This window comes from Coregonus lavaretus (assembly GCF_964263955.1).
Source record: "Coregonus lavaretus genome assembly, chromosome: 2".
NCBI lineage: Eukaryota > Metazoa > Chordata > Actinopteri > Salmoniformes > Salmonidae > Coregonus > Coregonus lavaretus.
The window spans coordinates 78,825,805-78,897,893 of record NC_139989.1 but is presented as its reverse complement, the minus strand read 5'-3'; the positions used below and the strand labels follow the sequence as shown (position 1 = coordinate 78,897,893).

At 42.8% G+C, this 72,089-nt stretch overlaps 1 protein-coding gene across 1 annotated transcript; it reads left to right on the top strand.

Annotated features, from left to right (window-relative positions):
• Positions 1 to 19,689: 19,689 nt before the first annotated feature.
• Positions 19,690 to 49,306, top strand: LOC311140694 (NLR family CARD domain-containing protein 3-like; the record flags this gene model as incomplete). The annotated part of the gene is made up of 10 exons (XM_084175877.1): positions 19,690 to 19,865; positions 28,412 to 28,465; positions 33,393 to 33,509; positions 33,821 to 33,905; positions 34,035 to 34,263; positions 34,664 to 36,458; positions 36,747 to 36,906; positions 47,282 to 47,451; positions 48,281 to 48,327; positions 48,783 to 49,306. The coding sequence occupies exons 2-10, from the start codon at positions 28,428 to 28,430 to the stop codon at positions 49,304 to 49,306; spliced, it is 3,165 nt and encodes a 1,054-aa protein (XP_084032003.1). The 5' UTR covers positions 19,690 to 19,865; positions 28,412 to 28,427.
• Between the last annotated feature and the right edge of the window lie 22,783 nt (positions 49,307 to 72,089).

Genomic DNA, 72,089 nt, shown 5'->3' with positions numbered 1-72,089 from the left:
GATCTAAAAGGAAAAACTGATCCCAGATCAGTACTCCTACTCTTTATGAATACTGTCAAGATGAGGCTCATGATTTATAAGTTATATTCTTTAAGAATCAATTAATATCATTAATTGAACTGCTTTGCCATGAACAGATCTGTGAGGTCTTAACTTAAAGGTACTATATAGACTTTATGGTTATTTAAATGGGGTTGAACATTCATCCCATCAGATTATGTAAAGGATTTTATGAGTTCAGAAAAATACTGACTTGGAAGCATCTCTCTGACCTCACCCTGCTGAAACACACCCAAGTAAAGACCACATAGCTACAGTTATATGCTTTTCTGTTTTTACCCACTTTTACAGCCAATGTGTGCACTGGCATCCATATGAATCAGTGGAAAATACAGACTAGTTAGCCATCTCCCAATAGATGGACCCCACGCAGAACTTTCAGCAATGCAGCATCTTCAGTAAGCGAGTATTCCAGACACTCTCTTCTTATGAACCAGTTGCTATTAAATGAAGGTTTTTGGACAGAAAACCTGCGGCTACGGTAGGATTCTAGGCTAATCTGGGCTGGCACCTCTGTTCCAAGATAGTCAGGAACAGTCGGAGGTGGAGGGGGCTGTGGAGCCATTATCCTGGCGGTGCTTGTGGAAGGGTGGGTAGGCTCTGCACACGGAGCTAACTGGAGCTCGGCAGCATCATCACTGTTGGGCTTGCCGGCGGCCTCGCTGGTTTGATGATGCTGCTGCTGCTCATCACTCTCCTTTGGCTTTGTTTGGCTACTTTTTGTCCCATTGTCTGAAGAAGCCTATTGTGGTGAAATGTCAGGAGTACGTTTTTTTTGTTGTTGAAACGTTTAAATGAGCCACATGGATGCTAACTGGGGACTCAGCTAAAACTAGACAAATACACCTTTTTATTTTGGTATTTTGGGGACCAAATAAATGTATACCAACAGTGGACAATTCCCAGCAAAAGCATGGAGCTACAACTCTCTAGTGGAGAATAGAGGGAGTTTTCGCCTTGGAGAATCCAGAGTGGCTCACTGAAGAAAAACATATTGGAGAATAACAGCAATCTCAATCTGAAGCTTTAAAGAAAAAAGGGGAATTCCTCTGAAAATCAGGAACACCATTCTTCCTCCTGCCCGACCTATTGTCCCTGTATGAATATTAGTTGGCATCTAATTGAAGAACATACTGCTTTATAGATCCCAGCCTGACAAACAATTGTTTGGGCCTTACTTTGAGCACTTTGCACTGTGCCTCCATTGAGTCTCCATGTGTCAAGCAGTACAGAGAAACGCCCTCTAGATGAGAGCAGAGGCCTGCTCTTGGATCTACCCTGTCTAACCACCAGTTTAGTGACCTTGTTCCATCAATATGTCCATACTACTTCACAACCGATTTGAGGTCTTGACCAGCAATGTCCCATTGGGCTCAACCAAGCCGAGAGTGAGGTTCTAGAAAGAGGACTGACTTTCATACCAACTCCTAAACAGGTGGACTGCAGGGAGCTCCGGAGGGATCTATACTTCTATCATAGAAGATTGAAGTTATTAGATCATTTTGATTATGAAACAGATTTTCCTCATATACTATTTCCAAACCCCTCACATTGGGAACCTCAGTTGGAGTCAGTGTCAGAAACTATACAGACTGTTATACGTAGGGATGTGGCTTCCTTTTCACAATTCAGAACCAGACCTGTATATCAGCTTAACCTTACACATTTTTCAAAAAATCTAGCTCTAGAAACATTGAACATCAGAATATAGTGATTAAACCAGCAGATAAGGGGGCTCAGATTGTTGCAATGGATAAAGTGAATATCTTCTTGAAGCCAATAGACAATAGGATAATTGTAAACACTATGTTCCATTGTCCCACTCAACACAACCGGAAAACACAAAGATGAATCCAGGAGATAGTGAGTAAACTATATGAGGATAAGTACATTACAGATAAACAGATGGTCTATCTTTTTGGGGCAGATTCTCCAAGGCCTAGGCAGTTTTACTTACTGCCTAAAATACATATCTCCTGAGACGTTGGTGGTTCCCTACGGCTGACCAATAGTAAGAGATTGTGTCTCAGAATCTTCCTGTATTGCTGATTATATTGACTTTTATATCAACCCTCTATCCCAGAAACACCCCAGGTATGTTAAGGATAGTTATGAATGCAGGGTTTATTACTATTGTATTACTCTTTATATTAACTTAGCTACTGACTTGTTCTATTGTTGTTGTCAAGAGGTTAACCTGCTAGTCAGCATTTCATTGCACTGTTAACTCCATGTATATGACAAATAAACCACCTTGAACTTAGAAGGGAAGGGGGAGGGCAGCCAGAAAGGGAGGGGAAAAGATGGCCAGCTAAATTACAGTATGTGTCCTCAAATGGTATGTCATCTAAACATCTCACATTAGCTGGAAGAACTGACAAATGAAATGAATCATAGAGGTCTTATAACTTATTCCATTCTACAGGTCCATTGTTTTGTCTCATGTCTCTTTATATTCATATACCCTGGGGACCATGTAGCACATAGTGTTTAACATGATCCTATTGGCTATTGGCTTCAAGAAGATATTCACTTTATCCATTACAACAATCTGAGCCCCCTTATCTGCTGGTTTAATTACTATATTCTGATTGATGTTCAATGTTTTTAGTTGATTTGTAAGGTTAAACGGATGTACAGGTCTGGTTCTGAATTGTGAAAAGGAGGCCACATCCCGACCTATAAGAGTCTGTATAGTTTATGATAAACTGGGTTATTTATTTTACATTGTTTAGCTGATATTGTGATGTAATAATATGTGTAATTAGAGGGGGAGGGGCTTACCTCATTTGTCTGAGTCTCAAGATTCCCTGTGTCTACATTGATTGGTTGGGATGTATTGGTGGCCCTGATAAGAGCCTAATTGTCTTAACTTCCTACATAGACAATGGACAATATCATTGAGGACTACTTCCAGCGTGGATTCACCAACAACGAAATGTTATTATTGGAGGAATCACTCAACATAACAATACATCTTCAGACAGAAAGAGTTCTAAGTAGGAATCATCTCTGGTGGGTTAAAAACAGAACAGATGAAGCAGAGGTGCTCTCCTTCATACACCAGCAGCTTCAAACATCAGGTCGACAACATGGCTACCGCTGGACGCACCAGAAATGTTGGATGGCCGGAATAGTTACCGACAGGGAAACTGTCCGTCAACTTCTGTGCCTTCAGGATGGTCAGGATTGTCAACCTGCGAGCAAGAAACGGCCTGAGAAACCGCCTAATGTTTGGCATGTGGGTGGTTACGACAAGTTAAAACCTTATGGAATATGTACCAGTGGATGCATCGACGGGTTTTCACCTAAAAGGATATGGCTAGAAGGCTACGAGACAAACAATGACAAACAATGACCCTAGGGTCGTCTCTGGGTCGTCTCTGGGTCGTCGCTGGGTATTTCATGGACGCTGTGAATGACAGAAACAGATACAGCTATAGATTGAGGCTTGATCATGGAACTGAAAACACCCATATTGCAGAGATTCAAAAATGTCTGCGTCACTCTGTGGATGAGGCTGGAACAGACTGCGTCACTTTGGGCCCCAACACTGGAAATCAAAGAATTGAGCGTTGGTGGCTCACTCTGAGAAGCCAATGTTGAGAGTTTTGGATGGACTATTTTTGACCAGCTCAGAGGAGAAGGACACTCTGCAGAATCTCTCCTGGACAAATCTCTAATCCAGTTTTGTTTCCAAAACACAAGACAGGTAATATCATCTCTCAGTTAGTTCAGTAGTATGGTTCATATAGTTAGTTGAGTAGTCTGGTTCATATAGTTAGTTCAGTAGTCTGGTTCATATAGTTAGTTGAGTAGTCTGGTTCATATAGTTAGTTCAGTAGTCTGGTTCATATAGTTAGTTCAGTAGTCTGGTTCATATAGTTAGTTCAGTAGTCTGGTTCATATAGTTAGTTCAGTAGTCTGGTTCATATATTTAGTTCAGTAGTCTGGTTCATATAGTTAGTTCAGCAGTCTGGTTCATATAGTTAGTTGAGTAGTCTGGTTCATATAGTTAGTTCAGTAGTCTGGTTCATATAGTTAGTTGAGTAGTCTGGTTCATATAGTTAGTTCAGTAGTCTGGTTCATATAGTTAGTTCAGTAGTCTGGTTCATATAGTTAGTTCAGTAGTCTGGTTCATATAGTTAGTTCAGTAGTCTGGTTCATATAGTTAGTTGAGTAGTCTGGTTCATATAGTTAGTTCAGTAGTCTGGTTCATATAGTTAGTTGAGTAGTCTGGTTCATATAGTTAGTTCAGTAGTCTGGTTCATATAGTTAGTTGAGTAGTCTGGTTCATATAGTTAGTTCGGTAGTCTGGTTCATAACTCTAAGACAGATGGTTAGTTATGCCATTTAGCAGATGCTTTTATCCAAAGCAACTTACAGTCATGCGTGCATAATTTTTTTTGTGTATGGGTGGTCCCGGGGATCGAACCCACTACCTTGGCGTTACAAGCGCCGTGCTCTACCAGCTGAGCTACAGAGGACAACATCCCCTGCTTCCAATTGGCTCATTCATCCCGCCTCCTCTCCCCTGTAACTATTCCCCAAGTCGTTGCTGTAAATTAGAATGTGTTCTCAGTCAACTTACCTGGTAAAATAAGGGTAAAATAAAAAATAAATTAAAATTGTGTGGGTGGGAACTAGTGTGCTTGAGAGCACAGACAATTTTCAACCGTTTCATATCGTACTCTTTCTGTTAGTGACAATGATTTAAGAAAATAACGAAAATAAATGGACTAAAATTATTGGATTTCTCTCTTTTATTGGATTGTGTGCAATGGAATTATCCCCAGGTCACTAGTAAGTGGCATCAATAACTTTTTGTATTTGCCACTACAAACTGGTGAGATGACAGAGAGGTACCGGGAGGCCCAGGTCAAGGCCAGACTCAGTGTAATAATTGATGGAGGAGTGGGAGCAGGAGAGGTGGCCAGAGAGGTGTCCAGAGAGGGATGGATGAGAGGGGGCAGGAGAGTGGGCCAGAGAGGGATGGAGGAGAGGGGGCAGGAGAATAGGCCAGAGAGGGATGGAGGAGAGGGGGCAGGAGAATAGGCCAGAGAGGGATGGAGGAGAGGGATGGAGGAGTGGGAGCAGGAGAGGTGGCCAGAGAGGGATGGAGGAGAGGGGCCAGGAGAGTGGGCCAGAGAGGGATTGAGGAGAGGGGGCAGGAGAATAGGCCAGAGAGGGATGGAGGAGAGGGATGGAGGAGTGGGAGCAGGAGAGGTGGCCAGAGAGGTGTCCAGAGAGGGATGGATGAGAGTGGGCAGGAGAGTGGGCCAGAGAGGGATGGAGGAGAGGGGGCAGGAGAATAGGCCAGAGAGGGATGGAGGAGAGGGGGCAGGAGAGTGGGCCAGAGAGGGATGGAGGAGAGGGGGCAGGAGAATAGGCCAGAGAGGGATGGAGGAGAGGGATGGAGGAGTGGGAGCAGGAGAGGTGGCCAGAGAGGTGTCCAGAGAGGGATGGATGAGAGGGGGCAGGAGAGTGGGCCAGAGAGGGATGGAGGAGTGGGATGGAGGAGTGGGAGCAGGAGAGGTGGCCAGAGAGGGATGGAGGAGAGGGGCCAGGAGAGTGGGCCAGAGAGGGATGGAGGAGAGGGGGCAGGAGAGTGGGCCAGAGACGGATGGAGGAGAGGGGGCAGGAGACAGCCACTGATGGGGGATGAGGGGGTAAGAGCAGTGTTGCTCATCGGAGGCGTGTACCACTGACACATACACACACACACCAGAGGAGGCTGGTAGGAGGAGCTGTAGGAGGATGGGCATATTGGAATGGCTGGAATGGAATAAATGGAACGGTATCAAACACATCAAACATATGGAAACTCTTCCATTTATTCCATTCCAGCCATTACAATGAGCCTGTCCTCCTATACCTCCTCCCACCAGCCTCCTCTGACACACACGTATACATAAACACAATAGGCATTCATGCACCTAAGGGTATTCTGTTGATGCCTCTCTCTCTCTCTATCGTTGCATCCAATGGCAGTGTACGCGATAAGCTAATGCAAGGAGCTGCTTGTGGATTTGCCATCTCTAACGCAGTTCCACCTCCGATTTGATAGAATCTAGCCCTTCACATTGCATTATCCAGTAACCACATCAACCTTTAATCCACATCTTATACTTTTCTCATATTTTGTGTGTTCTTTCTTCCATATGGGAATGAATGCTGACAAATACATGCTCATATTATTTTATTGATGAAGTATTCCACTAAATGAAAGAAGATAGAAATGAACTTGGTCCTCTGTAGCTCAGCTGGTAGAGTCCTCTGGTAGGTCCTCTGTAGCTCAGCTGGTAGAGCACGGCGCTTGTAACGCCAAGGTAGTGGGTTCGATCCCCGGGACCACCCATACACAAAAAAAAAAAAATGTATGCACGCATGACTGTAAGTCGCTTTGGATAAAAGTGTCTGCTAAATGGCATATTAATATTATTAATAATTAATTAACTTTTGACCAATGGTAGCTGATAATATTTACTCTTCCATATGCGTTGTGTTCTTACATCTTCTTCAGTATGAGGTCTGGGATGTACACCATGTGATTTTCTTTACCATATGCCTTTTTTAACAGCTTTTCTCTTTCTTTCTCCCTCTGTTTCTTTTCGTTATAGTTCCTTGCCACCTCGTCCAGGTGGGCTTTCACCCTCTCCTTATTCTTCCTCACTTCTTCCTTACTCTCTGCTTTTCTAGCTCTGAGCAGTTCTTTTACTTTGTTCTTCTCCAACAAGTCTCTTTCTTTCCTCTCCTTTTTCTCCTGCTTTGCCCTGACTCTCTGGGCGCGTTTAGTTTCCATCTGAAAGAGAAAGTCCATACATGTTGGTCAGTGATCTGAAATATTATTATTACTCCTTCTCTAGCATGCAGTCAACTTAATCTGTTGAATCTGATAGTATAACCATTAGGAGGTGACTTATGACCTCCCTGAACTGTGACTGGTTAAATGGAGTACTGTACCTGTGCCTGCTCTTGCTCTCTGAACCTCAGGACAGTCTGCATCTGGTACAGCTTTATGTACGCCTCCTTCATCCTCTCCACCACATCCCTCTTCTCTATTGCCCATCTCTCTTTGTCCCTTTGCATTTTCTCAATTTCACTACTCTTTCTCTCCCGCTCCTCTGTAATCTTCCAGTTCTCCTTCTCCATCTCTCTCTTTTCCATCTCCCATCCCTTCTTCTCTTGTCCATTCAGGCACAGAATCCTCATATTTTCTCTTTCCAGAGCCTCTATCGCTCTCTCCTTCTCTCTCAGCTCAATTATCCACTCCTCTGCTGCCTGCGTGCTCCTCCTCTTAATCTCCTCCTTCTCCTTCATCCATCTTTCCCCCCGTTGATCCAAGAGGCTTCGTAGGCCAGCCTTGGCCTTGGCCCATCTCCCCCTGTCCTCCTTCCAGGCTACTAGGGTCTGATTCCTCTCCTGGTCTGCTTTGGCCAAAGCTGTCTCCAAACCATTTCTTATGAGGTTCCATCCATTCCTCTCTCTCACCCTCTCCTTCCCCACCCTTTCATTCTCAGCTAACAGTCTCTTCTTGTTCTCCACTGTCACCTTCCATAACTTGGCCAAGGACATCTTCACCTTTGATATCTTGTCCACCATTGTTTGTTTGTCGGTCGCTGCGCTTTCTCTCTGTTTGTCCATCACCTCTCTCACCCTTTCATTCTCAGCTAACAGCCTCGTGTTCTCCACGGTCAACTTCCCTATCTTGGCCAAGTGCAGTATGTTCTGCACCTTCAGCTTTGCCATCTTGAGCTCCATCTTTTTTCTGTCTGACACTGCGCTTTCTCTCTGTTTGTCCGACACCTCTCTCACCCTTTCATTCTCAGCTAACAGCCTCGTGTTCTCCACGGTCAACTTCCCTATCTTGGCCAAGTGCAGTATGTTCTGCACCTTCAGCTTTGCCATCTTGAGCTCCATATTTTTTCTGTCTGACACTGCACTTTCTCTCTGTTTCTCAAACAACTCTCTCTCCAGCTTCCATTGGTAGCAGTTTACCTCAATAGAAGCCTCAGTCTCCCTTATCTGTCTCAGCAACTCTTCAATTAGCCTTTCTCTTTCTTGCTCTGGTTCCACCCTCACCTTGTTGACTTCCTCCAACACCTCTCTCTGCAGCTTCCACCGGTAGTGGTCTACCTTGTTACAAGTCTCAATCTCCTTTCTCATTCTCAGCAGCCCCTCCATTTCTCTTTGTCTTTCTATCTCTCGTTCCCCCCTCATCTTGTTGCCTTTCTCCATCTCCTCACTTTCAGTCATCTCTTTCTCCATCTCAATGACTTCTCTCTGCATCAATATGTATGGAGAAACATGTATTCCTTATTTTTTTTATTTTGTGTGAATCTTTTCCATGTCATTTTCTTAAAACTGTCTGGCCATGCCAGTTTTCCAACTTCAGTTACCTTCAGGCTAACTGGTATAATTTATTAAATGGTAATAAGTAGGCCTACCTTCACTGATTTCCTTAGAAGTCAAACCCTTTTACACATTATTATGTTCTAACTCACCTCTCCTCCGCGATGTCTGTCCACTTATGAAGATTTAAAAAGATATACACTTGAGTAGTTATGGTGTGGTGAATGGATATGCTGGTTGTTTTCTTTGGTTTGGAACTTGTTGTAGCCAAGTTCTAATTCCAAATTCTATGGTTGTAGCCTAGCTTAATTGTTGAGTCATAATGAGATTGGAATGTTGGCTTGAATTCTGTATTATGGACAAAAATCTCAGAATTCTGAAGATTTTAGAATTATATTTAAAAATTATTGTTTGTCATACATTCTATATACATCATTCTAGCCCTTGGATGCTCTCTCAGAGTTATAAGTCTTATATTCTCAGTCCAAAATAAATTTGGTTTATTTCAAAAATATTCAAAATAAGGATTACTTTGTAAGTATTGGTTGTCATGGTGCCGTGAGGAAGCCTAGGCAGAGAGCTCTGTTAATATGTGACCGACCCCCCCCCCCCCCCCCCCCCACACACACACACACTCACTTAAAGACCTTGAAGTTTGGTTTGGAAACAACATCACTATTTGTCCTGGCAATGAAGGTCTGTCTTCTGGAACACTCATGAAAAAAGAGAATGGTTTTCGTTTAAGTTGTCCACTTTAAAAACCCTTCAGCTTCTTCTCGCTGAGTTGCTTGAGGACACGGTAGCGCTGTGGCGAGGAGGCACAAGATAGGTCCTTAAAATAACATAACTAAGGCTACTTAACACTGTAGAAACTCTGGAATCACACTTTGTTGGCATAAAGACACCCACAATCTCTCCTTCTATCTCGGTACATTCTGTGTTGCACCAACGAGTGTTCAGTCCTTGCACACCATATAATGGAGGGTGTCATTCCAAAATACCCCTTCGCTGCATTGAACCTGCTAATTACCGAGACAGTTGAACGTTAAAATGATTGAGAATGACTTTCACCACTAAATAAACTTCCACAGTTTGACAAAGACACATCAGGGGAAAACAGCTACTCGTATTAAAAACCTTTCATTATGGCGATAGCTATTTGCTGCAGTGACTGAGAGCCAATTGAGGCCCAGTATTCTCAGTGCTTCTGGGGCCTGTGCAGTGCAGGTGAATTGTGTGCGTGTGTGTATGTGTGAAATGTAGGATTGTCTGAGCACAAACAGAGCTACTTATTTTGGCAACGCATGAAGCAGAGTTAGCAAACAGCTTGAGTGATGAATGACAGGCTGCTAGGAGAGGCAGAGAACCCAAAGATCCTTCCTCACTCACACTCCCAGAAAAAGCTTTTGAGTTGCTCTGGATCCAGTGGTTTGTGTGTGTGTGTGTGTGTGTGTGTGTGTGTGTGTGTCCAGTGTGTGTGTGTGTGTGTGTGTGTCCAGTGTGTGTCCTGTGTGTGTGTGTGTGTCCAGTGTGTGTATGTGTGTGTGTCCGGTGTGTGTGTATGTGTATCCTGTGTGTATGTGTGTGTGTGTCCAGTGTGTGTGTCCAGTGTGTGTGTCCAGTGTGTGTGTGTGCAGTGTGTGTGTCCAGTGTGTGTGTCGTGTTTGTGTCCTGTGTGTGTGTGTGTCCAGTGTGTGTGTGTGTGTGTGTGTGTCCAGTGTGTGTGTGTGTCCAGTATGTGTGTGTGTGTGTGTGTGTGTCCAGTGTGTATGTGTGTGTGTGTCCAGTGTGTGTGTATATGTGTGTGTGTCCAGAGTGTGTGTCTAGTGTGTGAGTGTGTCCTGTGTGTGTGTGTGTGTGTGTGTGTGTGTGTGTGTGTGTGTGTGTGTCTAGTGTGTGTGTCAAGTGCGTGTGTGTCCAGGGTGAGTGTGTGTTCAGTTTGTGGAAACACAAACACACACACACACACAGACTGGACACACACACACACTGGACACACACACACACACTGGACACACACACACACTGGACACACACACAAACACACTGGACACACACACAGGACACACTCACACACTAGACACACACACCGGACACACACACTGCACACACACACTGCACACACACACACACACACACACACATACACACACACCAGAGACACACACACACACACACACACACACACACACACACACACTGGACACACACTGGACACACACAGGACACACACACACACAGGTCACACACACACTGGACACACACACACACACAGAAACACACACACACACACACACACACAAGAGACACATACACACACAACACACACACACACACACACACTGGACATACACACACACACTGGACACACACACAAACTGGACACACACACACAAACTGGACACACACAGTGGACACACAGGACACACACACACACACAGGACACACACACAGGCACTGGACACACACACACACACACACACACTGGACACACACACACATACTGGACACACACACACACACTGGACACACACACACACACTGGACACACACACAGACACACACACACACACTGGACACTCGACAAACACACACACACACAAGTCACACACAGACTAGACACACACACACACACACACTCGACACACACACACACGTACTGGACACACACACACACACTGGACACACACACAGACAAGCATTCTTACCACCGCTTGGACAAAGTTATATGCTGACTGTGTGTGTGTGTGTGTGTCCAGTGTGTGTGTGTGTGTGTGTGTGAGTGTGTGTGTGTGTGTGTGTGTGTGTGTGTGTGTGTGTGTGTGTGTGTGTGTGTGTGTGTGTGTGTGTGAGTTCAGGTGTATCCCTCAATGACTGTCTGTTCTTCTGCTTACCGCTACAGTGTGGAACATGGTGGAGAGAACACAATGAAACCTGGACTTAGAAAATGTGAGTGTTGACTGCTGTGAAGAATATGACTAAGAATAAGTCTTAATTCAAGTGAAGTCAAAGTCAAAGACCACCATCATTACTTACTTGGTCATATTAACTATCAGCTGTAGTTCTACAGAAGCACAAATCAGGAAAGTTTACAAAGAGTTGCTTTGACAATGTGTGTGTCTGTGTTTGTGTGTGGCATGTTCGTCTTAAGTTAGAAATGTGTGTGTGTGTGTGTTCAGAAAGTGTATGTGTGTCCATTGTGTGTGTGTGTGTGTGTGTGTTCAGGATGTGTGTGTTTGTGTCTGTGTGTGTTCAGTGTGTGTGTGTGTGTGTGTGTGTGTGTGTGTGTTCAGGATGTGTGTGTGTTCAATGTGTGTGTGTGTGTAATTAATGGGAATAAGTGTGTTTTATTTTACCATACAGTATAACATATAATCAGAACTGATCTGAGGAGAACAGAAAGGTGACATGGAGGAGAGAGAAGCAGCCGTATCCTGATCACCCAGAGAGATTTGAGGTCTGGAGACAGGTGCTGTGTAGAAAGGGTCTGACTGGGCGCTGTTACTGGGAGGTGGAGTGGAGTGGGAGAAGGGCTGATATAGGAGTGGCATATAAAGGAATCAGCAGGAGAGGAGGGGGTGATGACTGTAGTCTTGGATACAATGACAAGTCCTGGAGTCTGTTCTGCTCTGACAACAGTTACTCTGCCTGTCACAATAACAAGTCCACTACCATAGACGTCCCCTCCTCCAGCTCCCACAGAGTAGGAGTGTATCTGGACTGGCCAGCCGGCACTCTGTCCTTCTACAGAGTCTCCTCTGACACACTGACCCACCTGAACACATTCCACTCCACATTCACTGAGCCCCTCTATCCAGGGTTTAGGGTTTGTTATGACTCCTCAGTGTCCCTGTAAATAATAACCATGGTAACACTGACACACACACACACACACACTGGACACACACACACACTGGCCACACACACACATACACTGGACACACACACACACACTGGACACACACACTGGACACACACACACTGGACACACACACACACACTGGACACATACACACTGGACACACACACACACTGGCCACACACACACACACACTGGACACACACACACACACACTGGACACACACACTGGACACACACACACACACACTGGACACACACACACACACACTGGACACATACACACACTGGACACACACACACTGGACACACACACACACTGGACACACACACACACACACACACACACACACACACTGGACACACACACACACTGGACACACACACACACACACACACACTAGATTCACACACACACACACTGGACACACACACACTGGACACACACACACACACTGGACACACACACTGGACACACACACACTGGACACACACACACACACTGGACACACACACACTGGACACACACACACACTGGCCACACACACACACACACTGGACACACACACACACACACTGGACACACACACTGGACACACACACACTGGACACACACACACACACACTGGACACACACACACACACTGGACACATACACACACTGGACACACACACACTGGACACACACACACACTGGACACACACACACACACACACACACACACACACTGGACACACACACACACTGGACACACACACACACACACACGACACACACACACACACACACACACACACACACTAGATTCACACACACACACACTGGACACACACACACAAACACACACACACACACTGGACACACACACACACATACTGAACACACACACACACTGGACACACAATGACACACACTGGAAACACAAACACACTTGATACACACACACTGTACACACTCACACACACACACTGAACACACACACATAGGACAAACACACACTGGATACACACACACACACACAGGACACACACACACTGATCACACACACACACACTGGACACACACAGGACAAACACACCCACACACTGGACACACACACACACAATGGACACACACACACTCTGGACACACACACACTGGACACACACACACACACACTGAACACACACACACTGGACACACACACACTGGACACACACACTGGACACATACACACACACACACACACACACACACACACACACACACACACACACACTGGACAAACACACACACACACACAGGACACACACTCATACACACTGGACACACACTCATACACACTGGACACACACACATACACACTGGAAACACACACAGGACACACACATACACACTGGACACACACACACACCTGACACACACACACACACACAGGACACACACACACACACACTGGACACACACACTCACACACACTGGACACACACACACACACACCTGACACACACACACACACACAGGACACACACACACACACTGGACACACACACTCACACATACTGGACAAACACACACACACCTGACACACACACAGGACACACACACACACACACTGGACACACACACTAGACACACACACACACACACACACTGGACACACACACTGGACACACACAAACACTGGACACACACACTGGACACACACACATACGCTGGACACACACACACACACACTCACACATGGACCCACACACATACACACTGGACACACACACGCACTGGACACACACACACACACTGAACACACAAACACACACACACACACACACACACACACACAGGACACACACACACACACACACTCACACACACTGGACACACACACATACACACTTACACACACACACACACACACTCACACACACTGGACACACACACACATACTGGACACACACACACTGGACACACACACTCACAAACACTGGACACACACACATACGCTGGACACACACACACCTGACACACACACACATAGGACACACATACAGGACACACACACACACACTGGACACACACACACACACACTGGACACACTCACACACACACTCACACACACTGGACACACACACACACTGGACACACACACATACACACTTACACACACACACACACACACTGGACACACACACTCACACACACTGGACACACACAAACACATACACACACTGGACGCACACACTGGACAAAAACACATACGCTGGACACACACACACTGGACACACACACACACTCACACTGGACCCACACACATACACACTGGACACACACACACACGACACACACACATACACACTGGACACACACACCTGACACACACACACAGGACACACACACTGGACACACACACACACACACACACACACTGGACACAAACACACACACTGGACACACACACTCACACACACTGGACACACACTGGACACACACACACACACACACACACACTGGACACATTTCCATGTGTTGGATTTTGATGAAAGGAAATCCCATATAGCCTACTGGACAGGACTTTGCTATGGCATCTTCTGTTTGGGTGTCTCAGGTCAGGTCTGAGCCATGATCAGAATGTGTCTCTGTGTCTATTTCCAGCCCTGACATTTCTACCTGTCCTGATCTAGTGTTTCGCCCCTGACCTCCTCACACCGTCTCACTGTCCATGTCTGCTTTTAGCTCCCACCTCTACTTCACTGTGTTATAATGGACCTTATGCTTGTTATGTTACCTCTGTAACCAGTTATCAAACATACTGACCTTTCTGACCCTATCCCATGGCCCTACTTTCTACAACTGAACATTTAAATTCCTCTATGAGTTTTGTTTAGTGTCCATTTACTTATGTATGTATTTGTTGTATATTGGGGTTGTGCTGCAGAGCATCATGGGGGTTTGTATGTGTTGAGATGATCACGTTCCAGATAAATTGTTGAACTGATTCCTGTCTCCTGTCTCATCATTATTGAATTGTTATACAGACGTGGTTATAAAACCCACGAGACATAACAACAGATTGGTGATGAGTAAGTCTGAATCTACAGGAACTATTCTGTCTGGAAGAAGTGGGTTTTTACAACTGTTTAAAACTGTTATTTTCTGTGGTACAGTCTAGGCTAATGTTAGCACAGTGTATTGCTAGCAGAGGCAAGTGCATAGTCGAGCTAGCTAAGAAAGAGAGTTAACCAGTGGTGTAAAGTACTTAAGTAAAAATACTTTAAAGTACTACTTAAGTGGTTTTTTGGGGGTATATGTACTTGACTTTACTATTCATATTTTTGACTACTTTTACTTTTACTTCACTACATTCCTAAAGAAAATAATATACTTTTTACTCCATACATTTTCCCCTGAAACCCAAAAGTACTCGTTACATTTTGAATGCTTAGCATGACAGGAAATGGTCCAATTCACACACTTATCAAGAGAACATCCCTACTGCCTCTTATCTTGGGGACTCACTAAACACAAATGCTTAGTTTGTAAATTGTCTGAATGTTGGAGTGTGCCTCTGGCTGAACGTACATTTTAAAAACAAGAAAATATTCAACTGTGAAGACGAACGTTGGAATTAAATCTGCTAAATGAGCGAACTTAGGAGGAAACGTCAGTGAGTGAAGTGAATGAAGATCACGTGACTGAGTAAAATATTGCTTTGGTTGAGGACAATATTGAAGTGAGTGACAATCAGGAGCTTATTGAGAAACAAAACATTATTGGAATTGTTGGAAACATTGGACAGTTTGATGAAAGTATTGAACAGTGGAGCTCATATACAGAACAGTTTGAATATTTAGTTCTTGTAAATGACATGGATGAGGACAACATTGTGCCTACATGTTTTAGTGTAATGGGGCCAAAGACATTTAATTTACTAGGCAGCCTGCTACAGCCAGACAGAACAGGTAATAAGACATATGGGGATATTGTGGAGATACTTAAAGGACATTTTTCACCAGAACCACTAGTTAATGCTGAAAGGTTCAGGTTCCACAGGAGACATCAGGAAGAGGGAGAATCAGTAACAATGTTTGCGGCTGCATTAAAGAAACTACCAGAACACTGAGTTTAATGCTGTTCTAAATGACATCATTAGAGACAGACTAGTATGTGGCTACGGAGTGAAGCTACACAAAAGAGACTGTTGACTGAAAGTCATCTGACCTTGGCAAAGGACATTGAAATCAGTGTGTCCATGGAACTAGCTGCTAAAGAGGCTCACTAGTTGAGTTCATCAGGAACTTAGTGGGTTCATCTAACAATCCTAATCACCAGCTGATACATTTTAATCTCATTCCTTCCACCTAGAAAACATCATTTACAGTTTTTTCTGATTGGTTAAGCACATTTTTTGTAACTATTGGCTATTTTTGCAAAACTCTACACACAAATAAGAAAACCTTTCACCCAATTATCAAAACATTGTAGTTCTCTTGCAAAAGCGAACACAGCTAGATTAACTCTTCACACCTTCTTAAAAATGGTGTTTTCGTATCAAACAGTAAACACAAGCCATCATCTACTAAGCACACAATGTGCCAACTACACACTGATGGTATGAATACAAAACACATCTGGCTTTTGCTTTCTCTGTGTACAGATTTCAATTTGAGGTCATACTTTTGTCATAGTGTCATGTAAACATACAAGGATCCAAACTTCAAGTGTTGGTGTTTATTCACACTCATCAAAACCAAGACAAAGTCAGAATACAAAATAGTAATTTCACAAAAAAAAGAAAAACAATCAGCCTACATCATGTCGTCTTTCTGGGTCCGGCCACAAAATGTTGTCCACATCGCATGCGATATCCTCCAGTCCAAGGCACCGGGGAAAATATCTCCTTGAATGCCGTATCCAGGCCTGACATGATGCCTGGTCAATATCTCCACATGCCTCCTCCATTGCCTGTAAAAGGGCTACCTGTTGATGAGGATGACGGTCGTACACTTTCCAGCGCCAGGCAGAGAAGAACTCCTCGATGGGATTTAAGAATGGAGAGTATGGAGGGAGGTTGAGTGCCATGAAGAATGGGTGGTCTGTAAACCAGTTGCGGACCAAAGCAGCCCTATGGAAACTAACATTGTCCCATATGATGACATATCGGGTATGCTCTGGTCTCTGAACAGTGAGCATGTCATGTAAGGTGTCCAGGAATGCAATAATGTGTGCAGTGTTGTATGGGCCTAAGGTTGCATGATGGTGAACAACACCATTTTGGCTTATAGCTGCACACATGGTTATGTTACCACCACGTTGTCCTGGGACATTGATGATGGCACGGTGTCCAATAATGTTCCTGCCACGTCTCCTGGTTTTACTGAGGTTAACTGAGGTTCCATCACTCTCTGGACAAGACAAAACAAATGCAACACATCAGGCCCATGCACAGCACTACAGTATGCACTTCCAAATTCAGAACCAATGACACTATAGCTTACCTGCATATAGTCATATCGCAGTTGCTTTACACGTTCTGTGTTTCTCTCGAAAGGAACTCTGTAAATTTGCTTCATTCTTATTCTGTGGCGCGCAAGTACACGACTTAGTGCAGAAATACTTACACTGTGTATATTTTGAAAGATGGTGTCATTATCAATTATGCGCTGCTGTATTTCGCGCAGTCTTATTGCATTACAGTTTTTGCCCATAACGTAGTTGGACAAAGGGCTGTTGTAAATGTCCCTGGGCAGCGTGGGGGAAATATCACCTTGTGTGCTGCAAGTAGTGTCCAAGGAGTCCTGCATCATCATGCCACTCTAGGTCCCTACAATACAGGACAGATCATTGCATTTTTCCCCCAATAGCAATTTAACCAGTAATTGTTTAGTTTTTTTACTTGTTTTGTTGCTAAATTTGATGTTAAGAATTTCTGTAAGAACGTTTGTTTTTTTGTAAAAACGTTTTTGTAAATACTGTTTGATTACTGCAGAAATTCTACTTTTGAGTTTTACAGAAGACAATGACAATAAAATGACAATAAAAATTGAAACACAAAGACTGCAGTGTTTTATATAAAGCCCATCAGTGTGTTGCTGCGGATATGAAAGAGTCATTCAAATGTTGCTTGTGTGTATGGTTTTGTTGCAAGAATTTCATTTTTAGAAAGGAGTGTTAAGTTTTGATTGCAGTGATTCATTTTGGCAATATGTGAGTTGGTAATCTCCAAGTGCTATGTCTGATTGGCTTGAGTGTTGAGTTTTGACATAATGAGCCAAATTCTGCAAAAAGTGTGTAAGCAATAGGCAAAAACTGTAAAGGGATTCTAATTACTGCACAGTGTGAGAGAGAGAGAGAGAGAGAGAGAGAGAGAGAGAGAGAGAGAGAGAGAGAGAGAGAGAGAGAGAGAGAGAGAGAGAGAGAGAGAGAGAGAGAGAGAGAGAGAGAGAGAGAGAGAGAGATTCTTTAATCAGTTTGGCTCATTGGACAGGTCAGAGTCTATATTTGAAGTTCTTGAGTGTTTTTTGGCAATACACTAGTGATGTATTCCTGGATTTAGCTGTTGAAATTCCTTCCCGGACCCTCCCACTGGCTGTGGGCTAAGCCACCGATGTCTTCAAATCCTAGGGGAGAGAGGAGCTGCTACCCCTGGGGAGAGAGGAGCTGTTACCCCTGGGGAGAGAGGAGCTGCTACCCCTGGGGAGAGAGGAGCTGCTACCCCTGGGGAGAGAGGAGCTGCTACCCCTGGGGAGAGAGGAGCTGCTACCCCTGGGGAGAGAGGAACTGCTACCCCTGGGGAGAGAGGAGCTGCAACGAAGAGAGACTGCAACCCTGCTCGGGAAGAGCTTATCGATTGGTGATTGTTGGGGCACGTTTGGCAGGAGCTTCAGTGATGAAGATTGCTGAACTTGCTGATGTTTCACAATATGCCATGGCCGTCTCAGTCACCAGGTCTCAACCCAATTGAAGACAACAATCAACAAAACACTAAATTATGGAATTTCTTGTGGAAGAATGATGTCACATCCCTCCAATAGAGTTCCAGACACTTTATTTTATTTTATTTTTTACCTTGACAATAAACCTTTTAATGAACCACAAACACTTGATGTTTAGGGATGGCACACACATAGGGAGACAGTTTGCGTTCCTTCTCACATATGCACCTAGGAAGATGCAGTGTTTCTCAACCTGTCATTTTACATAATGTTGCAAGACACATACCATCAAATGAATCCATAGACTTTTGTCCATATTTACAGAAGGCTGTCATTTCACAAATTGTTCCTATATTGAAAGGACATAGGGAAAATAAAGTCAAACATTTCAATACAAAATAATAAAAACAATCACAGCATTACTCAGTCTTAATGTATTTTAACCATATTAACCAGTTTAATCAAATTGTTTTCATTTGGAACACTAAATCAGATCTACATTTGGAGTTCCAGACACTTGTAGAATGTTTGCCAAGGCACATTGTAAGAGCTATAAAGAGACAGGGAGTGGGAGAGAGAACAGGTAGAACCTGATATGGAAATGAGCAGAACAAACTAAAGGAACTTTCCACCACCGAATGCTCATTCCAGACTCTACTTCTATTGAGAGACATATAAAAGGTAAGACGACGATTGTTATGTGTATTAATATAGTTGATGATATTGTTATGTGTATTAATATAGTTGATGATATTGTTATGTGTATTAATATAGTTGATGATATTGTTATAGTGTATTCATATAGTTGATGATATTGTTATGTGTATTCATATAGTTGATGATATTGTTATGTGTATTCATATAGTTGATGATATTGTTATGTGTATTAATATAGTTGATGATATTGTTATGTGTATTAATATAGTTGATGATATTGTTATGTGTATTAATATAGTTGATGATATTGTTATGTGTATTAATATAGTTGATTATATGTTTTGTGGACAGTGTTATAATAGGCCTACTCTCCTTAACATGTTTTGGATATAAATTAGATGCGTGGGGTGAATTCGTTCTGTTTCCATCTGAGTGCCCCAGGGTGATCGTTCCTACACTATCTAGAATCTAAAAGGTTTCTTTGGCTGTCCCCATAGGAGAACCCTTTGTAGAACCCTTTTTGGTCCTAGGTAGAACCCTTTTGGGTTCCATGAAGAATCCTTTCCACAGAGGGTTCTACATGGAAGCCAGAAGGGTTCTACCTGGAACCCAAAAGCGTTCTCCTATGGGGACAGCCAGAGGACCCTTTTGGAACTCTTTTTTCTAAGAGTGTACTGTATCATAGGTCTATAGACTTGTCTTCTCAAAACAGGCTTAAAACACAACAAGCAACAACATTTTCTCTTTCTAATCTACTGTTAACTCTTTTCACTCAGGAAGGTATTTCGTGAGAAAGAGAGACAAATAAATACTGTGGAAAGACTAACAACAATTTACACTTCCTCAAAACAGGTTGTGTGTGTTCATTAGTGCCCACCGTAGCAAAACGTTTGGCAACAGAAACCGTTTAGGTCACGTTGGACAGCGTTTGGAGTAAACTGTTTATGCAACATTTTAAAACTGTTGGCTGCGGAGTCAACTAATGAACACGACCCAGGTTGTAGCCTACAACTCGGCTGTTGATGCCTGCCTCATGCTGAAACCTGAACTTAGCCTGAGGGGTGTACTATGATGCAAGCTAGATATACTGGTTAAAACTGATTTGTAGGTGATCAATCCTGCTACTGATAACCTATGTGAACTGATCTGAACAGGTTTAGGCTGGTCTTCTAGGATATGTAGGCTATAGCTGAGGTATAGACCTCCATCTGCATTTCACTAACAAACCTCTGTTATATATTATAACCTAGCCTACTTTACATAATATAAATCTCCTACTTGTTGCAAAAAACCTTTCTGTACGGATCTGATCCCCCTCAGATCAATCATGTCCATTTTGTCCCTTCTGTCTACATTCTCAGATACGTTTAGAAAATAACAGATTGAAAGAAATAGTCTACTTTTAATAAATACACATTAGCCTGAGAGAGTGGAAGGGCTGAGAGGAATGTGGCCTTGTGTTGCTGCACTGTCTATAACTACCTTAACAAACAGTAACAGGGAGATGAGGTGAAAGATATCAGTCACGACTACATGTTGTTACAGGCTTTGGTATTTCCATTTATATTTTGAGGTTGGACGTTAGCACGTTGGCCGCACCTCTTGGCGCCACCTCAATAGACAGTATGCTTATGCCTGTGCTGGCTTGTCATCTCTTTAGTCAGAAGGGTTCCATCTGTTATGTGATATTTAAGAGCAGTGTTCTGGTTGGCCTTAAAGATGTTAGAAGACTGGCACCTCTTTGTAACTCTGCTTCTTTAAGTTGATGAACAAAGTCTTTCTGTCTTGTATCTCCCAGGGTTTGGTCTGGTTTGGTTTGGTTTGGTTTGGTTTGGTCTAGTTTGGTCTGGTTTGCTCTGGTTTGGTTTGGTGTGGTCTGGTCTGGTCTGGTCTGGTTTGGTCTGGTTTGGTCTGGTTTGGTCTGGTTTGGTCTGGTCTGGTTTGGTCTGGTTTGGTCTGGTCTGGTTTGGTCTGGTTTGGTGTGGTCTGGTCTGGTCTGGTTTGGTTTGCTCCACTTGTTCTTTTATTCCATATTGTAAGTAGGAGGGTTTTTATTTCAGATGTCCTCGTCTGGAGCCACTTCAATGGGCGCTCATGGTGGGAGTCTTTTAGGTACCACTTTCTTGTTGCTAGTCAACATTCAGTGGACACTAGGGATTGGTCGATTAATACCGGAGCTACGATGTGCCGTTGCAGTTTTCAAAGCACTACTGATTTGACACAACGTATCAATGCTTGTATCAAAGTAACAATACTACGTGATGATGACGGTCGAAGCTTCGGACATCACACTACCATCTGACAGCTGTCAGAAGAGCATTGACCTCTGCTGGAGGCTTTGTGTTTTTTTCTATACTGAACAAAAATATAAACGCAACATGTAAAGTGTTGGTCTCAGGTTTCATGAGCTGAAATAAAAGATCCCAGAAATGTTCCATTCGCACAAAAAGCTTATTTCTCTCCAATTTTGTGCACAAATGTGTTAACATCCCTGTTAGTGAGCATTTCTCTGTTGCCAAGATAATCCTTCCACCTGACAGGGGTGGAATATCAAGAAGCTGATTAAACAGCATGATCATTACACAGGTACACCTTGTGCTGGGGACAATAAAAGGCCACTGGAAAATGTGCAGTTTTGTCACACAACACAATGCCACAGATGTCTCAGGTTTTGAGGGAGCGTGCCATTGGCATCCTGACAGCAGGAATGTCCACCAGAGCTGTTGACAGATAATTGAATGTTAATTTCTCTACCATAAGCTGCCTCCAACGTTGTTTTAGAGAATTTGGCAGTACGTCCAACCGGCCTCACAAAATGTGAGAGATCTCACTGATTTCTCCCTGGTGCCAGTGCTTTTTCCAAAGCAAAGTCTCTTTCAAACACTGACCTCTACTGGACACCTTATTTATACATTTAGTTTGATGTCTTCCAGTTTGTAGCCCCTGAATGGGAGCTCAGCAGGTAGGGATGGGGATTGGGATTTCCCATTGTTGTTCAAATAATTTGTTTTATTTAGTGTAACCTATGATAATCTTCTGTATTTAGTTTCCTAAATAATACCACAGATGCATCATTTTTGAAAACATAGTGAACCTGGAGGCAAAAAGCGAACCCCACATTCTAACTAAATATTGTTTATTAGCACTCAAATCTATCAATGGCATTTTCGGCACAATTTGGTGAAAGCCCCAAAGCGTTCAGAAAGCCTCTGTTTCCCACCACTAGTGGACACCCCCATGAGTGTCTTTCAGAACCCCTCCTAAAACCACCTGTTTCGTTTTGGTTGTTGTTAGTGACTCTTTGTTAGTTCCTTCTTCTGTTTGAGAGACAATGTTTTATTTCTTGTTGGGGAACGTAACAATGTTCCTGTGATTAAATTAAATCACCTGACTGTTTGGATATGTCTGTTAGTAAATGTTTTATTTCTAAGAGATCATGAATAAAAGAGAACAATTGACATTCTAGAATGAGTTGTCACTGTGTTCACCACAACTAACATGCTGCATCTCTGTTTAGGGGTCAGTGGTCTAAAATGAGTCTCTCTGGGGAGAGAGAGGAGGGGGTCCCTGCCTCTAAAATGAGTCTCTCTGGGGAGAGAGAGGAGGGGGGCCCTGCCTCTAAAATGAGTCTCTCTGGGGAGAGAGAGAAGGGGGGGCCCTGCCTCTAAAATGAGTCTCTCTGGGGAGAGAGTGGAGGGGGGCCCTGCCTCTAAAATGCGTCTCTCTGGGGAACATGACACCAAAGCTAAGAGCTGAGATGACAATTTTATGAATAATTTATTATGTTTATATCCAAAACGCTATTTCCCCAAAAAAATCACGTGTTTTTTTTAAATATAATTTATTGCTAATATTACTTTTCTCAGATTTTTAATTCATAGATTTTAAATGTGTATGAATTTTTTGGGTTGTTGTTTGCAAAACACTACATTTCCAATGTTCAGCTAGAATAAAATGTTTGTATCCTGAATATATGACTGTGATATGTGGTTGTCTCACCTAGCTATCGTAAGATGAATGCACTTACAGATGCCATGTCTTCATTTCACCCAGTTTCTCTCAGCAGGAAAATAATCCTGCAGCAACAGGAAATGTGAATTATTATTTGGATTATAATTAATGGAATTTTTTTGTAGGGGTTGATAAATTTTTCATTATAGCAAAATAAGTCTGAAATTTTGAAGTGGAAATTATAAACTTTAGAAGCCTTTTTAAACCTTGAATACATTACAAGTATGCATTTCCTGCTGTGTGGGAAAATTCCTTTTCAAATTTCAAATGTAAAAAAGAGAAAAGTAAAAAGAAAGTAAAGTCGTAGCCGGCTGCGACCGGGAGAGGGGTGGTGCACAATGGGCCCAGGGTAGGGGAGGGAATAGCTGGCAGGGATGTAGCTCAGTTGGTAGAGAATGGTGTTTGCAATGCCGGGGTTGTGGGTTCGATTCCCACAGGGGGGCAGTATGAATAATAATGTATGCACTCACTAACTGTAAGTCGTTCTGGATGAGAGTGTCTGCTAAATGACACAAAAAAAAAAGTTTATTGCAACATTTTAAAACTGTTGGCTGCTGAGTAAACTAATGAATACGACCCAGGTTGTAGCCTACAACTCGGCTGTTGATGTCTGCCTCATGCTGAAACCTGAACTTAGCCTGAGGGGTGGACTATGATGCAAGCTAGATATACTGTTTTTTCAAAGCTTATCTAGATTTCAGTTAGCTTCACATTCCAGATCAGACTTCACCCATTAGAATATACAGAGCGCTAGTCATCAGGAAGGTGCTCTCTCAGCAGAACAGTAGATATCTCAATGACTTGACATGTTCTGGTTGTGAATTCAGGCTACAAGGTGAGAATCTTTCCATGGATTATTATAAAGTGGTAGAGAAATGTAATGTCTGGTGTAATTTTAGTACTGAATGGAAGTAAAACACTCAGACCTAACAGTCGACTTCAACTGAGACAGGTACGTGTCAGTTTAATCATACAAAATGGAGCTAACTGAATCTGGGCAAATCAAATTCAATATATTCATATATTATAGTTCTACATTTAACATTTCATATGATAACTGTAATTGTATCATAGTTCCACTATAGTGTAGTGATCCTCGCTAAATGAGCCACGTCACAATTCCAACCAATTAACCCAATTGGCGCCTGTGGCGTGATGCGTAGGTTGTTTGCCTTTTACACATGCAACCTGGGTTCGCTTCCCTGCCCCGCTGTTTGCTACATTGGTGTCAGAAGTAGTATGGTGTCTGTGAGGCCATCAGAATTTATGGCCCGGACATGTGAGGGGTCTGAGTAGTCGAAGCATGGGACTTTTGTAGGGGACAGTGTGAGTCAGGTTACAATTCCCATTGCTGTGATGCGTAGGGTGTTTGCCTTTTTCGCCAGTGACCTGGGTTTACCGCCCTACCCGCTGTTTGCTACACTATTGATATCATAGGCTTCCCGACATCCGTTGAACAAAGATACATTATAATATGAGTGAAAGGATTTGAGGATAATATCAGTAAGTGTTGATTTAGAGTTGTCTTCTGGGTTCAGCCTTCTAGCTTCCTTTATCAATTGGGTGAAATGTAACAAATGACATGGTCTCAGAGTTTGGAGATAACCAGTCCCAGTTTAAATCACTATGACAACCATTTCATTATTTATCCAGAGCAGCAAGGGAATCTAGAGACTCAACCTTTTTTAATTTAACCTTTATTTAAGTAGACAAGTCAGTTAAGAACAAGTTCTTATTTACAATGACGGCCTACCCCGGACGACGCTGGGGCAATTGTGCGCAGCCCTATGGGACTCCCAATCACAGCCGGTTGTGATACAGCCTGGAATAGAACCAGGGTCTGTAGTGACGCCTCTAGCACTGATTGGCTCAAACGCATTAAGAAGGAAAGAAATTCCACAAATTAACTTTTAAGAACAAATTACATCCTCATCCGTTTAAGAACAAATGACAAATGTGGTCCTCTGTAGCTCAATTGGTAGAGCATGGCGCTTGTAATGCCAGGATAGTGGGTTCGATCCCCGGGACCACCCATACGTAAACATTTATGTACACATGACTGTAAGTCGCTTTGGATAAAAATGTCTGCTAAATGGCATATTAAAAGAAGGCACACCTGATAATTGAAATGCATTCCAGGTGACTACCTCATGAAGCTGGTTGAGAGATTGCCAAGAGTGTGCAAAGCTGTCATCAAGGCAAAGGGTGGCTATTTAAAGAATCTCAAATACAACATATATTTTGATTTGTTTAACACTTTTTGGGTTACTACATGATTCCATATTCATAATTCATAATTTTTATGTCTTCACTCTTATTCTACAATGTAGAAAATAGTAAAAAATAAAGAAACAATGGTTTTGGGAAAGAGCTTGGAGATTTAACAATACTCCTACAAAGGTTCTAACGATTAACTTAGCCTTCAGGTGCTTTTGGGAATCCGGGCCCAGGTGGTCTCTTTAGGAAATGTTTTGAAAAAATTTGGCCTAGGCTACATGTCCTGTTATTTGGATTTAAAACCGATTTGTAGGTGATCAATCCTGCTACTGATAGCCTATGTGAACTGATTTGAACAGGTTTAGGCTGGTCATCTAGGATATGTAGGGTATAGCTGAGGTATAGTACCAGTCAAAAGTTTGGACACACCTACTCATTCCAGGATTTGTCTTTATTTTTACTGTTTTCTACATTGTAGAACAATAGTGAAGACATCAAAACTATGAAATAACACATACACATATTGCTCATGCCTAGGCTACATGCTCTGTCCTGCTACTGGTAGGTCTATAACGTTATGGGAACTGATCTGAACAGGTTTAGGCTGGTCATCTAGGATATGTAGGCTATAGCTGAGGTATAGACCTCCATCTGTATCAGGACTAGGCTCCTGCTACTGTTACTGTTATAACGTTATGGGAACTGATCTGAACAGGTTTAGGCTGGTCATCTAGGCTATAGCTGAGGTCAGTGGTGATTTTAGCATGTCAATCTTGGTGGGGCAAAACATAAATAAAGGGGGATGCATGCCAGCAAAGCCACTCCACAACACAACACTAAACAATACATTCATTGCACTATAACGGTGACAAACGGTGGCCACAAACTGTTAGGGCCTACATAAAGCAGAGTCCCAACAGCAGAGTCCCAACAGCAGAGTCCCAACAGCAGAGTCCCGACAGCAGAGTCCCGACAGCAGAGCCCCGACAGCAGAGCCCCGACAGCAGAGTCCCGACAGCAGAGTCCCAACAGCAGAGTCCCAACAGCAGAGTCCCAACAGCAGAGTCCCAACAGCAGAGTCCCAACAGCAGAGTCCCAACAGCAGAGTCCCAACAGCAGAGTCCCAACAGCAGAGTCCCAACAGCAGAGTCCCAACAGCAGAGTCCCAACAGCAGAGTCCCAACAGCAGAGTCCCGACAGCAGAGTCCCAACAGCAGAGTCCCAACAGCAGAGTCCCAACAGCTGTCCTATCATTTCTCTTCATTATTTCTCTTCATATGATAAGGATTAAAAAGGATTTGCCTGTAGATTGTTGACTTGATTCATGATGATGACTGCTGGCTAAGATTTTGAAAGTATGATGTTGACCTGATCAGTCCAATCAAAGCTACTGTAGATATAATGTGATTTGACGTCATTTTATCTGTTGGCCAATGACCTTCTTGGATGGGCACTTCTAATGTAACTCTGTGGCAGCACCCAATGGGCTTGAATTTTCTAGCTCTACCCTTAGACTTGGCGGTGACGTAGTGTCCCCATGAGTGACAGAACACTGAGCCAATCACGAAGCAATGCTCTGTATTGTCTTCTGGCTTGACCCACCACCCCAGAAAGCACTGAGCTAGGCTGCCCCACCACCACAGAAAGCACTGAGCTAGGCTGAAACACCTGCATTTTGGAGCTGCCTTACTCAAGAAAACAAAAAAGAGACCATGTTTTTTTGCGGCTTTATTAACTCAATTATATATATATTATTTTTACATTTTTTGCAAACTGATATGTGACACGTATTAATGCCAAAATAACATGCAAAACAGGAAAGGCCACCTGCCCTGAATGACGGGTCGCCACTGGCTGAGGTATAGACCTTGATCTGCTTTACACAAAAAATTACTGTTATACATTATAACCTAGCCTACTTTAAATAATAAAAAATCTCTTAATTGTTGCAAAAAACATTTCTGTATAGATCACTGATCCCCCCCAGATCAATCAAGCCCGTTTTAGCCCTTCTGTCTACATTCTCAGATACGTTTAGAAAATAACAGATTTAAAGATAATAATTGGCTGACTTTTAATGAATACAAATAAGTGTGAGACATGGCCTTGTGTTGCTGCACTGTCTATAACTACCTTAACAAACAGTGATTTATTATTATTATTGACAGTTAACATGGAGAAGAGATGTCACAATCAGATGTTCATTTGATTGCATTAAATAGCCTGACTGTTTCAATATGTCTGTTAGTAAATGTTTTGTAAGAGATAATTAATAAATGATAACAATTCACATTCAAGAATTACTGTGTTAACTACAACCAACATGTTGGATCTCTGTTTAGGGGTCAGTGGTCTAAAATGAGTCTCTCTGGGGAACATGACACCGAAGCTAAGAGGTGAGATGACAATTTTGTTTAAGAATTATTAAGAGTTTATTTCCTTAATGCTATTTCCACAATAATCAGAAATGGTTGCTTATGGGTACCTTCAATATTACTGTTCTCAGATGTTTAATTAATAGATTTTAGATGTAGATAATAATTATTATTTTTATTGCAAAACGCTATATATCCATTGTTTAGCTGACATTGAATGTTTGTATCCTGTATATTTGACTGTATTATCTGGTTGTCTCACCTAGCTATCTTAAGATGAATGCACTTACTGTAAATCGCTCTGGGTAAGAGCATCTGCTAAACAGGTGGGGCTCTGCCCTGAATGACAGGTCACCACTGCTCCAAAGCAATTACATGTTGCACAGGAACCACTGACTCGCTGCATGTTTCTATTATCAAGACACCTGCTGGTACCTCTTAACTGGTTAGGACAGCTCATGAGGTGTCCTAAATATCTGCCAACTAGGTGGGACACTTATGAATAAAGAGGCTTCATGCATAGCTTTAATTTATACCCATAAGAGTAGGACTAAAATGGCTTTATTCTCAGCACTTATACGACACATTTTCTACTCTGAGACGCTTTTTGGATATGGGCCCAGATCTCAAAACATTGTTTTAAAAAACGAATCATTTTGTTTTCCATAATAAAAAATGAATATTACTAATGTAAGCCACTGTAAAGACTGGGTTTAGTTTATTATGTGGCTCTGCTCATGTCCGCGTTCTGGAACTGTCCGCGTCCCCGTACAGAACTGTCCGCGTCCACGTACGGTTTGGCGCCAAGCATATTGTCCAGTTACGCGCAGAGTGGTCTGAGGTGATGTTGGGAAATAACGACGGAGTTTGTTACAGTGTTGAGACACCGAAGTTTATTGTTCAATTTGCTTTTTTGCTTAATGGTCAGTGACAGTATGAGTGTAGCCAGATCCTTTTCACTCGCTAGTCTTGTTTAATTGTGTGGTTCACCGGGTTCGTCATCATCCTCGAGGGACAGACGAACGACCTGCTAGCTATCCAAGCTAGTCGGTACAGCTAGCTAAGCTAGCTACTCTTTACCAGCAGCATCCTAGTTATCCTAGCTACCACTACATCATCACCGGCTGCCTGCATTTCTTGTGGACCGATGGAGCTCCCTGGTTGTTTCTTCCACCTGTTAAGTACCGTGGAGGGCTTCTCCCTCTCTCGTTGACGGATGCTGGCTACCTACCATCCCTCTGTCCGGTTCTCCTCTCTTCACTAGATGGACGGTAACTTTAGTGTTTAACCCCTCTGTGTCCAAGGACTGAACTTTTTAATATTATTTTTGGGCCGCATCAAGTGACATTTTTTACAACGTTTATTTCGGATAAAATTAGTTCATTGCATCCGCCATGGAGCCCAGTTTCATAATATTACCTTCTGTCCCTGGTTATGAAGTAATCGCGAAACAACAGGCCTTATGTTTGGGCATTTTTCACCCTACCAGCTCCTATTAGTTCTATTGAGCTCCGTGACACCGACTCGCCTTCAGAACGTTCTATTCCCAGCCCATTGTTCTGCGTCACAATGCCAGCTTCACTATTGTTATCAATGAGACCTGCCTGCATTAACCCTGTAGGTTTACCTCAGGTAACTTATTATTAACAAGGTAACGGCTACTTGGTGAGCGTTAACCCTGTAGGTTTACCTCAGGTAACTTATTATTAACAAGGTAACGGCTACTTGGTGAGCGTTAACCCTGTAGGTTTACCTCAGGTAATTTATTATTAACAAGGTTACGGCTACTTGGTGAGCGTTAACCCTGTAGGTTTACCTCAGGTAACTGATTATTAACAAGGTTACGGCTACTTGGTGAGCGTTAACCCTGTAGGTTTACCTCAGGTAACTGATTATTAACAAGGTTACGGCTACTTGGTGAGCGTTAACCCTGTAGGTTTACCTCAGGTAACTGATTATTAACAAGGTTACGGCTACTTGGTGAGCGTTAACCCTGTAGGTTTACCTCAGGTAACTTATTATTACCAAGGTTACGGATACTTGGTGAGCGTTAACCCTGTAGGTTTACCTCAGGTAACTTATTATTACCAAGGTTACAGCTACTTGGTGAGCGTTTACCCTGTAGGTTTACCTCAGGTAACTTATTATTAACAAGGTTACGGCTACTTGGTGAGCGTTAACCCTGTAGGTTTACCTCAGGTAACTTATTATTAACAAGGTTACGGATACTTGGTGAGCGTTAACCCTGTAGGTTTACCTCAGGTAACTTATTATTAACAAGGTTACAGCTACTTGGTGAGCGTTAACCCTGTAGGTTAACCTCAGGTAACTTATTATTAACAAGGTTACGGCTACTTGGTGAGCGTTAACCCTGTAGGTTTACCTCAGGTAACTTATTATTAACAAGGTTACAGCTACTTGGTGAGCGTTAACCCTGTAGGTTTACCTCAGGTAACTTATTATTAACAAGGTTACTGCTACTTGGTGAGCGCTAACCCTGTAGGTTTACCTCAGGTAACAAGGTTACGGTTACTTGGTGAGTGCGCTCAATGTTAACCTGAGTACATGTTGTGGTGAGCAACAGTCTAAGAGGTGTTGTCTGGCGCAAAGCCATCAAACATTAAACATTTTCTGGTCATGGTTAAACATATTTGTTTTAAGAAAAAAGTGTACAATCTAAACAAAACGCATGTCCCTGTCCTCTTTTTCAAGATGTGGCTGATTTAAACAGCCAGAAGACATTTTTTAAATAAGAAATAACAATTTTTCTGATGACTTGTTGTTTCTAAATGGCTGCTGGGTAATTTGATATGCAACGAAATCTTCGTTCGTAGGCATCAAATTGAGCGAATGCTGCGCAGGTTCACTGAGTTGCAAACCAAATGGGTATAATGGGGTGATTGTTGTCTAATCGGGTGGTCTAGCTAATGGATTTGTAGATCTGACGCAGTTGCTACCTCAGATTATGAGCCTAGCAAGTGTCATATAGCTCAGTTGGTACAGCATGGCGCTTGCAATGCCAGGGTTGTGGGTTCGTTTCCCACGGGGGGCCAGTATGAAAATGTATGCACTCACTAACTGTAAGTCGCTCTGGATAAGAGCGTCTGCTAAATATGTAAAATGTAAATGTAAAAAATGTCATGAATTAGTTATGTAGTACCCACATATGGCCAAAGGGAGGCGCAAGAGTGCTATAAACCCATACAGTTTTTTGCCATAAAAACCCTAAACCTAACAATCAATCAAATGTATTTATAAAGCCCTTTTTACACCAGCAGATGTCACAAAGTGCTATACAGAAACTCTTACCCTACTTATAACCTATTTTAGCCGTAACCCCTAATTCTAGGGTAGGGTAGCCTAGAACATTTTAGAAACTATTTTAGTAATAATATTATCTTAGTAAAAACAATTATAATATTAAATAGTGTTTTGATTATTTTGTTGTTATTTTATTATATGTATAATTGCAAAACAGAACATTTGATAAATAAGACACATTTGTTTTATTTTTCAAATGTGGTTTGAATTGGGTGACCTAGTAACCTCTGTGTGAAAGTCCAGCAATTGGTGTGGGGCAGGTTTGAGATTGATCTAATACACTTTATTTCTCAGCTGGCTCACCAATGTCTGTAAGTGAATTAATTACTTTTAATTGCTAAATATTCCCAATAGATTGCAGCATAAGACCACGAAGCATCAGTTATAGGCTACAAGCAGCAATATGATTGACATAAAATAGCATGCAACCAAATACTATATGTCCCATGATTTTCTAAAATTGTCACTCATTACTTTAGGTAGCTATATATCTCGTATTAGGCCTGTGATGCTTTTAAAATAGCAACTAAATAGTGACTATAGCAGGTGTTGAACCCCTGGTAAATAATCACTAGTAAGATGCTCCAACCTCAACCCTAGTATACATGCATTTTAAAATATCTAATATATCGATTAAACAACCTCGGAATAGATAAGACAAGAGTGCATCTTCCAGCCCACCAATAAATTACATCATGCAACCCTTGCGGTTAGCAAATGTACCTCAACATGCCCCTCGCTTGTGCTAGAAGGCAGAGTGCTTGCTGCTGGTTGATGAATCTGACAATGAATGTACTAGGAAAATACGTTTTTCTTGACCAGAGGTGACTAAATTAATGTTCAGGCTTATTGATAATCATTATAGTAATGAAGTATAATTTCAAAACATGAGCATAAAAACAGCTAATAATAAACATGAATCATCATTATATTATTTCACAGTAATCTGTTAAATTTTCTAGTTCATTTTACCACTTACAACCATAACATAACAATGTATAGCATAACAAACAATGAAACTGACAAAAACCAAAAGCACCATACATTTAGTTAACTATATATATATATATATATTTTAACTATTTATTTAGATGGGTGACATTATCTGCCAAAGTAACACCACTGTAGATAAAGAAGAGCTCTCCAGTAGGTGAACCAAAACATTCAAAGGCCATTTTCTCAAAATAGAGGTTACAAGTTATCATCTTTCAAAGCAGAATAACTTTCCCATCGTTCCTCAACTGTAGTGTATGATATACCTTTTTCTAGCTGAGTCTCTACTTTTATCCAAAGTTAAAAAAAAAACACCATTTCAAATGTTGCTACATTTGACTGTGTAAAACCTAGCAGTACTACTTATTTCTCTGCGAGTGAGGCAGATATGTAGCATTTTGCAAAAAAACATGATTATTTGTCTCTCTGAAATGAAACCATCAAGTGATAGATTTTAAACAAATACATGGCTGAAAACACACACCAATCTCTTTCATAATTTCTTTAAACAATAAAAGCTAATTGACCAACATTTCTGAAAATGGATATATAGCGTTTTGGAATGAAACTCTTGTTTCCCCATCTGAGCTCAGAGTAGATGAGAGATGTAATGTTTGTCTCTGTTGTGTTGAAGCCCAATCAAGCAGGAGAGACCAGCCTCCCCTGTCCCCAGCTGTGTGTCCATGAAGAGTGACGGGTCTATGGAAGCTCCTATAGAGTTTAGAGAGGGAGACTTTTCTAGTGAACAAAGGTAAGAAGAACTCATGGGTCATGGTCAGTGAGTTAAACAACACTGTCTCTAGTCATTTCTCCTCTCCCATTTTCCCATTTATTTTTGTTGTTTTAATATTCCATAGGCTAATCCTTTTTTTTCCATTTTCATAGTCCTGAAACAATATTAAACAAACACAACATTCCCTCCCTGTGTGTGTGTGTGTGTGTGTGTGTGTGTGTGTGTGTGTGTGTGTGTGTGTGTGTGTGTGTGTGTGTGTGCGTGTGTATGTGTGTGTGTGTGTGTGCACTCCCTGGATGAGGAGATGTAATCTCATGTTTTGTCCACAGAAACCAACAGGAGAGATCAGAGTCAGAGATTCTCAGTGGTCAGTCTTCCCAGAGTCATCAAACAGACCTGGCCTCCATATTCAGTGTATGTGGTCCTGTTATGTACATTTGTTTTTGTTTACCTCAAGTAAAGTTGATCTGTCAATCATTCATTCATGTGTTAATGAGAAAGCATTTCTTCTCTTGCTTAACTTATTTACTTTATTTATTTCAGTTGCTTGAAGAGAATATTATGACATTTGTGAAGAACGAGCTGAAGATGTTCAAGAGGATTCTTAGTCCAGAACTCCCAGAAGGCTTTGAGAGTCAGAAGCAGGATAAGGAAGTGGTGGATGCTGAAGATGAGAAGCAGGAGAGCATTGCCAGAGAGGGGGCTCTGAAGATCACACTGCACGTCCTGAGGAAAATGAACCAGAAGGAGCTTGCTGACACACTGGAGAAAAGTAAGAGCTGTCTGCCTCATGTTGAATGCTGTTTTATAACAAACATTTAAAAACTGTAGCTAAAGTACAGCTAAAGTAGCTGTGTAACTCAATGATATTGTAGCAGCCTTAACACAACACCTAGTGACCTCATCAAGTAGCAGCAGGGATGTGTTGTATGGATTCATTTAGAGAGAGAGAGAGAGAGAGAGAGAGAGACAACATTAATGATACCATCAATAATACCACTAATGATATAAATCAGTCACACCAGTGTGTAATGCATTATGAAAACATTTACAGATTTATACAGACAAGAGAATAAATGATTATAATTTAAACTTTATAAGACAGACTTACAATACTGTAGGCATTAAAACAGACGTAATATTAATATCCTCTGTGTTATTTCTTCATTCAGATGAGCTTGCTGTGATTTGCCAACGTGAACTCAAATCTAATCTAAAGAAGAAGTTTCAATGTGTATTTGAGGGGATCGCTAAACAAGGAAACCCAACACTTCTCAATAAGATCTACACAGAGCTCTACATCACAGAGGGTGGAACAGGAGAGGTCAATAATGAACATGAGCTGAGACAGATTGAGACAACAACCAGGAAACAAGCAAGACCAGAGACTGCAGTCAAATGTAACGACATCTTCAGACCCTTAACTGGACAAGACAAACTTATCAGAACTGTGCTGACAAAGGGAGTCGCTGGCATTGGAAAAACAGTCTCTGTGCAGAAGTTCATTCTGGACTGGGCTGAAGGAAAAGCAAATCAGGATGTCCAATTTGTATTTTCATTCCCTTTTCGGGAGCTGAATTTGATGAAAGAGGAAAAACACACTTTGATTGAATTTCTCAATCACTTCTCAATGGAAACCAAAGAATCAAGAATCTCCAACTACGACAAGTACAAAGTTCTGTTCATCTTTGATGGTCTGGATGAGTGCCGACTGCCCCTAGACTTCAAGAAGAACAAGATCTGTTGGGACGTCACAGAGTCAACCTCAGTGGATGTTCTGCTGACAAATCTCATCAAGGGAAATCTGCTTCCCTCTGCTCTCCTCTGGATAACTACCCGACCTGCAGCAGCCAATCAGATCCCTTCAGGGTGTGTTGACCAGGTGACAGAGGTACGAGGGTTCAATGACCCACAGAAGGAGGAGTACTTCAGGAAGAGATTCAGTGATGAGGACCTGGCCAGTAGAATCATCTCACACATAAAGACATCAAGGAGCCTCCACATCATGTGCCACATTCCAGTCTTCTGTTGGATTTCTGCAACAGTCCTTGAACACATGTTGAGTACAGACAAGAGGAGAGAGATGCCCAAGACTCTGACTGAGATGTACTCACACCTTGTGGAGTTTCATACCAAACAGAAGAATGAAAAGTATCTTGGGAAAGAAGAGACAGGTCCACACTGGAATAAAGAGAGCATTCTGTCACTGGGAAAACTGGCTTTTCAACAGCTTGTGAAGGGCAATCTGATTTTCTATGAAGAAGACCTGAAAGAGGCTGGCATTGATGTCAATGAAGCATCAGTGTACTCAGGATTGTGCACACAGATCTTTAAAGAGGAATGTGTGCTGTACCAGGACAAGGTGTACTGCTTCGTGCATCTGAGCATTCAGGAGTTTCTGGCTGCTGTATATGTGTTCCTCTCATTCATCAACAACAATGAGAATCTAATGGACAAACTTCAAACAAAGTCCAGTAACTTTTCTTCGCTGCTCAGACACAAGACTGAAGTTACTTTCTACAAGAATGCTGTGGATGAAGCCTTACAAAGTGAGACAGGAAACCTGGACCTGTTCCTCCGATTCCTTCTGGGCCTGTCACTTGAGTCCAATCAGAAGCACTTACGAGGTCTACTGACAAAGACAAAAAGCAGCTCACAGAGCCATGAAGAAACAGTCAAGTACATCAAGAAGAAGATCAGGGAGAATCCCTCTCCAGAGAGGTGCATCAATCTGTTCCACTGTCTGAATGAACTGAATGACCATTCTCTAGTGGAGGAGATCCAAAGCTACCTGAGATCAGGAAGTCTCTCAAAAGAAGAACTGTCACCTGCACAGTGGTCAGCTCTGGTCTTTGTGTTGCTGACTTCAGAAAAGGAGCTGGATGTGTTTGACCTGAAGAAATACTCCAGATCAGAGGAAGGTCTTCTGAGGCTGCTGCCAGTGGTCAAAGCCTCCAGAGCTGCTCTGTGAGTACATAAAATGACATTTAAGTACTAATCATCAGGAAGAAATATTCAGTTTAGAGAAATATTTTATTATATTATGTATATAATATATTATATTACATTGAAAAACTTACTGAATCAATGCATTGATGTTCATATTAGTATAACAATATGAGCATACAATTCTAGGAGACGGAAGATGAATCTATATGTTGTTTAAGAGAATAAACCAAATGCATCTGCCAATGTCCTTCTACACTACTGGTGTTAAATTAACCGTTTGTGAAATCATGATGATCTCTCTGTCAGGCTGTCAGGCTGTGGAGTCACAGAGGAAGGCTGTGCTTCTCTGGTCTCAGCTCTGAAGTCAAACCCCTCACACCTGAGAGAGCTGGACCTGAGCAACAATGACCTGAAGGATTCAGGAGTGAAGCTGCTCTCTGATGGACTGGGGAATCCCCACTGTAAACTGGAGACTCTGAGGTCAGTATTCCTGTAGTTGGTCAACAAGTGATAACTGTTCACCAGATCCACATGTGTTTACCAGGCACACATAGTCCACACCATATGTGTTTGGACAGTGAAGCTTACAGTTTTAAATTTGGTGCTATGCCCCAGCAATTTGGATTTGAGATATAATGTTAAATATTAGGCGACAGTACAGAATGTCACCTTTTATTTGATGATATTTTCATACATACCTGTGTTACTGTTTAGAAATGAAAGCACTTTATGTATCTAGTTCTTCCATTTGAAAAAGTCATAATAATTTGGACATATTCACTTATATTGTATTAAAGTAGTCATAAGTTTAGTATTTGGTCCCATATTCCTTACCCACAGTGATTACATCAAGCTTGTGTTTCTACAAACTTGTTGAATACATTTGCAGTTTGTCTTGGTTGTGTTTTGGATGATGTTTTCCCAATAGAAACTGAATGGTGAATAATGTCCTGTGTCATTTTGGAGTCACTTCACTTGTATTGTCAGTAAGAATAGAAGATGTTTCTGAACACTTCTACATTCATGTGGATGCTACCATGATTATGAATAATCATGAATGAATCGTGAATGATGATGAATGAGAAAGTTACAGAGGAACAAGGATCATACCCCCTCTGTTATTGGTAATGGTGAGAGGTTAGCATGTTTTGTTGTAGCCTCTGTAACTTTCTCACTCATTATTATTCATGATTCATTCATGATTTTTCTTAATCATGTCATCATCAGGATTCAGTTAGTAGTGTTTAGAAACATGTTATCTACTCACTTAGACAGAAAATCACGCCAGTCATCATTCACCATTCAGTTACTATTGGACAAAACATAACCCAAAACACAACCAAAACAAACTGCAAATGCAACCAACGAGATTACAACCAAATACTCAACTTTTGACTACTTTAATACACTATAAGTGAATTGGTCAGAATACGTATGACTTCTGCAAATGGGGGGACTAGATACATAAAGTGCTTTCATTTCTAAACGGTGAAACAGATATGTATTAAAATACCTTTAAATTAAAGGTGACATTATATACTGTTACCTCATATGAAACATTTGATCTCAAATCCAAAATGCTGCAGTATAGAGCCACATTTAAAATGTTAGCTTCACTGTCAAACTAGATATGGTGTGGACTGTATACTCAATACAATCTAAATCTGATACCTCACTGTCTGTCTTTTGACTGATACTGCTTTTTAAACTGCTCTGGTTAGTCTACTCAAATATTTGTAATATACATTTTTCTATCTACAAGCAATACTTCGATCATTTGTCATTGTTAATAATGATACATTCATTTATGAATATATATGTCAGGTTTCAGGACACTGATATATCTGAATATGTTGAAAAAATACACTGCCACTATTTTCACTACTAAAAAATAGCAGTGTGGTTTTAATATGATTTGACTCTTTGCAGGCTGTCAGGCTGTCTAGTCACAGAGGAAGGCTGTGCTTCTCTGGTCTCAGCTCTGATGTCAAACCCCTCACACCTGAGAGAGCTGGATCTGAGTAACAATGACCTGAAGGATTCAGGAGTGAAGCTGCTCTCTGCTGGACTGGGGAATCACCACTGTAAACTGGAGACTCTGAGGTCAGTATTCCTGTAGTTGGTTAGCAAGTGATAACTGTTCACCAGATCCACATGTGTTTACCAGGCACACATAGTCCACACCATATGTGTTTGGACAGTGAAGCTTACAGTTTTAAATTTGGTGCAATGCTCCAGCATTTTGGATTTGAGATAGAATGTTTCATATTAAGTGACAGTATATAATGTCACCTTTTATTTGAGGATATTCATACATATCTGTGTTACTGTTTAGAAATGAAAGCACTTCATGTGTCTAGTTCTCCCATCTGAAAAAGTCGTAATAATTTGGACATATTCACTTATATTGTATTAAAGTAGTCATAAGTTTAGTAATTGGTCCCATATTCCTTACCCACAGTGATTACATCAAGCTTGTGATTCTACAAACTTGTTAAATGCATTTGCAGTTTGTTTTGGTTCACACACACTGGACACACTCACACACTGGACACACACACTGGACACACACACACTGGACACACACACACACACACACACACGACACACACTAGACACACACGCACACACATTTGACACACACACACTGGACACTCACACAACCTGGACACACACACACACACACGCTGGACACACAAACAACCTGGATACACACACACACACACTGGACACACACACACGCTGGACACACACACTGTACACACACACACACTGGACACACAAACACACACACTAGGATTTATTTAGTCAAAAGTTGAGTATTTTGTACCATATTCCTTGCCTTTAGTGATTACATCAGTCGTGTGATTCTACAAACTTGTTGAATGCATTTGCAGTTTGTCTTGGTTGTGTTTTGGATGATGTTTTCCCCAATAGAAACTGAATGGTGAATAATGTCCTGTCATTTTGGAGTCACTTCACTTGTATTGTCAGTAAGAATAGAAGATGTTTCTGAACACTTCTACATTCATGTGGATGCTACCATGATTATGAATAATCATGAATGAATCGTGAATAAGGATGAATGAGAAAGTTACAGAGGAACAAGGATCATACCCCCTCTGTTATTGGTAATGGTGAGAGGTTAGCATGTTTTGTTGTAGCCTCTGTAACTTTCTCACTCATTATTATTCATGATTCATTCATGATTTTTCTTAATCAAGGCATCATCAGGATCAGTGGCGGCTCCTGAAAAAATTCTCAGGAGGGGCAATTTTTCTGATGATTTAGGTGACCTACACACATTTAAAAAAAGATATGTCCAGCAACAACATGAAGACAGGGGCAGCATATAAGTCAATACCAGAAGCATTTATTGACTGATCTCAAAAGTGTTGGCTTACCAGGGTTGGTGGAGCCCTCAGTTTCATCTTTGCCTCGCAAAGCTAACTCAAACACTCCGCAAAACTTCACACACTGGATTAGCCGGCTGAGGATGTGGCGGTTCTTGCTAATGTCGTAGTAAATATATTTGTTATAGTGAATATGGAATATGATATGTTGAGTAAAATGTTGTGCTAAGATCTATTTAGGTCAGGAGCTGGTTATAAGTTCTGTTCCTATCCAATAACAATGGACAAAAGGGTCCTATCTTGTCAGCCTTGTCAGCAGGTGGCCAAGGACAACACCCACGCCATAGGCCTCTCAGTTCTTCCAACTCACGAGTTCTTGCTCTGAGGACACACACACACACAAACACACACACACACACATCATCACTGTTAAACACACACACACACACACACACATCATCACTGTTAAACACACACACACACACACACACACACAAAAATCCCCTCTCTTAGGCTGAACATTTGAAGACAGAGAACCCGACTCAGAGCCAATGCAACAGTGACAGTAGCCTGCAGGGGACCTCGCCCAACTCATCAGGACCAATCAGAAGATCAGAACTACTAGATTGAACCTACTTCATTTATTGCATAAAATGTCTGCACACAATGTTTCGGGGCTCTCTTCAGATAATAATAATAATAATAATAATAATAATATGCCATTTAGCAGACGCTTTTATCCAAAGCGACTTACAGTCATGCGTGCATACATTTTTGTGTATGGGTGGTCCCGGGGATCGAACCCACTACCTTGGCGTTACAAGCACCATGCTCTACCAGCTGAGCTACAGAAAGTGGATACTCATGGATGCGCATTGCAATTGTAAAATGTCAACACAATTGGAGACACCACGTCCTTTTTGGAGACATGTTATTGACAGTAAACTATTGTAGATGCGACTGCTAACTAAATAAAACATTTTAGCTGGCTAGCTAATCATCTTAGCTAAATGTGGGGCAAACAATTCAGTTATTTACCGTTAATTTGAGGGATTGGGGTGAAAGAAATCGAGTTACATAGTGATACTTTACGATATACTGTATTGACAATATCGCAATATTTTAGCGCTAGTTGGCTGTACCTGCACCAAAACACCATTATTGTTCCTTCATAGCTTGTTCTCAATCTTTTCACATTGGGAGCAAATTTGTTTTCAGCACTTTTATTTCCATGACTGATCAAAACTCGTTCTCATGGCTTTCTGATCCCTCTGCAACAGACATATGGTGCGCAATAAAATCACAGTATCGAATCGCAATACGTATAGAATCATGAGACTCGCAATGCTGATGCATATATCTTATCGTGAGGTTCCTGGCAATTCCCAGCCCAAGTTCATTTGCCACAACAAATCTCTTCGCTAGCAAACGCGATGTCTTCTCCAAAACGGCAATGTTTACTTTTTTGACGTTCTATGGCATCTCCACTTTCCAAGCATATATGACCACATGTAATATTTTGGTAAGTGATGCAAATAGTGAACTATGTAGGGCCAGGATGTAAAATATATGTAGCTGCAGCAATTTCTCTTATCTGATATGGTAAGTAATGGGGCTTAATTTATAGCTCCCTAAGAGTTTGACGAACGAGTCCGTGAACGCGATTCCAGATATATTTACCTCTGAATAAACTGCCTTTATTACACCATATCCACATCCAGTAAACTTGTGATTATCAACACTAACCTCATCGTTGTGGCGGCGGACAGCTAGCCTGTATCCCTCGTCATCCAGTTGAGTGAGTGGCAATGTCTTTTTTCGTTCGTACCAATTTTTGGAAAATCCTCGGGTGTAGGACTTTCCGCCTTTAGTAGAAACCTGTTGAATTATTAAATTTGGTCTGGGAGGTCCTAATTGTTTCGTTGCCAATTTATCTTCATTTGTTCGCCGAATCGCCGACAAAAAGGAACTTCTTTCAAACAATCCACTCTTTTCTCAGTTACGTTCATGGTTACGTAACGTATGACGAAAGCGCGTAAGTGCAAGCCCACAGACACCCATTGAGATTGTATTGAAAGCTCTGAAATTTGAAAAAAATAGATTTTACATGGGAGTCTATTACAGACTTCTGGGCGATTTTCAACCTGACTGAAATCGCCCCAAAAGGGGGGGGAGCCATTTGAAGCACGACTTTAGCCTGATTCGACATTTAGTGGCAGTGTGGCACTGTGGCAGATCAGACGTATAGATTACAACACTGATAACTACTGTTGCCGTGATATAATTGATTAGAAAAAAAATCCCTTCCTTTTCCCGTTTGGCAGTGCGTCGCCCATATCGCCCTATTGAACAGGCCGCCCCTGATCAGGATTAATTTAGTAGTGTTTAGAAACATGTTATCTACTCACTTAGACAGAAAATTACTCCAGTCATCATCCATCATTCAGTTACTATTGGGCAAAACATAACCCAAAACACAACCAAAACAAACTGCAAATGCAACCAACAAGTTTACAACCAAATACTCAACTTTTGACTACTTTAATACACTATAAGTGAATTGGTCAGAATACTTATGACTTCTTCAAAAGGGGGACTAGATACATAAAGTGCTTTCATTTCTAAATGGTGAAACAGATTTGTATTAAAATACCCTCAAATAAAAAGTGACATTATATACTGTCACATCATATGAAACGCTTGATCTCAAATCCACAATGTTGGAGTATAGAGCCACATTTAAAATGTTAGCTTCACTGTCAAAATAAATCTGATATCTCACTGTCTATCATTTGACTGATACTGCTTTTTAAACTGCTCTGGTCAGTCTACTCAAATATTTGTAATATGCATTTTTCTATCTACAAGCAATACTTCGATCATTTGTCATTGTTAATAATGATACATTCATTTATGAATATATATGTCAGGTTTCAGGACACTGATATATCTGAATATGTTGAAAAAATACACTGCCACTATTTTCACTACTAAAAAATAGCAGTGTGGTTTTAATATGATTTGACTCTTTGCAGGCTGTCAGGCTGTCTAGTCACAGAGGAAGGCTGTGCTTCTCTGGTCTCAGCTCTGATGTCAAACCCCTCACACCTGAGAGAGCTGGATCTGAGTAACAATGACCTGAAGGATTCAGGAGTGAAGCTGCTCTCTGCTGGACTGGGGAATCACCACTGTAAACTGGAGACTCTGAGGTCAGTATTCCTGTAGTTGGTTAGCAAGTGATAACTGTTCACCAGATCCACATGTGTTTACCAGGCACACATAGTCCACACCATATGTGTTTGGACAGTGAAGCTTACAGTTTTAAATTTGGTGCAATGCTCCAGCATTTTGGATTTGAGATAGAATGTTTCATATTAAGTGACAGTATATAATGTCACCTTTTATTTGAGGATATTCATACATATCTGTGTTACTGTTTAGAAATGAAAGCACTTCATGTGTCTAGTTCTCCCATCTGAAAAAGTCGTAATAATTTGGACATATTCACTTATATTGTATTAAAGTAGTCATAAGTTTAGTAATTGGTCCCATATTCCTTACCCACAGTGATTACATCAAGCTTGTGATTCTACAAACTTGTTAAATGCATTTGCAGTTTGTTTTGGTTCACACACACTGGACACACTCACACACTGGACACACACACTGGACACACACACACTGGACACACACACACACACACACACACGACACACACTAGACACACACGCACACACATTTGACACACACACACTGGACACTCACACAACCTGGACACACACACGCTGGACACACAAACAACCTGGATACACACACACACACACTGGACACACACACACGCTGGACACACACACTGTACACACACACACACTGGACACACAAACACACACACTAGGATTTATTTAGTCAAAAGTTGAGTATTTTGTACCATATTCCTTGCCTTTAGTGATTACATCAGTCGTGTGATTCTACAAACTTGTTGAATGCATTTGCAGTTTGTCTTGGTTGTGTTTTGGATGATGTTTTCCCCAATAGAAACTGAATGGTGAATAATGTCCTGTCATTTTGGAGTCACTTCACTTGTATTGTCAGTAAGAATAGAAGATGTTTCTGAACACTTCTACATTCATGTGGATGCTACCATGATTATGAATAATCATGAATGAATCGTGAATAAGGATGAATGAGAAAGTTACAGAGGAACAAGGATCATACCCCCTCTGTTATTGGTAATGGTGAGAGGTTAGCATGTTTTGTTGTAGCCTCTGTAACTTTCTCACTCATTATTATTCATGATTCATTCATGATTTTTCTTAATCAAGGCATCATCAGGATCAGTGGCGGCTCCTGAAAAAATTCTCAGGAGGGGCAATTTTTCTGATGATTTAGGTGACCTACACACATTTAAAAAAAGATATGTCCAGCAACAACATGAAGACAGGGGCAGCATATAAGTCAATACCAGAAGCATTTATTGACTGATCTCAAAAGTGTTGGCTTACCAGGGTTGGTGGAGCCCTCAGTTTCATCTTTGCCTCGCAAAGCTAACTCAAACACTCCGCAAAACTTCACACACTGGATTAGCCGGCTGAGGATGTGGCGGTTCTTGCTAATGTCGTAGTAAATATATTTGTTATAGTGAATATGGAATATGATATGTTGAGTAAAATGTTGTGCTAAGATCTATTTAGGTCAGGAGCTGGTTATAAGTTCTGTTCCTATCCAATAACAATGGACAAAAGGGTCCTATCTTGTCAGCCTTGTCAGCAGGTGGCCAAGGACAACACCCACGCCATAGGCCTCTCAGTTCTTCCAACTCACGAGTTCTTGCTCTGAGGACACACACACACACAAACACACACACACACACATCATCACTGTTAAACACACACACACACACACACACATCATCACTGTTAAACACACACACACACACACACACACAAAAATCCCCTCTCTTAGGCTGAACATTTGAAGACAGAGAACCCGACTCAGAGCCAATGCAACAGTGACAGTAGCCTGCAGGGGACCTCGCCCAACTCATCAGGACCAATCAGAAGATCAGAACTACTAGATTGAACCTACTTCATTTATTGCATAAAATGTCTGCACACAATGTTTCGGGGCTCTCTTCAGATAATAATAATAATAATAATAATAATAATATGCCATTTAGCAGACGCTTTTATCCAAAGCGACTTACAGTCATGCGTGCATACATTTTTGTGTATGGGTGGTCCCGGGGATCGAACCCACTACCTTGGCGTTACAAGCACCATGCTCTACCAGCTGAGCTACAGAAAGTGGATACTCATGGATGCGCATTGCAATTGTAAAATGTCAACACAATTGGAGACACCACGTCCTTTTTGGAGACATGTTATTGACAGTAAACTATTGTAGATGCGACTGCTAACTAAATAAAACATTTTAGCTGGCTAGCTAATCATCTTAGCTAAATGTGGGGCAAACAATTCAGTTATTTACCGTTAATTTGAGGGATTGGGGTGAAAGAAATCGAGTTACATAGTGATACTTTACGATATACTGTATTGACAATATCGCAATATTTTAGCGCTAGTTGGCTGTACCTGCACCAAAACACCATTATTGTTCCTTCATAGCTTGTTCTCAATCTTTTCACATTGGGAGCAAATTTGTTTTCAGCACTTTTATTTCCATGACTGATCAAAACTCGTTCTCATGGCTTTCTGATCCCTCTGCAACAGACATATGGTGCGCAATAAAATCACAGTATCGAATCGCAATACGTATAGAATCATGAGACTCGCAATGCTGATGCATATATCTTATCGTGAGGTTCCTGGCAATTCCCAGCCCAAGTTCATTTGCCACAACAAATCTCTTCGCTAGCAAACGCGATGTCTTCTCCAAAACGGCAATGTTTACTTTTTTGACGTTCTATGGCATCTCCACTTTCCAAGCATATATGACCACATGTAATATTTTGGTAAGTGATGCAAATAGTGAACTATGTAGGGCCAGGATGTAAAATATATGTAGCTGCAGCAATTTCTCTTATCTGATATGGTAAGTAATGGGGCTTAATTTATAGCTCCCTAAGAGTTTGACGAACGAGTCCGTGAACGCGATTCCAGATATATTTACCTCTGAATAAACTGCCTTTATTACACCATATCCACATCCAGTAAACTTGTGATTATCAACACTAACCTCATCGTTGTGGCGGCGGACAGCTAGCCTGTATCCCTCGTCATCCAGTTGAGTGAGTGGCAATGTCTTTTTTCGTTCGTACCAATTTTTGGAAAATCCTCGGGTGTAGGACTTTCCGCCTTTAGTAGAAACCTGTTGAATTATTAAATTTGGTCTGGGAGGTCCTAATTGTTTCGTTGCCAATTTATCTTCATTTGTTCGCCGAATCGCCGACAAAAAGGAACTTCTTTCAAACAATCCACTCTTTTCTCAGTTACGTTCATGGTTACGTAACGTATGACGAAAGCGCGTAAGTGCAAGCCCACAGACACCCATTGAGATTGTATTGAAAGCTCTGAAATTTGAAAAAAATAGATTTTACATGGGAGTCTATTACAGACTTCTGGGCGATTTTCAACCTGACTGAAATCGCCCCAAAAGGGGGGGGAGCCATTTGAAGCACGACTTTAGCCTGATTCGACATTTAGTGGCAGTGTGGCACTGTGGCAGATCAGACGTATAGATTACAACACTGATAACTACTGTTGCCGTGATATAATTGATTAGAAAAAAAATCCCTTCCTTTTCCCGTTTGGCAGTGCGTCGCCCATATCGCCCTATTGAACAGGCCGCCCCTGATCAGGATTAATTTAGTAGTGTTTAGAAACATGTTATCTACTCACTTAGACAGAAAATTACTCCAGTCATCATCCATCATTCAGTTACTATTGGGCAAAACATAACCCAAAACACAACCAAAACAAACTGCAAATGCAACCAACAAGTTTACAACCAAATACTCAACTTTTGACTACTTTAATACACTATAAGTGAATTGGTCAGAATACTTATGACTTCTTCAAAAGGGGGACTAGATACATAAAGTGCTTTCATTTCTAAATGGTGAAACAGATTTGTATTAAAATACCCTCAAATAAAAAGTGACATTATATACTGTCACATCATATGAAACGCTTGATCTCAAATCCACAATGTTGGAGTATAGAGCCACATTTAAAATGTTAGCTTCACTGTCAAAATAAATCTGATATCTCACTGTCTATCATTTGACTGATACTGCTTTTTAAACTGCTCTGGTCAGTCTACTCAAATATTTGTAATATGCATTTTTCTATCTACAAGCAATACTTTGATAATTTGTAATTTCTAATAATGATACATTCATTTATGAATAGATATGGCAGGTTTCAGGACACTGATGTATCTTAATATGTAGAAAAAATATACTGCCACTATTTTCACCATCAAAGAATAGCAGTGTGGTTTTAATATGATTTGACTCTTTGCAGGCTGTCAGGCTGTCTAGTCACAGAGGAAGGCTGTGCTTCTCTGGTCTCAGCTCTGAAGTCAAACCCCTCACACCTGAGAGAGCTGGACCTGAGCTACAATCACCCAGGAGACTCAGGAGTCAGACTGTTCTCTGCTGGACTGGAGGATCCACACTGCAGACTGAAGAAACTCAAGTATGTAGAGGGTTTATGTCAATGTTCATATCAGACATGTTGGAGTTATCAGGCTAGTTAAGACAAACATTCTGACCACCACTTGGACTAAGTTATATAAAGACTGTGTGTGTGTGCGTGTGCGTGTGTGTGTGTGTGTCCAGTGCATGGGTCCTGTTTGTGTGTGTGTGTGTCCAGTGTGTGTGTCCAGTGTGTGTGTGTGTGTGTCCAGTGTGTGTGTGTGTGTGGGGGGGTCCAGTGTATGTGTGTGTATGTGTCCAATATATGTGTGTTTGTGTGTACAGTACACACACACACACACACACACACACACTGGACACAAACACACACACACACTGGACACACACAGACACAAACACTGGACACACACACACAAACTGGGCACACACACACACACACACTGGACACATACACACACACACACACACACACTGGACACACACAAACACACTGGACACACACACAAAAACACACAAACAAACACTGGACACACACGCACACACTGGACACACACACACACACACACACTGGACACACACACACACACACACACACACACAAAGGAAACACACACCGGGGACACACACACACTGGACCCACACACACACACACACACTCGACCCACACACACTGGACACACACACACTGGACACACACACACTGGACACACACACGGAAAAACATTCTTACCACCGCTTGTACAAAGTTATATGCTGAATGTGTGTGTGTGTGTGTGTGTGTGTGTGTGTGTGAGAGTGTGTGCGTGTGTGTGTTTGTGAGTTCAGGTGTATTCCTCAATGACTGTCTGTTCTTCTGCTTACCGCTACAGTGTGGAACATGGTGGAGAGAACACAATGAAACCTGGACTTAGAAAATGTGAGTGTTGACTGCTGTGAAGAATATGACTAAGAATAAGTCTTAATTCAAGTGAAGTCAAAGTCAAAGACCACCATCATTACTTACTTGGTCATATTAAATATGCGTGCATGAAGGTGTGTGTGTTCAGGATGTGTGTGTGTGAGTGTGTATCCGGTGTGTGTGTTTGTGTGTGTGTGTGTGTTCAGGATGTGAGTGTGAGTGTGTATCCGGTGTGTGTGTGTGTTCAGCATGTGAGTGTGAGTGTGTATCCGGTGTGTGTGTGTGTGTGTGTGTGTGTGTTCAGGGTGTGTGTGTGTTCAGGATGTGTGTGTGTGTGTGTTCTGTGTGTGTGTGAGTGTGTGTTCAGGATGTGAGTGTGAGTGTGTATCCGGTGTGTGTGTGTGTGTGTGTGTTTGTGTGTGTTCAGGATGATGATGATGATTTCTAATATTGTGTCTGGTTTCATCCCTCAGATGTCTGTGATCTCACACTGGACCTAAACACAGTAAACAGATTCCTCTCTCTGTCTGAGGAGAACAGAAAGGTGACACGTAGGAGAGAGGAGCAGCCGTATCCTGATCACCCAGAGAGATTTGAGATCTGTAGACAGGTGCTGTGTAGAGAGGGTCTGACTGGGCGCTGTTACTGGGAGGTAGAGTGGAGTGGAGGGGCTGATATAGGAGTGGCATATAAAGGAATCAGCAGGAGAGGAGTGGGTAGTGACTGTGTGATTGGATGGAATGACAAATCCTGGAGTCTGATCTGCTCTGACAACAGTTACTCTGCCTGGCACAATTATAAGTCCACTACCATAGACGTCCCCTCCTCCAGCTCCCACAGAGTAGGAGTGTATCTGGACTGGCCAGCCGGCAATCTGTCCTTCTACAGAGTCTCCTCTGACACACTGACCCACCTGAACACATTCCACTCCACATTCACTGAGCCCGTCTATCCAGGGTTTAGGGTTTATGTTGTTGACTCATCAGTGTCCCTGTAAATAATAACCATGGTAACACTGACACACACACACACTGGACACACACACACACATACACTGGACACTGTACACACACACACACACACACATACTGAACACACACACACACTGGCACACTGTACACACACACACACACACACTGAACAAACACACTGAACACACACACACACACCGGACAAACAAACACTGGACACACACACACACACACACACACACTGGACACACACACACACTGGACACACACACACACTGGACACACACACACACTGGACACACACACTGGACACACACACACACACACACACACATACATACATTGATCACACACACACTGGACACACACATCCACACACTGGACACTGGACACACACACACTCTGGACACACACACACACTACACACACACACACACACACACTCACACACACTGGACACACACACTCACACACACTGGACACACACACTCACACACACTGGACACACACACTCACACACACACACACACACTGGACACACACACACACACACACACACACACACACTGGACCCAAACAAACACACACACACACACACACTGGACACACACACACTGGACACACACACATACGCTGGACACACACACACACACACTCACACTGGACCCACACACATACACACTGGACACACACACACTGGACACACACACTGGACACACACACATACGCTGGACACACACACACACACCTGACACACACACACAGGACACATTTACATTTACATTTTATATTTTAGTCATTTAGCAGACGCTCTTATCCAGAGCGACTTACAGTTAGTGATTACATATATTTTTTAATTTTTTTATACTGGAATCGAACCCACAACCCTGGCGTTGCAAACGCCATGCTCTATCAACTGAGCTACATCCCTGCCGGCCATTCCCTCCCCTACCCTGGGCCAATTGTGCGCCGCCCATGAGTCTCCCGGTCGCGGCCGGCTGCGACAGAGCCTGGATTCGAACCAGGATCTCTAGTGGCACAGTTAGCACTGCGATGCAGTGCCTTAGACCACTGCGCCACTCAGGAGCCACTCACACACACTGGACACACACACACACACACACACACACTGGACACACACACACCTGACACACACACACACACACACAGGACACACACACACACACACTCACACACACTGGACACACACACACACACTGGACACACACACTCACACACACTGGACACACACTGGACACACACACAGACACTGGACACACACACATACACACTTACACACACACTCACACACACTGGACACACACACACACACACACTGAACACGCACACACTGGACACAAATACATACGCTGGATACACACACACTGGACACACACACACACACACACTCACACTGGACACACACACACATACACACAGGACACACACACCTGACACACACACAAGCAGGACACACACACTGGACACACACACACACTGGACACACACACACACTGGACACACACACACACACTGGACACACACACACATACACACTGGACACACACACACACTGAACACACACACGCTGAACACACACACACACACTCACACTGGACACACACACACATACACACAGGACACACACACCTGACACACACACACACAGGACACACACACTGGACACACAAACACACACTGGACACACACACACACTGGACACACACACACATACACACTGGACACACACACCTGACACACACACACACAGGACACACAAACTGGACACACACACACACACACACACTGAACACACACACTGGATACACAAACACAATGGACACACACACACTGAACACACACACGCTGAACACACACACACACACACACACCCTGGACACACACACACTAAACATACATGCTGGATACACACACACTGAACACACACACACTGAACACACACACGCTGGACACACACACACACACACACACACACACACACACACTGAACACACACACACACACACTGGACACACACACACTGGACACACACACACACTGGACACACACACACTGGACACACACACACACTGGACACACATACACACACACTGGATTCACACACACACACACACACACACTGGACACTCACATCCATACACATTGGACACACACACACTGAACACACACACACACTGGACACACACACACACACTGGACAAACACACACAAACACACACACACACTGGACAGACACACACTGGACACACACACACTGGAAACACACACACTCACACACTGGAAACACACACTGAACACACTGAACACACACACACACACACTGACACTGAACACACACACATACTGGACACACACACATTGAACACACACACACACAGGACACACACACACACACTGGACAAACACACACTGGACACACACACACACACACACACACACACACACACACACACTGGACACACATACATACACTGGACACACATACATACACTGGACACACACACACACACTGGACACACACACTGAACACAACCAGCCCTGCCATTTCTACCTGTCCTGATCTAGTGTTTCACCCCTGACCTCCTCACACCGTCTCACTGTCCATGTCTGCTTTTAGCTCCCACCTCTACTTCACTGTGTTATAATGGACCTTATGCTTGTTATGTCACCTCTGTAACCAGTTATCAAACATACGGACCTTTCTGACCCTATCCCATGGCCCTACTTTCTACAACTGAACATTTAAATTCCTCTATGAGTTTTGTTTTGTGTCCATTTACTTATCTATGTATTTGTTGTATATTGGGGTTGTGCCGCAGAGCATCATGGGGGTTTGTATGTGTTGAGATGATCACGTTCCAGATAAATGGTTGAACTGATTCCTGTCTCCTGTCTCATCATTATTGAATTGTTGTACAGACGTGGTTATGAAACCCACGAGACATAACAAAAGATTGGTGATGAGTTAGTCTGAATCTACAGGAACTATTCTGTCTGGAAGAAGTGGGTTTTTACAACTGTTTAAAACTGTTATTTTCTGGGGTCCAGTCTAGGCTAATGTTAGCACAGTGTATTGCTAGCAGAGGCAAGTGCATAGTCCAGCTAGCTAAGAAAGAGAGTTAACCAGTGGTTTAAAGTACTTAAGTAAAAATACTTTAAAGTACTACTTAAGTAGTTTTTTGGGGTATCTGTACTTGACTTTACTATTTATATTTTTGACTACTTTTACTTCACTACATTCCTAAAGAAAAGAATGTACTTTTACTCCATACATTTTCCCTGACACCCAAAAGTACTCGTTACATTTTGAATGCTTAGCAGGACAGAAAATGGTCCAATTCACGCACTTATCAAGAGAACATCCCTACTGCCTCTGATCTGGCAGACTCACTAAACACAAATGCTTTGTTTGTAAATTGTCTGAGTGTTGGAGTGTGCCTCTGGCTGAATGTAAATTTTAAAAACAAGAAAATTGTCTGGTTTGCTTTATGTAAGGAATTTGAAATTATGTATACTTGTACTTTTACTTTTAATACTTTAGTATATTTTAGCAATTACATTTACTTTTGATACTTAAGTACATTTAAAACCAAATACTTTTAGACTTTTACTCAAGTAGTATTTTACTGGGTGACTCACTTTTAGTTGAGTCATTTTCTATTAAGTTATCTTTACTTTTACTCAAGTATGACATTTGGGTACGTTTTCCACCACTGGAGTTAACATCGTCATGGACGGCAGAAAAGGACTCGAGACGGACATCGGAGCGGGAAAACAACGTGATTAAAAAGGAGGAATATACATTGATTAAAGGAAAGGACATTTATTCAACTGTGAAGACAAACCTTTTAATTAAATCTGCTAAATGAGCGAATTTAGGAGGAAACGTCAGTGAGTGAAGTGAATGAAGATCATGTGACTGATTAAAATATTGCTGTGGTTGAGGACAATATTGAAGTGAGTGACAATCAGGAGCTTATTGAGAAACGAAAAATAATTGGAATTGTTGGAACCATTGGACAGTTTGATGAAAGTATTGAGCAGTGGATGTCACGAGCGCCAATGAAGTACGACCAAAGCGCAGCGTTGGGAGTGAACATGATGATTTTAATGTAGAAACACCCGACAAAACAAAACACGATCCGTGACGTCCTCAGTTACACCGACTGAATATAGAACAAAAACCCACAACCACAAGGTGAACACAGACATTTAAATATGGCTCCCAATCAGAGATAACGAGCCGACAGCTGACACTCGTTACCTCCGATTGGGAGTCACTGACCAAACATAGAACGCGAACACCTAGACACTACCCACAGTACAAAACACACGGAACTCTACACACCCTGACTAAACAAAAAGTCCCAGAGCCAGAGTGTGACAGTACCCCCCCCTAAAGGCGCGGACTGCGACCGCGCCTCAAAACCCCAAATAGGGGAGGGCTGGGTGGGTGTTGCTCCTCGGAGGCGGCTCCGGCTCCGGGCTTGACCACCATCCTACATGACTCCCCCCGTAATGGCCCCGGTCCAATCCAACCCAGCTGGCTGGATCCAAACTGATGACGCGCACCCCTAGCTTGGCGCGTGAGACAGGGATGGACCGGACCTGGCCGACGATACGCACCCTCGGCTTGGTACGTGGAGCCGGAACGGACCTCCTCAGGTTGACGACTCGCCTCCCTGGCTTGGTGCGAGTAGCAGGAATAGGCTGAACCAGGTTGACGACTCGCCCCCTTAGCCTGGTGCGAGTGGCAGGAACAGTCCGAGTTGGGCCGACGACGCACACCGTAGTCTTGGTGCGTAGAGCAGAGACAGGCCGGGCTGGGCTGGCGACGCACCCCGTAGGCCTGGCGCGGGGCGCAGGAACAGGCCGGGCTGGGCTGGCGAAACGCACCACAGACTTGGTGCGGGGCGCAGGAACAGGCCGAGCTGGGCTGGCGACGCACCCCGTAGGCTTGGTGCGTTGAGCAGGGACAGGCCGGGCTGGGCTGGCGAAACGCACCACAGACTTGGTGCGGGGAGCAGGAACGGGCCGAGTCGGGCTGGCGACGCGCACCGTAGGTTCAATGCGAGGAACAGGAACAGACAGAACCGCACTGGGGACACACACCCCTGGCCCTACACGGGGATCAGGAACGGGCCGGACCGGACTGGAAACACCCCCCAGTACCTCTCGCCGTGCCTCCACACTTTCCATCCCCTTCGTAACCAGTGGCCCCCTTAAACTGGCGGCCATATCTGCCAACCTCTTGCACTCCTCCGGGCCGTACACCTTCTGCCCCGACGTCGTGAGCCCCCCCCTAAAAATTTTCTGGGGGTCTCTCCTCTCGGTGGACCAGGCCTCCATAGTCCTCTCCCAACCTTCGCTCTTCTGTCTCCACCACTCGTCATCCAACTCCTGGAAACGCTGCTTGGTCTCGTTGTGGTGGGTTTTTCTGTCACGAGCGCCAATGAAGTACGACCAAAGCGCAGCGTTGGGAGTGAACATGATGATTTTAATGTAGAAACACCCGACAAAACAAAACACGATCCGTGACGTCCTCAGTTACACCGACTGAATATAGAACAAAAACCCACAACCACAAGGTGAACACAGACATTTAAATATGGCTCCCAATCAGAGATAACGAGCCGACAGCTGACACTCGTTACCTCCGATTGGGAGTCACTGACCAAACATAGAACGCGAACACCTAGACACTACCCACAGTACAAAACACACGGAACTCTACACACCCTGACTAAACAAAAAGTCCCAGAGCCAGAGTGTGACAGTGGAGCTCATATACAGAACGGTTTGAATATTTTGTTCTTGTAAATGACATGAATGAGGACAACATTGTGCCTCCATGTTTTAGTGTAATGGGGCCAAAGACATTTAATTTACTAGGAAGCCTGCTACAGCCAGTCAGAACAGGTAATAAGACGTATGGGGATATTGTGGAGATACTTAAAGGACATTTTTCACCAGAACCACTAGTTAATGCTGAAAGGTTCAGGTTCCACAGGAGACATCAGGAAGAGGGAGAATCAGTAACAATGTTTGCTGCTGCATTAAAGAAACTACCAGAACACTGAGTTCAATGCTGTTCTAAATGACATCATTAGAGACAGACTAGTATGTGGGCTACGGAGTGAAGCTACACAAAATAGACTGTTGACTGAAAGTCATCTGACCTTGGCAAAGGACATTGAAATCAGTGTGTCCATGGAACTAGCTGCTAAAGAGGCTCACCAGTTGAGTTCATCAGGAACTTAGTGGGTTCATCTAACATCCTAATCATCAGCTGATACATTTTAATCTCATACACAGGTATACCTTCCACCTAGAAAACATAATTTAATAGAAATCACAACCGCTCCTCTGTGTGATCTATGTAATCAAGGTGCCTTGGGCTCCTTTAATCATATGTACTGGGAGTGACCAGGGGACATGTTTTGGAAAGAGGTATCCTCATATCTTGTTCCCCCAAACTGTTATTACTGAATGATAATTCACCACTGTCATTACAGCGAAGACGTATAATGTTGTCAGGTTGGACAGCAGCTAAAAAGACGTTGGAACTAAGATGGCAACCACCACACCTCATTGGATCAGCACTTTTATAGATATCATTTATTTAGAACTATCCACTGCTAGGATCCATTGGGCTAGCCAAACAACAATTGCAGCTGAAACCATAAAATAACTCCTGTAGTGGGTTTTACCCAACAGATTGACCGCTAATTATCATTTTTGTGCAAATGTGTACCTTGATTTAGTATTTAATTTAATGGAGATCAGGTTGGGTGTGTTGGGGTGGTCCCAGGAAGGGTTGGAGGGTGGGTTGGGGTGGTCCCAGGAGGGGTTGGAGGGTGGGTTGGGGTGGTCCCAGGAGGGGTTGGAGGGTGGGTTGGGGTGGTCCCAGGAGGGGTTGGAGGGTGGGTTGGGGTGGTCCCAGGAGGGTTTGGAGGGTGTGTTGGGGTGGTCCCAGGAGGGGTTGGAGGGTGGGTTGGGGTGGTCCCAGGAGGGGTTGGAGGGTGGTTTGGGGTGGTCCCAGGAGGGGTTGGAGGGTGGGTTGGGGTGGTCCAAGGAGGGGTTGGAGGGTGGGTTGGGGTGGTCCCAGGAGGGGTTGGAGGGTGGGTTGGGGTGGTCCCAGGAGGGGTTGGAGGGTGGGTTGGGGAGGTCCCAGGAGGGGTTGGAGGGTGGGTTGGGGTGGTCCCAGGAGGGGTTGGAGGGTGGGTTGATGCAGCTGAGGTGGGTGATTGTATATGTGGTTTATAATAATTGTATTTATCTGCAATAACTAGTTTCCATAATGTACTGATATATATTTTAACAGTATTGTGTCTCTAGCTGTATAACCATTCCTGTGTCACGCCCTGGCTCTGGGGACTCTGAAATGTTGAGCCAGGGTGTGTAGCTTCTATGTTGTTTTTTCTATGTTGGGGATTCTAGATCATGTATTTCTATGTTGGCCGGTTGGTTCCCAATCAGAGACAGCTGTGGCTCGTTTTCTCTGATTGGGAACCATACTTAAGCAGCCTGTTTGCACTAGTCATTGTGGGATCTTGTTCCGTGTAAGGTTTGTGTTTGTGTTTGTGTTTGTGTTTGTGTTTGTGTTTGTGTTTGTGTTTGTGTTTGTGTTTGTGTTTGTGTTTGTGTTTGTGTTTGTGTTTGTGTTTGTGTTTGTGTTTGTGTTTGTGTTTGTGTTTGTGTTTGTGTTTATGACCTAGGACTTCACGTATCGTTTTGTTGTTTTTGTTCGGGTGTGTACACTTAATAAAATAATGTACGCTTATCACGCTGCGCCTTGGTCTTCATCCTGTAACGATCGTGACAGACGATCCCACCATAAGAGGACCAAGCAGTGTGTTCAGGAGCAAATGCCGGGTAAGGAACTGGAGAAGTTGGCAATGTCCCAGGTGGGCGAATGGTGGTCTTGGGAGGACATGTTCGCGGGCAAAAGGCCATGGGCAAAAGTTAAAGCCCTGGCGAGAGAGGAGGTACGGCGCCAACCGTGCCGTCGTCGGACAGGCGAGAAGCAACCCCAATAAAAAGGAGTCAACAATAGTGCGGGGATCAGGAACGGCCGGACCGGACTGGTGACACACACCACTTGCTTGATGCGAGGAGCGGGACTGGGTTTCCTCATAAACCTCCGCTCCCTCTGCTGCCTAACCAGTGCCTCTCGCCGTGCCTCTACACTCTCCTTCTCCCTTATCGCTTCCTGTAACTCCTCCCTCTGACCATTTAACTCCTGCTCCCTCTGGACCAATAGCCCCCGTAACATGGTGGCCTCCTCTCCTAATCCGCCGATCCGTCCTCTAGCTGCCTCCAGCATCCCCGTCGTCCAAGCCGTGTGCCCCCCAAAAATGTTTTATTGGGGTTGCCTCTCGCCTGTCCGACGACGGCACGGTTTGGCCGTCGTCGGACAGAGATTGCATGGCTGTGGGCTCGATTTTATACACCTGTCACCAACGAGTGTGACTGAAATAGCCGAATCCACTAATTTGAAGGGTTGTCCACATACTTTTGTATATATAGTGTATTTCCCTGGGATATTACTCATGTCTCACCAGTCCAGTTATGCTGCTCTGGCGCCATCCTGTGGACAGCTGGGAACACAACTTCAACTCCATTACATTCAATGTATCCCACAAAGTGCCACTTGGCTGGACAAAGCAGTCTGAATGGAAATCAGGTCCATATATGAAAACAGGCAGATACACAGCCTTACATGTCATATCACTGAGTCTCAGTTTAAATCACGGTTTAAACATAACAAGTCATTGCAAGTGAAACCATTTCTCAATTAGGTTTTAGGTTTTATTTATTCACACCAAAGAAAAGAGGTGAAAGACAAAACACTGCAGATAAATAAACAAGTAAAAACGGTGTTCAGGTGAGGCTGGAATCGCAAAAGGGCTGATATGAAAAAAAACAGGTAAAAACTGTGTTCAGGTGAGGCTGGAAGAAAAAACATGTTTGATTATGTATGTGTGTGTGAGAGAGAATCAGGCTACATGGAGGGGATTATTGGGTAGTTTGGTTCATCAGGCTGTCTCCCAGTCTTCATGGAGGGGATTATTGGGTAGTTTAGTTCATCAGGCTGACCCCCAGTCTTCATGGAGGGGATTATTGGGTAGTTTGGTTCATCAGGCTGACCCCCAGTCTTCATGGAGGATTATTGGGTAGTTTGGTTCATCAGGCTGACCCCCAGTCTTCATGGAGGGGATTATTGGGTAGTTTGGTTCATCAGGCTGACCCCCAGTCTTCATGGAGGGGATTATTGGGTAGTTTGGTTCATCAGGCTGACCCCCAGTCTTCATGGAGTGGATTATTGGGTAGTTTGGTTCATCAGGCTGACCCCTAGTCTTCATGGAGTGGATTATTGGGTAGTTTGGTTCATCAAGCTGACCCCCAGTCTTCATGGAGGGGATTATTGGGTAGTTTGGTTCATCAGGCTGACCCCCAGTCTTCATGGAGTGGATTATTGGGTAGTTTGGTTCATCAGGCTGACCCCCAGTCTTCATGGAGTGGATTATTGGGTAGTTTGGTTCATCAAGCTGACCCCCAGTCTTCATGGAGTGGATTATTGGGTAGTTTGGTTCATCAGGCTGACCCCTAGTCTTCATGGAGGGGATTATTGGGTAGTTTGGTTCATCAGGCTGACCCCCAGTCTTCATGGAGGGGATTATTGGGTAGTTTGGTTCATCAAGCTGACCCCTAGTCTTCTCTTGAAGTTATTGATGTCACGCCCTGGCTCGGGGGACTCTCGTATGTTGAGCCAGGGTGTTAGTTTCTATGTTTTGTTGTGGGTCTAGGTTATTGTATTTCTTTGTTTGAGTGACTCCCAATCAGAGGTAACGAGTGTCAGCTGTTGGCTCGTTGTCTCTGATTGGAGCCATATTTAAACTGTCTGTTTTCACTTTGTGTTTTGTGGTTTCTTGTTCCTTTTGGTTTGTGTATCGAAGGACTTCACGTTTCGTTCATTGTTTTGATCGTGTGATCTAGTCAATAAACAAATATGTTCACCCGCAACGCTGCGCCTTGGTCTCCCTCCTTAAGCGATCGTGACAGAAGAAACCACCATAACAGGACAAAGCAGCGTGAAGAAGAGAGAGGATGGACTTGGGAGCAGTTGAGTAGGAGTCTCGACTGGGCCAAGCCAAGAGAAGAGGAGAGAGGTTGGACTTTGGAGCAGTGGGGTGAGAGTCTGGCGAGAATGATGGAGGCCTGGCCCACGGGGAGGAGAGACCCCCAGAATTTTTTTAGGGGGGGGCTCACGACGTCGGGGCAGCAGGAGGCCGCTATGGAGCGGTCCAGCGGGGTTGCAGAGGAGGCCGCCAGGTTACGGGGGCCACTGGTGGAAGGGGGGATGGAGGGTGTAGAGGCACGGCGAGAGGTACTGGCGTGTGTTGCCAGTCCGGTCCGGCCCGTTCCAGATCCCGGTGTAGAGCCAGTGGTGTGTGTCCCCAGTACGGTCCGGTCTATTCCTGCTCCCCGCACCGAACCTGCGGTGTGCGTCGACAGCCCAGCCCGGCCCGTTCCTGCTCTCCGCACCAGATCTGTGGTGCGCGTCGCCAGCCCAGTCCGGCCCATCCATGCGTCCCGCATCAAGTCTGTGGTGCGTCTCGTCAGCCCGGCTCTGCCCGTTCCTGCTCCCCGCACCAGGTCTGTGGTGCGCGTCGCCAGCCCAGTCCGGCCCATTCCTGCTCCCCGCATCAAGCCTGTGGTGCGTCTCGTCAGCCCGGCTCTGCCCGTTCCTGCTCTCCGCACCAGGTCTGTGGTGCGCGTCGCCAGCCCGGTCCGGCCCATTCCTGCTCCACGCATCAAGTCTGTGGTGCGTCTCGTCAGCCCGGCTCTGCCCGTTCCTGCTCTCCGCACCAGGTCTGTGGTGCGCGTCGCCAGCCCGGTCCGGCCCATTCCTGCTCCCAGCACCAAGTCTGTGGGGCGTTTCGTCAGCCCTGTCCGGCCCGCTCCTGCTCCCCACACCAAGCCAGTGGTGTGTGTCGTCAGTGCAGCACGGCCCGTGCCTGTTCCCCACACCAAGCCAGTGGTGTGCGTCGTCGGTCCGGCACGGCACGTGCCTGTTCCACTGGAGCCGGATCCGCCGCCTAGGCGGAGTGCCCACCCGGTCCCTCCCCTGTTGTGTTTCGTTGGCGCGGTCGGAGTCCGCGCCTTTAGGGGGGGGTACTGTCACGCCCTGGCTCGGGGGACTCTCGTATGTTGAGCCAGGGTGTTAGTTTCTATGTTTTGTTGTGGGTCTAGGTTATTGTATTTCTTTGTTTGAGTGACTCCCAATCAGAGGTAACGAGTGTCAGCTGTTGGCTCGTTGTCTCTGATTGGAGCCATATTTAAACTGTCTGTTTTCACTTTGTGTTTTGTGGTTTCTTGTTCCTTTTGGTTTGTGTATCGAAGGACTTCACGTTTCGTTCATTGTTTTGATCGTGTGATCTAGTCAATAAACAAATATGTTCACCCGCAACGCTGCGCCTTCGTCTCCCTCCTTAAGCGATCGTGACAATTGAGGGTTGATGATGTTTTCACGATGTGAAGATAATAATTCCAGAGTATGTTACCTCTGTATCTGATAGAGAATTGACTAGGTGAGATGTGGCAGTGGGTAGGGTGAAGGTTATCACAGTTATATAGATGGATTTCAGAATGAACCTGGAAGAATCCATTGAAGGGTTTAGGGAAACTGTCTGGGAGGTGTGAGTATTTGTAGATGAAAGTGCGTAATTTCTGTACATTAATGTCGTAAATAGAAAATATATTGAGTTTCTTAAACAAAGGTGCAGATGGAGCCTGGTAATTAGAGGAGGTGGCTAGTGGTGCACATTTCTATTGGATGATGAGTAATCTGTGTAGGTAGGAGGCATATGTACTGGCCCAGACAATATCACAGTAAATGAGATATTGGTGAATTAAGCTATAGTATAGAGTTAGGAAGTGGGTGTGACGTGTTCCATTTCATTCCCACCAATTGAGATTCTGGCTCTTTTTTAAATGTTTTATTTATTTTATTTATTCTTCTAGTAAATATAATAAAGTTGGATTTTTTTAACATTTAAAGATAATTTGTTTTATCTAGTCCTGTTTGGCGCCCCCTCTGGATTGTGTGGTGGAGGAGATCTTCGTGGGCTATACTCAGCCTTGTCTCAGAGTCGTAAATTGGTGGTCTGTTTACAGGGATTCATTTTAAAGTTCGATCAGAAACAGTTTTGTTATTATTACTGTGGTTGTGTTCCAAATGACACCCTATACCCTTTATAGTGTGTTACTTTGACCTGGACCCTTAGAGATGCGTTCACAGGGTGATTAATGGGACAAACAGAACACTAGATGATGAGGTGTTTTCCAGTCTTGTCAAATAACAGTAGTTAGAGTACAGGCTATACTCAGCCTTGTCTCAGGGTAGTAAATTGGTGGTCTGTTTACAGGGATTATTAATAACAGTAGTTAGAGTACAGGCTATACTCAGCCTTGTCTCAGGGTAGTAAGTTGGTGATCTGTTTACAGGGATTATTAATAACAGTAGTTAGAGTACAGGCTATACTCAGCCTTGTCTCAGGGTAGTAAGTTGGTGATCTGTTTACAGGGATTATTAATAACAGTAGTTAGAGTACAGGCTATACTCAGCCTTGTCTCAGGGTAGTAAATTGGTGGTCTGTTTACAGGGATTATTAATAACAGTAGTTAGAGTACAGGCTATACTCAGCCTTGTCTCAGGGTAGTAAGTTGGTGGTCTGTTTACAGGGATTATTAATAACAGTAGTTAGAGTACAGGCTATACTCAGCCTTGTCTCAGGGTAGTAAGTTGGTGGTCTGTTTACAGGGATTATTAATAACAGTAGTTAGAGTACAGGCTATACTCAGCCTTGTCTCAGGGTAGTAAGTTGGTGGTCTGTTTACAGGGATTATTAATAACAGTAGTTAGAGTACAGGCTATACTCAGCCTTGTCTCAGGGTAGTAAGTTGGTGGTCTGTTTACAGGGATTATTAATAACAGTAGTTAGAGTACAGGCTATACTCAGCCTTGTCTCAGGGTAGTAAGTTGGTGGTCTGTTTACAGGGATTATTAATAACAGTAGTTAGAGTACAGGCTATACTCAGCCTTGTCTCAGGGTCGTAAATTGGTGGTCTGTTTACAGGGATTATTAATAACAGTAGTTAGAGTACAGGCTATACTCAGCCTTGTCTCAGGGTAGTAAGTTGGTGGTCTGTTTACAGGGATTATTAATAACAGTAGTTAGAGTACAGGCTATACTCAGCCTTGTCTCAGGGTAGTAAATTGGTGGTCTGTTTACAGGGATTATTAATAACAGTAGTTAGAGTACAGGCTATACTCAGCCTTGTCTCAGGGTAGTAAGTTGGTGGTCTGTTTACAGGGATTATTAATAACAGTAGTTAGAGTACAGGCTATACTCAGCCTTGTCTCAGGGTAGTAAGTTGGTGGTCTGTTTACAGGGATTATTAATAACAGTAGTTAGAGTACAGGCTATACTCAGCCTTGTCTCAGGGTAGTAAGTTGGTGGTCTGTTTACAGGGATTATTAATAACAGTAGTTAGAGTACAGGCTATACTCAGCCTTGTCTCAGGGTAGTAAGTTGGTGGTCTGTTTACAGGGATTATTAATAACAGTAGTTAGAGTACAGGCTATACTCAGCCTTGTCTCAGGGTAGTAAGTTGGTGGTCTGTTTACAGGGATTATTAATAACAGTAGTTAGAGTACAGGCTATACTCAGCCTTGTCTCAGGGTAGTAAATTGGTGGTCTTTTTACATGGATTATTAATAACAGTAGTTAGAGTACAGGCTATACTCAGCCTTGTCTCAGGGTAGTAAGTTGGTGGTCTGTTTACAGGGATTATTAATAACAGTAGTTAGAGTACAGGCTATACTCAGCCTTGTCTCAGGGTAGTAAGTTGGTGGTCTGTTTACAGGGATTATTAATAACAGTAGTTAGAGTACAGGCTATACTCAGCCTTGTCTCAGGGTAGTAAGTTGGTGGTCTGTTTACAGGGATTATTAATAACAGTAGTTAGAGTACAGGCTATACTCAGCCTTGTCTCAGGGTCGTAAGTTGGTGGTCTGTTGATTTCCCTCTAGTGGTGTGGGGGCTGGGCTTTGGCAAAGGGGGTGGGGTTATATCCTACAGTATAGTATACTCTCTCTCTATAGTATAGTATATATACAGTATAGTATACTCTCTCTCTATAGTATAGTATACATACAGTATAGTAGACTCTCTATATAGTATAGTATATATACAGTATAGTAGACTCTCTCTCTATAGTATAGTATATATACAGTATAGTATACTCTCTCTCTATAGTATAGTATACATACAGTATAGTAGAGACTCTCTATAGTATAGTATATATACAGTATAGTACTCTCTCTCTATAGTATAGTATATATATAGTATAATAGACTCTCTCTCTAGTATAGTATATATACAGTATAGTAGACTCTCTCTATAGTATAGTATATATATACAGTATAGTAGACTCTCTCTATAGTATAGTATATATACAGTATAGTAGACTCTCTCTCTATAGTATAGTATATATACAGTATAGTAGACTCTCTCTATATATTATAGTATATATACAGTATGGTAGACTCTCTCTCTCTATAGTGTAGTATATATACAGTATAGTAGACTCTCTCTCTATAGTATAGTATATATACAGTATAGTAGACTCTCTTTATATAGTATAGTATATATACAGTATAGTAGACTCTCTCTCTATAGTATAGTATATATACAGTATAGTATACTCTCTCTATATATAGTATAGTATATATACAGTATAGTATACTCTCTCTCTCTCTAGTATAGTATATATAAACAGTATAGTATACTCTCTCTATATAGTATAGTATATATACAGTATAGTAGACTCTCTCTATATAGTATAGTATATATACAGTATGGTAGACTCTCTCTCTCTATAGTATAGTATATATACAGTATAGTATACTCTCTCTCTATAGTATAGTATATACATTATAGTATACTCTCTCTATAGTATAGTATATATACAGTATAGTATACTCTCTCTCTATTGTATAGTATATATACAGTAGAGTATACTCACTCTCTATAGTATAGTATCTATATAGTATAATAGACTCTCTCTATATAGTATAGCATATACAGTTGAAGTCTGAAGTTTACATACACTTAGGTTGGAGTCATTAAAACTAGTTTTTCAACCACTCCACAAATTTCTTGTTAACAAACTATAGTTTTGGCAAGTCGGTTAGGACATCTACTATGTGCATGACACAAGTAATTTTTCCAGCAATTGTTTACAGCCAGATTATTTCACTTATAATTCACTGTATCACAATTCCAGTGGGTCAGAAGTTTAAATACACTAAGTTGACTGTGCCTTTAAACAGATTGGAAAATTCCAGAAAATGATGTCACGGCTTTAGAAGCTTCTGATAGGCTAATTGACATCATTTGAGTCAATTTGAGGTGTACCTGTGGATGTATATCAAGGCCTCTCTTCTTGACATCATGGGAAAATCAAAAGAAATCAGCCAAGACCTCAGAAAAAAATTGTAGGCCTCCACAATTCTGGTTCATCCTTGGGAGCAATTCCCAAATGCCTGACGGTACCACGTTCATATGTACAAACAATAGTACGCAAGTATAAACACCATGGGACCATGCAGCCGTCATACCGCTCAGGAAGGAGACGCGTTCTGATGAACGTACTTTGGTCCGAAAAGTGCAAATCAATCCCAGAACAACAGCAAAGGACCTTGTGAAGATGCTGGAGGAAACAGGTACAACAGTATCTATATCCACAGCAAAACGAGTCCTATATCGACATAACCTGAAAGGCCGCTCAGCAAGGAAGAAGCCACTGCTCCAAATCCTCCATAAAAAAGCCAGACTATGGTTTGCAACTGCACATGGGGATAAAGATCGTACTTTTTGGAGAAATGTCCTCTGGTCTGATGAAACAAAAATAGATCTGTTTGGCCATAATGAGCATCATTATGTTTGGAGGAAAAAGGTTGTGCATGCAAGCCGAAGAACACCATCCCAACCGTGACGCACGGGGGTGGCAGCATCATGCTGTGGGGGTGCTTTGCTGCAGGAGGGAATGGTGCACTTCACAAAATAGATGGCATCATGAGGAAGGAACATGATGTGGATATATTGAAGCAACATCTCAAGACATCAGTCAGGAAGTTAAAGCTTGGTCGCAAATGGGTCTTCCAAATGGACAATGACCCCAAGCATACTTCCAAAGTTGTGGCAAAATGGCTTAAGACAACAATGTCAAGGTATTGGAGTGGCCATCACATAGCCCTGACCTCAATCCTATAGCAAATTTGTGGGCAGAACTGAAAAAGCGTGTGCGAGCAAGGAGGAGGCCAACAAACCTGACTCAGTTACACCAGCTCTGTCAGGAGGAATGGGCCACAATTCACCCAACTTATTGTGGGAAGCTTGTGGAAGGCTACCCGAAACGTTTGACCCAAGTTAAACAATTTAAAGGCAATGCTACCAAATACTAATTGAGTGTATGTAACCTTCTGACCCACTGGGAATGTGATGAAAGAAATAAAAGCTGAAATAAAACATTCTCTCTACTATTATTCTGACATTTCACATTCTTAAAATAAAGTGGTGATCCTAACTGACCTAAGACAGGGAATTTTTACTAAGATTAAATGTCAGGAATTGTGAAAAACTGAGTTTAAATGTATTTGGCTAAGGTGTATGTAAACTTCCGACTTCAACTGTATTGTTAATCCCATTCCGTACTTAGATTTGTGTGTATTGGGTATATGTTGTGAAATTGTTAGATATTACTTGTTAGATATTATTGCACTGTCGGAGCTAGAAGCACAAGCATTTCGCTACACCCGCTATAAAATCTGCTAAACACGTGTAAGTGACAAATAACATTTGATTTGATTTGATTTGGTCATACTGGAGACACCACCTGGTGATACTGGGGCCGGTGACAGTCACACACTCCAAGGTTAAAACCTCAAACGTAAACAAGGAAAAGTTCAGTGGATGACAGTAAAAGAGACTGGACTGAAGCTGACCACGACGCCTCTGAGGCATTCAGTAGACTATATGCACAAAACTCTCCTCCAACATCACAAGCAATGGGTGGCAAAAAGAAACTGGACGAACTTGACCACGACGCCTATGAGGCATTCAGTAAACTCTCCTCCAACATCACAAGCAATGGGTGGCAAAAAGAAACTGGACTGAACTTGACCACGACGCCTATCAGGCATTCAGTAAACTCTCCTCCAACATCACAAGCAATGGGTGGCAAAAAGAAACTGGACTGAACTTGACCACGACGCCTATGAGGCATTCATGCAAATGATGGCACAAAACCCTGCACCATCATCACAGGGTTTACCTCCTACTGAGTACAGGATCCCAACAGGGAGAGCATGGTGCACCAAGGCTGCATTCTGCAAGCAACATCATTCAACCACAGCAACAGCCACTAACACTGAACTGAACGTTGTGAGATTGTTAGAGCTCTGTTGTGAATGATCCTAAACCATGCTTGACACTCCAGTTGTAACTGCATTTTTAAAACAATGCATTAGCGCAATTGTAGGAGTATAGAAATAAACGTGTTATCAATGGAAAGCTTGGATCCCCCTCTTTTTTTAACAAAGGTCAAAACTGCTTTCAAAAGTGTTTTCCCCGTGATCACATTAAGAGTTGTTGTCCGTTGACTGCTTGAATAAACGGCCCTACAAAGGCAAAGATCATCAACTAGAAAACAGTACAACTGAAGACAAAAAAAGGCTTTAAAGTTGTTTTTGCTGTCCAGCCAAATATGTCGTAGGTAGATAAGTGTAAATGCACTGATGTATCATCTTATTATGACCACTGATCTGACCTATGACCCCTAAAATGCTGATACTGCACTCTGCCTTTGTATGACCTTAAACAGCTGTATGGGTCATGCAAAAGCAAAGTGCAGTATCTATAAAATCTAAATGAGTTTATCCAGCTTTCTTGTTGTTTTTAATGGTGTTATGTAGTTGTGTTTTCATGTTTTGAATGTTGTATTGTAGCAACCTTTTTTTATCCATAAGTTAAGAACTATTTCATCACGGAGAATGTTTATCCTTATGTGACTTTGTATTACTATCAATGCTGTCCTTTTCTTTATGTTAGCGAGCGTTTCAATATTTTGTTTGCTATATTTCTTACCATTATCTGGGTATTTGCATTTCAATGCGAGTTAAACCATAATGTTTCTGCGTGATTGTGCCATGTTTTATTCTGGTGATAACTGGATCACTGGCTGTCTCATGGAGTGTGTGAGGGTGAGTGTCATGGTCGGGATGGCCTGAACTCAGAGCCTGATAGATTACCAAGGAAAACCGTAGTAACTGCAGTAGAACATGGTGGAACAAAGCCAGATGGCAGTAACTTCACTTACTGCTGTTTCCTTGGTTTTTACTGGGATTTTGTAGTTGCATCAAATTTGACCCTCCATTTTCTCTGAAACTGAAGATAATTGAATCAGGACACTTTGTCACAAGATATAACAGATACTATGAAGCCTGATTTAGGTCTGAACTCATCTTTGACCAAATGTGTAGCAGCAGTTTGCAATTGTACGGCAGAATAGCTGTGTACATAATCCTAATACCTCTTCACGGACTACATTTGAACACTTGAACAGTGTCTTCTTTTAGGGCGTGAACTGGTATGGTAAGATTACCTAGTGGGGCCAGTAACTGAAAGGTTGCTGGAACAAAATCCTGAGCAGTCAAGGTAAATATCTGTCTGTGCCCTTAAGCAAGGCACTTACACCTGATTTGCTCCAGGGGCGCTGTACTACTGTGGCTGACCCTGTAAAACACCACATTTCACTGCATCTATCCGGTGTCTGTGACAATACATTTAAAAATATTTGATTTATTTATTACAACAGTTAATTTAACAATGCTGGTTATACATCTTGTTGACATTCATCCAAGGACACCTTGACTTGCATTACACTCTCACTCCAGAAAAATATTCTCATGAAATCATATGACTCATAGTTAGAGAAAAGGATTCCTGTGAACGCGGCCTGCTACAAGCAGGAAACAAGTTATGGATGTGTGATCTATCTTGGCATCTTTTTGGGGTAACCACATTGGAACATTCCAACATTCATCTTTAAGGACATGAACTGGCAGAACAGGTTTCAGCAAAGTATGGAGTCATTGTTTTCAGGAAGGCGTCTCCATGGCGATAGGAGGGACAGGAGGCAGACTAAGGGCAAGGGAAGCCACCTGAACTACTGCCCTACAAAGGCAAAGAGCAGTCTACGCAAACAGTGAATCTGAGAAAAATGGCTTTAAAGTTGGGTTTTTTGGTCCATGCATATCAACCATGACCACTGATCTGACCTATGACCCCTTAAATGCTGATACTGCACTCTGCCTTTTTATGACCTTAAACAGCTGTATGGGTCATGCAGAAGCAAAGTGCAGTATGTAGAAATCTAAATGTGTTTATCCAGCTTTCTTGTTGTTTTTCTGTTTGATGGAAACAGTTTGAGAGTTGTAACTATATTCCAACTGTATTTAATGCTGTTATGTAGTCGTGTTTTCATGTTTTCAATGTTGTATTGGAGTAGGCCTAACCCTCACCAATATTTCTGTTGATGGAGAGAGACACCAGACAAGACATAGAGACAGCAACAGAAGAATAGGATATGATGGAGAGAGACACCAGACAAGACACAGAGACAGCAACAGAAGAATAGGATATGATGGAGAGAGACACCAGACAAGACACAGAGACAGCAACAGAAGAATATGATATGATGGAGAGAGACACCAGACAAGACACAGAGACAACAACAGAAGTATAGGATATGATGGAGAGAGACACCAGACAAGATGAAAGACATCAATAGACGACACAGAGAAAGTGATGGAGAGAGACAGAGGAGGGGAGAACACACAGTAGACTATCACTAAAAGCTGATATACTGTAGGGATTCTAATTAATGCACTGTGTGTGTGTGTGAGAGAGAGAGAGAGAGAGAGAGAGAGAGAGAGAGAGAGAGAGAGAGAGTGTTTCGGTACTGTTGGAATCTTTAATCAGTTTGGCCCATTGGACAGGTCAGAGTCTATGTTTGAAGTTCTTGAGTGATTTTTGGCAATACACTGTAGATTCATGGATTTACCTGTTGAAATTCCTTCCCGGACCCTCCTACTGGCTATTGGCTAAGCCACCGATGTCTTCACATCCTAGGGTAGAGAGGAGCTGTTACCCCTGGGGAGAGAGGAGCTGTTACCCCTGGGGAGAGAGGAGCTGCTACCCCTGGGGAGAGAGGAGCTGCTACCCCTGGGGAGAGAGGAGCTGCTACCCCTTGGGAGAGAGGAGCTGTTACCCCTGGGGAGAGAGGAGCTGCTACCCCTGGGGAGAGAGGAGCTGGTACCCCTGGGGAGAGAGGAGCTGTTACCCCTGGGGAGAGAGGAGCTGATACCCCTGGTGAGAGAGGAGCTGCTACCCCTGGGGAGAGAGGAGCTGTTACCCCTGGGGAGAGAGGAGCTGATACCCCTGGGGAGAGAGGAGCTGTTACCCCTGGGGAGAGAGGAGCTGCTACCCCTGGGGAGAGAGGAGCTGCTACCCCTGGGGAGAGAGGAGCTGCTACCCCTGGGGAGAGAGGAGCTGCTACCCATGGGGAGAGAGGAACGGCTATCCCTGGGGAGAGAGGAGCTGCTAACCCTGGAGAGAGAGGAGCTGTTACCCCTGGGGAGAGAGAAGCTGCTACCCCTGGGGAGAGAGGAGCTGCAACAAAGAGAGACTGCAACCCTGCTCGGGAAGAGCTTAACGATTTGTGATTGTTGGGGCACGTTTGGCAGGAGCTTCAGTGACGAAAACTGCTCAACTTACCGATGTTTCACAATGTGCCATGGCCGTCTCAGTCACCAGGTCTCAACCCAATTTAACACTTATGGGAGATTCTGGAGAGGCGCCTGAAACAACGTTTTCCACCACCATCAACAAAACACAAAATGATGGAATTTCTTGTGGAAGAATGATGTCACATCCCTCCAATAGAGTTCCAGACACTTGTAGAATGTATGCCAAGGCACATTGTAAGAGCTATAAAGAGACAGGGAGTGGGAGAGAGAACAGGTAGAACCTGATATGTAAATGAGTTGAGCAAACAAAAGTAACTTTCAATGACTGAATGATCATTCCAGACTCTACTTCTATTGAGAGACATATAAAAGGTAAGAGACGATTGTTATGATATTAATATAGTTGATGATATTGTTATGTGTATTAATATAGTTGATGATATTGTTATGTGCATTAATATAGTTGATGATATTGTTATGTGTATTAATATAGTTGGTGATATTGTTATGTGTATTCATATAGTTGATGATATTGTTATGTGTATTAATATAGTTGATGATATTGTTATGTGTATTCATATAGTTGATGATATTGTTATGTGTATTAATATAGTTGATGATAGTGTTATGTGTATTAATATAGTTGATGATATTGTTATATGTATTAATATAGTTGATGATATTGTTATATGTATTAATATAGTTGATGATATTGTTATGTGTATTAATATAGTTGATGATATTGTTATGTGTATTCATATAGGTGATTATATTGTTATGTGTATTCATATAGTTGATGATATTGTTGTGTATTCATATAGTTTATATTTTTGGTAGACAGAGTGTTATAATTGGCGTACTCTCCTTAAAATGTATTTGAAGTCAATTCGATGCGGAGGGGGGGGGGGGGTGAATTCGTTCAGTGCCCACCTGTGTTCCCCAGGGTGATCTCCTACTGCAGGGTTCTTCAATTCCGGTCCTGGAGGGCCGAAACACTTCTGTTTTTTATTTCTACCTGGTAGTTAATTGCACTCACCTTGTGTCCCAGGTCTGAATTAGCCCCTGATTAGAAGGAGAGGATGAAAAACAGAGGTGTTTCGGCCCTCCAGGACCGGAATTGAAGAACCCTGTCCTACTGTATCATAGACCTATAGGCTTGTCTTCTCAAAACAGGCTTAAAACACATCAAGCAACTAACAAACATTTTCTCTTTCTATTCTACTGTTAACTCTTTTCACTCAGGAAGTTATGTTGTGTGAAAGAGACAAATAAATACTGTGGAAAGACTAACAACAACTTACACTTCCTCAAAACAGGTTGTGTGTGTTCATTAGTGCCCACCGTAGCAAAACGTTTGGCAACAGAAACCTTTTAGGTTACCTTGTACAGCGTTTGGAGTAAACTGTTTATGCAACATTTTAAAACTGTTGGCTGCGGAGTAAACTAATGAATACAACCCAGGTTGTAGCCTACAACTCGGCTGTTGATGCCTTCCTGATGTTGTAACCTGAACTTAGCCTGAGGGGTGTACTATGATGCAAGCTAGATATACTGGTTTTCTAAAGTTAGCTTCAGTTAGCTTCACATTCCAGCACAGGCCTCATCCATAGGAATGTACAGAGTGCTAGTCATCAGGAAGGTGCTCTCTCAGCAGAACGGAAAATATATAATGACATGACAGTTTAATCATACAAAATGGCGCTAACTGGACGTGGGCAAGTCAAATTCAATCAGTGGTTGCTGAGGGGAGGACGGCTCATATTAATGACACCATTCCACCAATTCCGCTCCAGCCATTACCACAAGCCCGTCCTCCCCAATTAAGGTGCCACCAACCTCCTGTGAATTCAATACATCAATATTCATTCGTCATAGTTCTACATTTCCCGTTTCGTATGATAAATGTAATT